Genomic DNA, 72089 nt, shown 5'->3' with positions numbered 1-72089 from the left:
AGGAAGAAGACAGCAGTGGTGAGGAAAAAGACACTGGGAGAAGATAGCTTCTTATTTAATAAAGGACTTGTCAAAAACCGGCTCTTGTATTTTGTTAACATTTAACAGTTTTTTGGTGAATGGGTAGGCGTATGATGTACCCGATATCCATTCACATGGGGGGGTTGGGATCTGGGCGCCCCCTTGTAATGGGGGCTTCCAGATTCCGATAAGCCCCCCCGCCTGCAGACCCCGACAACCACCGGCCAGGGTTGTCGGGAAGAGGCCTTTGTCCTCATCAACATGGGGGGCAAGGTGCTTTGGGGTAGGGGGGTGCAGAGCTCCCCCTGCCCAAAAAGGACCCACCCCCCATGTTAAAGGCATGCGTCCTGGTATGGTTCAGAAGGGGGAGGGGGGCACTCACTCGTATAAGGGGTCTCGGGGAAGCCCGCTGACAGCTGATGACTCATTGGTTGTTAAAAACGGGGCAGCCGGCTTCCCAGCCCCCTCCTTAGCAACCACCTATATACAGTGTTTTAAACTGAAAAATAAAAACTGCAAAACACATCAAAAATCGCATCACAAACACAACACTTGCATTTCTGGTGTGATTTCATTGAAGTCTATTACACGCAAAAAGTTCCTGACCCTTTCCAAAAATGCACCAGCTGCAAAACGCATAGACGGGAACCTGTAGCATAGGAAACCATGTTAAATGGACTGTAGTGCATTTCTGAAAACTGCAAAAGGCACTAAAAAATACATAGGTGTGAAGCTAGGGTAAGTGTTTACATGGTTTCTAAAGGGAGTGATTGTGTATGCTGTTTGCTCCCAGCAGAGGGATCCCCTAACCCTTGATACAGCAGCCAGGTTATGAACTTGATGCTCCATGGGTTTATACAGTATACTGTCTCCAATGCTCATACACTGGCTAACATACAGTATCTCACAAAAGTGAGTGCACCCCTCACATTTTTGTAAATATTTTATTATATTTTTCCATGTGACAACACTGAAGAAATTACACTTTGCTACAATTATTATACAGGTTTTATATAGCGCCAACAGTTTGCGCATCGCTTAACAAAATAATGGCAGACATTACAGTTACATTACAATTTGGTGCAAGAGGAATCAGAGGGCCCTGCTCATTAGAGCTTACAATCTAAAAAGGAAGGGTCAATTGATACAAAAGGTAATAGCTGTGGGGGATGAGTTGATGGAGGAAGTAAAACAGTGTTAGTTAGAAGCAGGATAGGCTTCTTTAAAGAGAAGGGTTTTCAGGGATCGTCTAAAGATGGATAGATTAGGGGACAGTCAGACAGATTGGGGTAGGGAGTTCCAAAAGATGGGAGAAGCTCTGGAGAAATCCTGGAGGCGAGCATTGGAGGAGGTGACAAGGGAGCTAGAGAGCAGGAGGTCTTGGGAGGACCGAAGAGAGCGGCTTGGTTGGTATTTTGGGACTAGGTTAGGGATGTAGCTGGGGGCAGAGTTATGGATGGCTTTGTAAATTTACCTTTACCCTCAGCTTCTTTAGCAAGGCTTGGAGGTGTGTTTGGGGTGTTGGAATACTGCCCTGCAGCCCAGTCTCCGAAGGTAGGGGATCATGCTCTGCTTCAGTATGTCACAATACATGTTGGCATTCATGGTTCCCTCAAAGAACTGTAGCTCCCCAGTGCCGGCAGCACTCCTGCAGCCCCAGACCACAACACTCCCACCATCATGCTTGATTGAATGCAAGACACACTTGTCTTTGTACTCCTCACCTGGTTGCCACCACACATGCTTGACACCATCTGAACCAAAAAAGTTAATCTTGGTTTTATCAGACCACAGGACATGGTTCGAGTAATCCATGTCCTTAGCCTGCTTGTCTTTAGAAAACTGTTTGTGGGCTTACTTGTGCATCATCTTTAGACGAGGCTTCCTTCTGGGACGACAGCCATGCAGACCAATTGATGCAGTGTGATACCTATGGTCTGATCACTGACAGGCTGACCCCCCCACCCCTTCAACCTCTGCAGCAATGCTGGCAGCACTCATACGTCTATTTCCCAAAGACAACCTCTGGATATGACGCTGAGCACGTGCAATCAACTTCTTTGGCCAACCATAGCGAGGCCTGTTCTGAGTGGAACCTGTCCTGTTAAAACCACTGTATGGTCTTGCCGCCGTGCTACAGCTCAGTTTCAGGGTCTTGGCAATCATCTTATAGCCTAGGCCATTTTTATGTAGAACAACAATTCTTTTTTCAGATCCTCAGAGAGTTCTTTGCCATGAGGTGCAATGTTGAACTTCCAGTGACCAGTATGAGAGAGTGAGAGCGATAACACCAAATTCAACACACCTGCTCCCCATTCACACCTGAGACATTGTAACACTAACAAATCACATGAGGGAGGGAAAATGGCTAATTGGGCCCAATTTGGACATTTTCACTTAGGGGTGCACTCATTTTTGTTGCCAGTGGTTTAGACATTAATGCCTGTGTGTTGAGTTATTTTGAGGGGACAGAAAATGTATACTGTTATACAAACTGTACACTCACTACTTTACATTGTAGCAAAGTGTCATTTCTTCAGTGTTGTCACATGAAAAGATATAATAAAATATTTACAAAAGCCGCTCTCTTCGGTCCTCCCATGTCCGATCAATGTCCGATCGTGTGTACAGGGCATTAGGCAGAAGCTGATCGTTTTATCGGCTCCTGCTAAATAGGACTGCTGGAAAACCTTGCTTCAATTAGCTGTTTGCAACCAAATAGCTGCAGCACTGATCAGTGTATTCTGACTGCGGAGAGCCCCTCTGTCAGAATACAATGCCTCAGCATGGGGGATTCCACCATCCACCTCGCTTGTGTGGATGGAGGAATCTGTAAGCCAGCGGGCTGTACAAAAAAAAAAGTGTGCATGTGTAACAGCTTAAATGATAAGTCCACCTTTTAGAACATGTTGCACCTGAATTCAGGATGTAACAGGTTCTAGTTGCCCCCCTCTACTCCTTAGCACCACCCTTCCCCAGTGTGATAGCAGGCAGAGGTTTTTTTCCCCACATTCGCTGTCACCAACATAGCCACATCATTCACAAGAATCTGTAAATGTAGAGTTCCTTCTACCACCATGGCAGACCGACTTGCAGTTTTAAATGACCTGCAAGCACACGGATCAGTCACCTGTAGTTCATTTACACTGTCTCTGAAAATGACAGCCTGTGCAGAGGTACATGCACAGAGCTGTAGGTATTGTCTGCAGGAGCGTGACATTGCACCCATAATCTACTGATTGCAGGTGCAATACTTTACAGGCTCATGTTTTAATAATAAAAAATGCACAATTTATACCTGCAAATATATGTGCATTTATTATTTTTGAATTAAAGGTGAACTTAACCTTTAAGTATTTATACCTTAGTCTTGATTCGCACAAATGCATTTTTTGATGCTTTTTGCATTTTGCAGAAATGGGTTCCTCTGGAACACATTCACATCAATGCATTTTGTGCCTCTGCATTTTTGGAAAGGGTCAGGGACTTTTTTTCCCGCAAAATGCAGCGTTTTGCATTAAATAGACTTCAATGAACCCACATCCAAAACGCAAGTACTGCATTTTTACTGTAATTTTGCCACAATTTGTGTTTTGTGATTTGAGTGGTTTTTTTACATTCACTGTATATAGCTGGTTGCTAAGGAGCGGGCCAGGAGGCTGGCCGCCATGTCCCAGGTTAATGTAAAAAAAAAAGTTGCCAGCTAAAAATGTTCACGAAAAAAATGGTGTGGGGTCCCCCCCAGGACCATACCGTATGGATTAGGAAGGGACACCGCACGCCAACATTTTTTTAAAAATGGCGCGGGCTCCTCCCCAAAATCCATATCAGACCCTTATATGAGCATGCAGCCCGGTAGGTCAAGAATGGGAGGGGACGAGCGAGTGCCCCCCTCCTGAACCATAGCAGGCCACATGCCCTGAACCATAGCATGGCCATGTGACCTCACAAGGGGGCAGGCTCTCTGGGTGATGCCATCGGATGGCTATGCCTCATGGCTATATAAGATATGTCAGACAGCGGGGGGCATCACAACAGAGGAAGACAGCCTTAGGACAAGAACAGCCTTTTTTTTTAGCAGGTAACCGGTGGCGAGGAAGAAGACAGCGGCAGCGAGGAAGAAGACAGCTCTGGGACAAGGCGCGGCGGGAAAAGACGGTGGTGGGAGAAGACGGTTTGGTGAGAAGACCGCACCGGGAGAGACGGCGGTGGGAGAAGTTGGCTCAGGAAGGAGACAGGTCGGACCTATTTTTTTAATGAAGGACTTGTCAAAAACTGTCTCTCATTTACATTTTTACATTTCACTGCTTTTTTGGTGAATGGGTAGGGGTATGATGTACCTGAATCCCATTCACATGGGGGTGGGGGGTCCAGGATCTGGGGGCATGGCATGGTCTTGGGGGGGCTAATGCTGTTTTTACGAGATTTTTTTTTTGTCGTTTTTTTTTTTACATTCAGCTGTCAGTTTCTTTTGCTAGAAAATTACTTCGAACCCCCAAAACATTATATATATATTTTTTTCTAACACCCTAGAGAATAAAATGGCAATACTTTCTGTCACACTGTATTTGCTCAGCAGTCTTACAAGCACACTTTTTTTGGAAAAAATACACTTTTTAAAATTTTCTTTTATATTGTGAAAGATGATATTACGCTGAGTAAATTGATACCCAACATGTCACGCTTCAAAATTGCGCTTGCTCATAGAATGGCGACAAACTTTTACCCTTACAAAATCTCCATAGGGGACGCTTAAAAAAATCTACAGGTTGCATGTTTTGAGTTACAGAGGAGGTCAGGCCTTATAATTTTTGCTGAAAAGGAAAGGCATCATAGGAATATTGATACTATTTGTAATGGCAAAAAACACAGCAAACCAGCAGAGCTCAATATGGAAAGACACAAGCTATATGTAAGAGTACATACCCCAATCATGTTGCTGGAACAAAGCTTGTGGTCGAATGATCAGGTATGGTGGTGGAGGTGTCTGTCAGAGAGTATGGCTCACTAATGAGCCTTTAACCGCTTCAATACCGGGCCAATTCTGACACTTTGCTCCTACATGTAAAAATCATCATTTTTTTGCTAGAAAATTACATAGAACCCCCAAACATTATATATGTTTTTTTAGCAAAGACCCTAGAGAATACAATGGCGGTTGTTGCAACCTTTTATCTCACACAGTATTTGCGCAGGAATTTTTCGAACGCGTTTTTTTGGGGAAAAAAACTGTTTTGTGTTTAAAAAAAAACAAAACAGTAAAGTTAGCCCAATGTTTTTGCATTTTGTGAAAGATGAAGTTACGCCGAGTAAATAGATACCTAACATGTCACGCTTCAAAATTGCACACGCTCGTCGAATGGCGCCAATGTTCGGTACTTAAAAATCCCCATAGGCGACGCTTGAAATTTTTTTACTGGTTACATGTTTTGAGTTACAGAGGAGGTCTAGGGCCAAAATTATTGCTCTCGCTCCAACGTTCGCGGCGATACCTCACATGTATGGTTTGAACACCGTTTTCATATGTGGGCGGGACTTACATATGCGTTCGCTTCTGCGTGCGAGCACACGGGGACAGCGGCGCTTTAAAACAGTTTTTTTATTGTTAATTATATTTTATTTTTTTTATTTTGACACTTTTTTTGAAAAAAAAAAAAATTGATCACTTTTATTCCTATTACAAGGAATGTAAACATCCCTTGTAATAGCAATATGACATGTCAGGTGCTCTTAATAGTGAGATATGGGGTCAATAAGACCGCATATCTCACCACTAAGCTGGGAAGCCTGAAATAAAAAAAATAAATAAAACGATCGCCGCTTCCAAGCTGAAGCGGCGCCATTTTTTTGAATGGAGAGACCGGGCGTGACATCATAACATCGCGCCTGGCCTCCGACAATCATAAAGACTCCGGGGACCATCTGGTCCGCCGGAAATCTCTATGATCTACATCCGGCGCCGGCGGATCTACTCTCCGCCTCACCGATCGTAACGGTGAGTCGGAGCAGGCACCGGAGGGCGGCAGGAGGGGGGACGTCCCCTCTCGCCTCCCATAGGAACGATCAAGCGGTGGAATGCTATGATCGTTCCTATGGTGTAGAGATTCGCCGGCTGAAATTCAATATCTGAATGATGTCTGTAACTATAGGCATCATTCAGATATACCTGCTCAAAGCCAAGGACGTCATATGACGTCCTTGGTATTGAAGTGGTTAAATGCTTATCCCAATGGGGATGCCCACGCCCCGCGGCGTCTGCGTTACCCGACCCGGTCAGATAGAACTAAGCATTTCCCCAGTGATCCCGCACACACATGTGCAGGCGACAGAAGGATGTCTGCCAGCCCATAGAGTGGGGAGAGGGATGGAGCATTCCAACAGGGTGCACAGACAGAGGGGAGCACCCTCTAGTATAGCATCCAGACACCACGGCCCGCAACAAACCATGACAAGTCATGAGTTTTGGGACTGGGTAATGAGAGGTCAGTAGGAGGTACCACATCCTATTAAATGAATAAAGTCAATTGAGAGGAAGCAAGCGGGACTTTAAAGGTACCAAAGTAATATAAAAATAAATTTATAAAGAGATACATTTTTATTAAACAAAGTTTCTTTAAAATGACAGTAAATGTTCAAAAAAATTGCATATCATTCAAATATCATGTGCAAACACTTCTTACTCTACATGTTTCGCTCATAAGAGTTTCCTCAGGAGCTTTTGAGAGTGTTGCATGAAGTTTAAATACTACAAAAGAAACAACAATCATGAACAATTGTACTTGGAAATTGCCATGAAAAAATATCAAACAATCGCATAACACATCATAAATCACAATTATATACATTTTACAAAGCGTGATGACGATCTGAGAATGCATGCCTACCAGATGCTTTTATTCATAAGAAGTAGACTTCTACTTCCTAGATTGGAGCCTGGATTAAAGGGAGGGACATATACAGTCAGGTCCATAAATATTGGGACATTGAGACAATTCTAATATTTTTGTCTCTATACACCACCACAATGGATTTTAAATGAAACGAACAAGATGTGCTTTAATTGCAGACTTTCAGCTTTAATTCGAGGGTATTTACATCCAAATCAGGTGAACGGTGTAGGAATTACAAACAGTTTGTATATGTGCCTCCCACTTTTTAAGGGGCCAAAAGTAATGGGACAATTGGCTGCTCAGCTGTTCCATGGCCAGGTGTGTGTTATTCCCTCATTATCCCATTTACAAGGAGCAGATGAAAGGTCCAGGGTTTATTTCAAGTGTGCTATTGGCATTTGGAATCTGTTGCTGTCAACTCTCAATATGAGATCCAAAGAGCTGTCACTATCAGTGAAGCAAGCCATCATTAGGCTGAAAAAACAAAACAAACCCATCAGAGAGATAGCAAAAACATTAGGTGTGGCCAAATCAACTGCTTGGAACATCCTTAAAAAGAAAGAAAGCACCGGTGAGCTCAGCAACACCAAAGACCCAGAAGACCACGGAAAACAACTGTGATGGATGACTGAAGAATACTTTACCTGGTGAAGAAAACACCCTTCACAACAGTTGGCCAGAACACTCTACAGGAGGTAGGTGTATGTGTGTCAAAGTCAACAATCAAGAGAAGACTTCACATGAGTGAATACAGAGGGTTCACCACAAGATGTAAACCACTGGTGAGCCTCAAAAACAGGAAGGACAGGTTAGAGTTTGCCGAACAACATCTAAAAAAGCCTTCACAGTTCTGGAACAACATCCTATGGACAGATGAGACCAAGATCAACTTTTACCAGAGTGATGGGAAGAGAAGAGTATGGAGAAGGAAAGGAACTGCTCATGATCCAAAACATCAGTGAAACATGGTGGTGGTAGTGTCATGACGTGGGGATGTATGGCTGCCAATGGAACTGGTTCTCTTGTATTTATTGATGATGTGACTGCTGACAAAAGCAGAATGATGAATTCTGAAGTGTTTCGGCAATATTGCAAAATGCTTCAGAACTCATTGGACGGCGCTTCACAGTGCAGATGGACAATGACCCGAAGCATACTGCGAAAGCAACCAAAGAATTTTTTAAGGGAAAGAAGTGGAATGTTATGCAATGGCCAAGTCAATCACCTGACCTGAATCCGATTGAGCATACATTTCACTTGCTGAAGACAAAACTGAAGGGAAAATGCCCCAAGAACATGCAGGAACGGAAGAAAGTTGCAGTAGAGGCCTGGCAGAGCCTCACCAGGGACGAAACCCAGCGTCTGGTGATGTCTATGTGTTCCAGACTTCAGGCTTTAATTGACTGCAAAGGATTTGCAACCAAGTATTAAAAAGTGAAAGTTTGATGGATGATTGTTAAAAAAATGTTTTTTTATTTTTATTATTTATTTTACATTATTTTATTTATTTTTATACTGTTTAAAAGAAAAAAAATTGTGTCACTTTTATTCCTATTACAAGGAATCTAAACATCCCTTGTAATAGAAAAAAGCATGACAGGATCTCTTAAATATGAGATCTGGGGTCAAAAAGACCTCAGATCTCATATTTACACTAAATTCAATTAAAAAAAAAAAGTCATTTAAAAAAATGACATTGAAAAAAATATGCCTTTAAGAGGTGTGGGCGGAAGTGACATTTTGACGTCTCTTCCGCCCAGCAGTGTCATGGAGACGAGTGGGCGCCATCTAAGCCTCACTCGTCTCCACGCACAGGAGGGAGACGGACGCGATCGCCTCCGCCGCTACCGACGGCACCCTCTCCCGCCACCGATAAAAGTGATCTTGCGGCGAAGATTTTCAATCTACCGCTTATAGGTAAATTTAGTGGGGTTATCTGTTTCATACATAGTCAGATTTAGCCTCTGTTCCAGTTTGGCTGTGTTGCATGTAGTTTCACACTGTGCCAGTGGGTGTCCTTGTCGCTATGGGTCGGTGTTGGAAAGGCAACACGTTAAAGTGTATGAGTGCTCTTCTGTCCCGGAGATAACTCGGTGGGGGTGGTCCTCTGAGTTGCATTCTGGGAGAGGGTATTTATGGGACAGACGCCATGTTTTAGGGTTCTTTTCGTTCCACCTGCTGGCCCTCCTGGCCGACAGGTATGTGTTAGGAGTACTACCGCGTGGTCCTCCGACCGGGAGGACCACGTTGCTGAAGCATGTGGGTGGGCCCAGAAGTCTGTCTGGGGCCTACCACAGCAGCGAGGGAATGGTCCTGTGCTGTCTGTCCTACGGGAAGAATCTGGACAACTGAGAAGATCCCAGGGGAGGACCCTTCATGGAAGGATCATGCAGAGTGCTGGTCTGGAGAGGGGCCTGGTGACTCAGTTGGAGGACGCATCCTAAAGTTAACCTACCGCATAGTACTGCCGGGTCGGCTTAAAGGTTCTAGTGCTGTGTTTGCTATCCATCGTAAACCATTGCATCCTGTGGCAGCGGATTGTATGGGTTTCTATTCCATTCAAGTCTGTGGCAGAGACTTTTGTTCGTACTGCGTGCCAGTTGCTAGGTTAGTGAGAGAAACCTAGCCGGGCGGGCAAAGATTCAACTCTAAAAGGAGAGTACATTCATCTACAAGATTACAATTTCTAATATTACATCAAGAAAAGGTATTTGAACTTCCATGCAACTTTCCTTCTACCTCTTTCCTGATACTTCCTTCAGTTACTCTTTATTAAAGCATTGGAAAAGATACTCAAGTGTCTGATTTCTACACTGTCCGGTATTAAACTCAACAGGACCCTAGACCTGGTTCTGGTGAAATTGAGGTAACAAAGGTGACGGTAACAGCCCGCTTTAAACCAGCAGCTCCACCGTGAGTTATTGCTACATGTGGGTGCGTCGTCCGGGATTGTTAGCCGTCAACCTCCCACAATCCTGAGAAGTATTTCACCAGGAGTTTATGTTAAAAGAGGTTTCTGGACTTTGTCACTTTTTCCAGGAAAAGAAGGGGTTAAATTGCAGGACTTTATTTTTGACTGCATAGGCTGTGGGTGAGAAGTAGGGATGAGCTGAACACCCCCCGGTTCGGTTCACACCAGAACCTGCGAACGTACCGAAAATTTGCACGAACGTTAGAACCCCATTGACGTCTATGGGATTCGAATGTTCGAAATCAAAAGTGCTCATTTTAAAGGCTAATTTGCATGGTATTGTCCTAAAAAGGGTTTGGGGACCCGGGTCCTACCCCAGGGGACATGTATCAATGCAAAAAAAACTTTTAAAAACGGCCGTTTTTTCGGGAGCAGTGATTTTAATGATGCTTAAAGTAAAAAAAAAAAAAAGTGAAATATTCCTTTAAATATCGTACCTGGGGTGTGTCTATAGTATGCCTGTAAAGTGGCGCGTGTTTCCCGTGTTTAGAACAGTCCCTGCACAAAATGTAATTTTTAAAGGAAAAAATCTCATTTAAAACTGCTTTCGGGTTTAATGTAATGTCGGGTCCTGGCAAAATGGATGAAAATCAGTGAGACAAACGGCATGGGTACCCCCCAGTCCATTACCAGGCCCTTTGGGTCTTGTATGGATATTAAGGGGAACCCCGCACCCAAATTAAAATAAGGAAAGGTGTGGGGCCACCAGGCCCTATATACTCTGAACAGCAGTATACAGGCGGTGCAAACAAGACAGGGACTGTAGGTTTGTTGTTAAGTAGAATCTGTTTGTAATTTTGAACGGGTACATTTTTAACGTGTTTAGCTCCAGCCAAAAAATCTTTTTTAAGCTTTTTGGAAAACATAGGGAAGGGTTATCACCCCTGTGACATTTGTTTTGCTGTCTTTCCTCCTCTTCAGAAGATTTCACCTCACTTTTTGTCCCAATGACAAATGTTTTTTGAAAATTTGGGGTTTTTTGTGGAACAAGGATTGGAAAGCATCAGTGGAAAGGAGAAATGTTTTTCCCATATTAACTCTTACAGGAGAGAATTTCCCTTCCTAGGGGTAGATTTCATCTCACTTCCTGTTGTCTCCTTCCGTTTGCAAGTAGGAGTCGTTTGTAAGTTAGATGTTTGAAAGTAGGAGCCTGCCCTATATACTCAGCAGAAATTTGGGCCTTAGGTGTTGTTGTGGCCACAACACTGTAAGCCCTCACAGGGCCCTACTGTGAAATATTAGATCAAGAATTGTAATTACATGCCCCTGTTGAACAAGGGCAGAAAAATTGGGCCTTTGGTGGTGGTGGTGGTGGTGCTGGTGCCACAACACTGTAAGTCCTCACTCGCTCTTGGTGGGTGCAGAAATGGGCCCTGCTGTGAAATATTAGATCAAGAATTGTAATTAAATGCCCCTGTTGAACAAGGGCAGAAAAATTGGGCCTTTGGTGGTGCTGGTGCCACAACACTGTAATGCCCCGTACACACGGTCGGACTTTGTTCGGACATTCCGACAACAAAATCCTAGGATTTTTTCCGACAGATGTTGGCTCAAACTTGTCTTGCATACACACGGTCACACAAAGTTGTCGGAAAATCCGATCGTTCTGAACGCGGTGATGTAAAACACGTACGTCGGGACTATAAACGGGGCAGTGGCCAATAGCTTTCATCTCTTTATTTATTCTGAGCATGCGTGGCACTTTGTCCATCGGATTTGTGTACACACGATCGGAATTTCCGACAACGGATTTTGTTGTCGGAAAATTTTATATCCTGCTCTCAAACTTTGTGTGTCGGAAAATCCGATGGAAAATGTGTGATGGAGTCTACACACGGTCGGAATTTCCGACAACAAGGTCCTATCACACATTTTCCATCGGAAAATCCGACCGTGTGTACGGGGCATAAGTCCTCACTCGCTCTTGGTGGGTGCAGAAATGGGCCCTGCTGTGAAATATTAGATCAAGAATTGTAATTACATGCCCCTGTTGAACAAGGGCAGAAAAATTGGGCCTTTGGTGTGGTGGTGGTGGTGCTTCAACACTGCAACCCCTCACAGATACTCTAGTTGGAACGCAGGAACGAGCCCTGCTGTAAAGTATTGCATCAAAAATTGTAATTACAGGCCCCGTTAAACAGGGTCTGAAAAACTGGGCCTTAGGCACTGGTGCTGGTGCCACAACACTGCAACCTCTCAAAGATACTCTAGTTGGAACGCAGAAACGAGCCCTGCTGCAAAGTATTGCATCAAAAATTGTAATTACACGCCCCTGTTAAACAGAGGCTGAAAAATTGGGCCTTAGGCACTGGTGGTGGCGCCCAGAACCAAAAATGTTCTTACAAGCTATCAGCGTGATGATTGAGGAGGAAGAGGATAATTACTCAGGGATAGTCACTCAGCATCAGCATAGGCAGTCTTTGAAGAGATCTGAGATTTCAAAAAAAATTATTCGGTTACATCAGCATCAGGTGCTTGGTAGCTGGTGGTGATCCAAGACTGATTCATTTTTATGAAGATCAGTCGATCGACCGAGTCGGTGGACAGACGCACCCTGTGATCAGTTACAAAGCCTCCAGCAGCATTGAATGTGCGTTCCGAAAGAACGCTGGATGCAGGACAGGCCAGTAGCTCAATTGCATACTGTGCAAGCTCTGGCCAGTGATCCATCCTCAAGACCCAGTAACCCAGAGGATTTTCGGTGGGAAAGGTGTCCAAGTCAGATCTTAAGCCTAGGTATTCCTGCACCATGTAAAACAGACGCTGGCGATGGTTGCTGGAACCGATCATACCTTGGGGCTGCGGACCAAAAAATTGTCTGAACGCATCGGTCAGACGGCTACCTTCTCCACCGCTCCTTCTTTGACTGACCCAAGCCTCAGCAACACGTTGTCCAGAAACAGGAGTTTGTAACCTCCCAGTCTCTGGGAACGTGTTGCACAGACCTTTCTGCAAGGCCTCCCGAAGATGTTTCATCCTCTGCTCCCTCTGCGATGGCGAGATAAGGTCCGCAACCTTACCCTTGTAATGTGGATCAAGGAGGGTTGCCAGCCAGTATTGGTCCTTCTCCTTGATACCACGAATACGAGGATCCTTATGCAGGCTTTGCACGATCAGGGAGGCCATGCAGCGTAGGTTTGCTGAGGCATTCGGTCTGGAGTCCTTTGGGTCTCTAAGGACGACATGGTCCGCAGCCACCTCCTCCCAGCCACGTACAAGTCCATGTGTTTCTTGGGACTGATCCCTTAAAGACTGCTGCTGATGCTGAGTGCCAGGCTCCACCTCCATACTGACACAATCTTCCTCCTCCTCCTCCTCTTCCTGTGTGATCGGTGGGCACGCAGGAACACTGTCTGGATAAAGGGGGCCTTGAGAGCTAAGGAAATCCTCCTCTTCCTGCCTCTGTTCTGCCTCAAGTGCCCTGTCCATTACTCCACGCAGCGTGTGCTCCAACAAGTGGACAAGGGGGACAGTGTCACTGATGCATGCACTGTCACTGCTCACCATCCTCCTGGCCTCCTCAAATGGTGACAGGACATTGCATGCATCCCTGATCATGGCTCACTGGCGTGGGGAAAAAAAACAAGCTCCCCTGACCCTGTCTTGGTGCCATAGTCGCACAGGTACTCATTTATGGCCCTCTGCTGCGTGTGCAGCCGCTGCAGCATGGCCAACGTTGAGTTCCACCTGGTGGGCATGTCACAGATTAGGCGGTTCTTGGGCAGGTTAAACTCCTTTTGGAGGTCCGTCAGCCGAGCACTGGCATTATATGACCGGCGGAAATGCACACAGACTTTCCTGGCCTGCCTCAGGACATCCTGTAAGCCCGGGTACCTGGCCAAGAACTACTGCACCACCAAGTTAAGGACGTGAGCCAAACAGGGCACATGGGTCATTTGTCCCTGTCGGAGGGCAGAGAGGAGGTTGGTGCCATTGTCGCAAACCACCATTCCTGCCTTAAGTTGGCGTGGCGTCAACCACCTCTGAACCTGCCCCTGCAGAGCTGACAGAACCTCTGCCCCAGTGTGGCTCCTGTCCCCCAAGCACACCAGCTCAAGCACCGCATGGCATCTTTTGGCCTGCGTACTTGCGTAGCCCCTTGAAAGGCTACGGAGCACCGCTGGTTCAGAGGACAAAGCACAGGAAGAGGCCATGGAGGAAGAAGAAGAGGAGGGGGTGGAGGAGAGAGGTGTGTCACAATCATTAGCATTTTGGAGGCGTGGTGGCAGAACAACCTCCCACACTACTGCACCTTGTCCTGCATCCTTCCCAGCTGCCAGCAGAGTCACCCAATGCGCCGTGAAACTTAGGTAACGTCCCTGTCCATGCCTGCTGGACCATGAGTCAGCGGTAATATGCACCTTACCGCTGACCGCCCTGCCCAGCGAGGCATGGACATTGCCTTCCACATTCCGGTAGAGAGCCGGAATCGCCTTCCGTGAGAAAAAGTGGCGTTTGGGTACCTGCCACTGAGGAACCGCACATTCCACAAACTCACGGAAGGGGGCAGAGTCTACCAACTGAAAAGGCAGCAGTTGAAGTGCTAGCAATTTTGCCAAGCTAGCATTCAACCGCTGGGCATGTGGATGGCTGGGAGCAAACTTCTTTCGGCGGTGCAGCAGCTGGGGCAGGGAAATTTGCCTGGTACAATCTGACGTCGGTGTACCAAAAGCAGATTGCCCACAAGTACTTGGCTGTGACACACCTAATTCTACACCTTCATTCCTCTCAGTGCAGGTCTCAGAGAGGACTGAAGGTATAGTGGGGTTGGAGATCTCAGCTGATGAGGAGCAAGGAGAGGTCCTCTTTGTTCTTTGGTGTGGGTCTTTTAGATACGCTTGCCAACGAACTGCATGGCAGGTCAACATATGTCTGGTCAAGCATGTGGTACCCAAGCGGGAGATGTTTTGGCCACGCGAGATACGCTTGAGACATATGTTGCAAATAGCAGCGGTGCGATCTGATGCACTCGTCTCAAAAAAGGCCCACACCAAAGAACTTTTTGAATAACGCGCAGAGACTGCAGTGCCCTGCACATGTGGACCTTTGGGGTGTGATGCAGTCAAGGTGTTGCCCTTAGTCTGGCCCCTGGAGGGCATCCTGCCTCGTTGGTGATGTGCCGCCTCCTCCTCCTCTCTCCTATCAGGCACCCACGTTGAGTCAGTGACCTCATCATCTCCTCCCTCCTCATCACTGGAGCAAACCTGGCAGTATGCTGCAGCAGGGGGAGCATGACTGCCAGATTGCTGTCCTTCTTGGGCACCCCTTTGTCCGTGCTCACGTTACTGCCTTCATCGAGCTCAGTGTCATCATCAGAGTCTTCCAAACGCTGGGCATCCTCCTGGAGCATGTACCCAACACTGTGGTCAAACAGTTTGAGGGACTCCTCAGGAGGACATGGTGGGGCTAGGGAAGGAGTCACTGATGACATTGAGCCAAGGGAAGAGGCCACTGCTTTGCCAGACAAAGTACCCTGGGCATGGGTGAGAGAAGATGAGGAGGATGAGGACGGCTTGGTCATCCACTCGACCAAGTCTTCCGCATGCTGCGGCTCAACACGGCCAGCTGCCGAAAAAAAGGCCAAGCGTGTCCAACGGCCACGTGCTGATGAGGATGCACCGTCTCCATGACCAGCACTAGACACAGAGCCTGCTTGCCCTCTCTTATTGGCTTGTGACTGTCTGCCTCTCCTTCTTGGCCTTCCAGACATACTAATGGCCTGTAGCTGCACTAAGCTGGGATATATATATATATATATATATATATATATATATATATATATATACTGATACTGCAGCTAGCAAAATCAACTGCCTGCCTGTAGTATGAGAACACCACCAACCTTCTACAGGTAGCTTTAGCTGAACACTGTGCAGAGCTCGCAAAAAAATAACTTGTAGGTTTAGCTGGACACTGTGAGGAAGACGCACCACACTAACTTGTAGTTTTAGCTGAACACTGTGAGCAGGACGCACCGCACTACACTAACTTGTAGGTTTAGCTGAACACTGTGAGGTGGACGCACCCCACTAACTTGTAGATTTAGCTGAACACTGTGAGCAGGATGCACCCCACTAACTTGTATTTTTAGCTGAACACTGTGATCAGGACGCACTGCACTAACTGTAAATAGTCTAGCTGCCTGACTGTGGTACTAATAAGATCAAAAGAACACCAGCAATTTTCTTCAGGTAGCTGTAAATACTGTAACAAGACAAGCCTGCCTGTCAGTAAGAAGATAACAGGAACGGAGCTAGCTGAACATTGTGAGCAGGACGCACTGCACTAACTTGTAGCTTTAGATGAACACTGTGCAGAGGTCTCACTACACTAACTTGTAGGTTTAGCTGAACACTGTGAGCAGGACGCACAGCACTAACTTGTAGTTTTAGCTGAACACTGTGAGCAGGACGCACCCCACTAACTTCTAGGTTTAGCTGAACACTGTGAGGTGGACGCACCGCACTAACTTGTAGTTTTAGCTGAACACTGTGAGCAGGATGCACCGCACTAACTTGTAGGTTTAGCTGAACACTGTGAGGTGGACGCACTACACTAACTTGTAGTTTTAGCTGAACATTGTGAGCAGGACGCACCGCACTAACTTCTAGGTTTAGCTGAACACTGTGAGGTGGATGCACCACACTAACTTGTAGTTTTAGCTGAACACTGTGAGCAGGACGCACTGCACTAACTTGTAGCTTTAGATGAACACTGTGCAGAGGTCTCACTACACTAACTTGTAGGTTTAGCTGAACACTGTGAGCAGGACGCACCGCACTAACTTCTAGGTTTAGCTGAACACTGTGAGGTGGACACACCGCACTAACTTGTAGTTTTAGCTGAACACTGTGAGGTGGACGCACCACACTAACTTATAGTTTTAGCTGAACACTGTGAGCAGGATGCACTGCACTAACTTATAGCTTTAGATGAACACTGTGTAGAGGTCTCACTACACTAACTTGTAGTTTTAGCTGAACACTGTGAGCAGGATGCACTGCACTAACTTGTAGGTTTAGCTGAACACTGTGAGGTGGACGCGCCACACTAACTTGTAGGTTTAGCTGAACACTGTGAGCAGGACGCACCCCACTAACTTGTAGGTTTAGCTGAACACTGTGAGCAGGACGCACCCCACTAACTTGTAGTTTTAGCTGAACACTGTGAGCAGGACGCACTGCACTAACTGTAAATAGTCTAGCTGCCTGACTTTGGTACTAATAGGATCAAAAGAACACCAGCAATTTTCTTCAGGTAGCTGTAAATACTGTAACAAGACAAGCCTGCCTGTCAGTAAGAAGATAACAGGAACGGATCTAGCTAAACTGAATACAGTGTATATATATATATATGCAACACCTGGGATGCATATATATATACACAATACACTGTAAGTGCAGCTAACTGACTGACTGTTCTGCCTAATCTATCTAACTCAAATCAAATTACACTGTCTGTCTCTCTCTCTATCTATGAACGCCGGAACACACACTACACAGGGCCGCCGTGCAGGCGGCCTTATATAATGTGGGGCCTGTACTAAATCCCCTGAGCCATAATTGGCCAAAGCCTCCTTGGCTTTGGCCAATTACGGCTCTCTGTTCAGACGGCGCTGTGATTGGCCAAGCATGCGGGTCATAGTGCATGCTTGGCCAATCATCAGCCAGCAATGCACTGCGATGCCGCAGTGAATTATGGGCCGTGACGCGCCACACGAATTTGGCGTGAACGGCCCATATCGTTCGCAATTCGGCGAACGGGCGAACAGACAATGTTCGAGTCGAACATGGGTTCGACTCGAACACGAAGCTCATCCCTAGTGAGAAGTAAAGCCCGGGAGCTACGTGATCAGAAGAACAAGTGGGAGGAGCCTAATCTACTTGTTACCGTGTGGGACGCATGTGTGTTTGGCGCCAAAGGAGAAGAGAGGCCTCGTGATCGTGCTGAGAGGATAAGAGTGCAGCCATGTCTTCTTTTCCATTGGTAACTATGGGATCTAAGATGTTCCCTACAAGTACCGTTGCGGGTGCTATGCTGACCGGAACCCTGCTGACAGATACTGGCATTCGTTTGAAGCCGCAGGGGAGGTTTGTGCTATACACTGTTGGAGATATCGAAGGGCTGGGCATGCTTTGCCACAAGTGTGAAGGACTGGCTATACCTCTCCGTCCATTTGTCCGATGTTTGCAGTGTGGAGAATATTGTTCACAGTGGAGCAACCTACCATGTCGCCCCGTGCTTATCGTGTGGATTGGGCTACAGGGATTGCCTCAGTGGAAACTACTGCTATTGCTGCTGGAGAGCAACAGGCCGTGATCTCGTCTGCTACCATGAGTGCTTCCAAGGAAGATGTTGCTGTTACCGCTTTCTCAGCGGACATCACTTTTATTTCCACATCTACTACACCTTCCCCCGTTGCACCTGTTCCAAGGAAGGTAGGATATGTGAAGGCTTCCCGCGGCCGTGGTCGAGGCCTACCCCAGAGACTACCCGAACCGGAGCCGGAGAAAAACATGGATCTGGAGAAGTCCACGTCAGGAACGGGTGAGAGATCAAAGGGGGACATATCTGGGACTCTGTAAATATTTGCCAACAGAAGAGTTGAGAGACTCGGAGATTCTATGTCGGATCTCCCCGGTGATGATGATTTGTTTGAAACAATGTCACAGGAACTATTGTGGGCCCAGGGTGAAGATGTTGCTTCTGCTTTAACCTTCTCAGAGTGGACAGCCCTGAATTCTGGGAAGACATCACCTTGTGTGGAGCCGCACAGTACTACCAAAGAGACATTGTCTAAAGTTGCTAGTTTGCTTTCGACACCCGTCGGATCTATGGTGAGTAAATCACCGAATTTTTGTGTGTCTCCTGGTTTGGGGACAAATAGACCTTTGCCTAAACTTGCCCGTTTACAGAGAGTGCTCACCAAACAAGTTGCCACAGAATATGGTCTGGAATTTCCCTATGTTACTCAGGACATTATGCAGGAAATTGAGGCCAACCGGGAACAGTGGTACCGTGAAATAGATGTGTGGGGACTAATGCGCAAAAACCACAATCTAAACAGGAAATAACCAATCTTAAGACTACCGCTATGGTACCAGGTAAAGAGCTGCCAACATAGATGGGTCCACTCAGCACCCCCAAAGGAAAGCAATATATGTCTATATGTCTGAGAAGTCAGCCAGCAATGATCCTGTAATGAAAGAAAAGCTTCCTTTTATTAAAGGTTTCTGTTGTATATATTTAGAGGCTTCCTGCATAAGTTCAAATGGATTGCTCTCTTTTTGAATGGGGGATGGTATCCAAAGGCCAGTTTGAAGGGAGGCATCAAAACCACAGAGGACTAGGTGGTATTAATTTAAATCATCTGTGGCTACAGAAGAGGTGCCCTCCTATCCAGGGTAGGAGGAGTCAGGTGCCGACGCTTCTCGGGGACGGCTGAACCCGGAAGCTTACATTATCATCCATTGTTCGCTGTTTATTTGAATGTAAGTTATCACGTTTTTCTTAATTAAACCCACTTGAAATTACTACACTATGGGACCTTTCCTTTCTTCCTAACTACCATTGCTGGGATTACTGTGAGCGGCGGGAGGAGAGCCAGAGAGCTGGATCCACGGACATTGTTCCAGGACACCCATCCTCTCTACCCCAGGACTATCCATCTGCTTTATTTGGCCCATTGGGGGCCGCTGCTGGAGGTGAGAGGCTGGGGGAAACACTTGGCGTGTGCACCAGAATATTAATAGAAGAAAAGCACCAGTCACTTTATACCTGCACTTTATTTAAAGACTGCTTGTGTGGACACTACTTATCACAGTTGCACGTTTTTATATACATTTTGTGGACTTTAGTGCACTACTATCACTTTGGGACGACACCTCTGCATGTGGGGTGTCTGTCTATTTATGCATATATTTTACAGCGCATTTGTGCGTTGATGATGGCATGATTGCACAATTATCATTGTTTAAATTTTGATTTAGGTATTGTGGATTCATATTGATGCGGGGATCCTTCTCGCATCTTGTATCACAGTTCATATGTTTTTATTTTTATTTTTTATTTTTCATGCACAGGGGGATAGTTTGCTATTTAGAATATTATTTGCTAAAAGAGCTATTTATTTGATATTATTTTACACTTTTTAGCACCAGGAATTATTATATCCTTCTCAGCATTTTTGGGGGGCTATTATTCCAGCCACATTCAGTTTCTTATATATTTTTATAGTGTCACTCCCTCCTTCTATGTGTGGTGGCCAATACATCAGGAATTTCACGCTGCACTTGGCACTTTAATAGCTGACGTTCACTCATACATTTTATTATTTGGCACTGATGAATATTTTTTTTTTATGGATTTCAGCATGGGACAATTATCAGTTCAGAGTTTATATCTTTTTGTTAGGAATTAGTATTGTGGAGTTACCGTTAGGCACATTGCTTATCCCTTTATTTTTGTTATAGGATATCACTGATTGGATCAGAATTGCTGGTTTGGTACTGGATGATAGAGAAGCGCCACATATTTTATGTGAACTTAGTGGTACCGTGAAGCCGTTTGGGTCTATTTGTTTGTGCCAAAACCTTTCTGGAGAGCTGGGTATTCTGTTGCCATGGATGAACGCTTCAATGGATGTTTCCTACATTGGAACTATGGTCGGCACATCTATGCTGACAAAGTGGTCATTTGCAGACCCGGAAAAGATGATGTTGTGTACTTTATCACTACCATGGATTAACTAGGAAAGAAACTGACATTGCCAGATCCCCGGTTTTATTGGTGATTATAAAAAGGAACTTTGGGGTTTGTAGTTAGAAAGTGTCAGTGTCTAGAGATCGCCGTGGTCAAGAGATAATATTCATCTCAGCGTTTTCAAATCCAAAGATGTTTTCAAACCCAAAGATTTTCTTTATTGAAAGGATGTAATTCACTCCAAGATAGGGATGCACTTTTCAAGTTACTTTAGTTTATTTTCATTAAAAGGAAAATATGTGAGAAGAGAGTGTCATTCTTCTTCTGGAATGAGGCTTTGCCCCTAAACTGTTTAGTGATGATACTGTACATATCTAGTGTGTGTTTAACTTTGTTTTTTTTAGGAACAATTGGACCTCCTATCAAGCTGTTGGGCTTTTCAGCTAGATAGATAGTGGGGCTTGTGACAGTTCTAATGTGATTTCTTTTACGGATGTGAACATGTTGTTGTATAAATGTTGAAACTGTAATATTTCTATACTGTCTTTTCCTCCTTCCTTCCTTATCCAAGTTCTAAGTTCAAATACCTACTCTCAGGCTTGGAAGTTATTTTGACAGACGTTGAGGACAACGTCTATTGTAGTGGGGGGAGTATGTAGCGCTGGTAGATTTTCAATCTACCGCTTATAGGTAAATTTAGTGGGGTTATCTGTTTCATACATAGTCAGATTTAGCCTCTGTTCCAGTTTGGCTGTGTTGCATGTAGTTTCACACTGTGCCAGTGGGTGTCCTTGTCGCCATGGGTCGGTGTTGGAAAGGCAACACGTTAAAGTGTATGAGTGCTCTTCTGTCCCGGAGATAACTCGGTGGGGGTGGTCCTCCGAGTTGCATTCTGGGAGAGGGTATTTATGGGACAGACGCCATGTTTTAGGGTTCTTTTCGTTCCACCTGCTGACCGACAGGTATGTGTTAGGAGTACTACCGCATGGTCCTCCGACCGGGAGGACCACGTTGCTGAAGCATGTGGGTGGGCCCAGAAGTCTGTCTGGGGCCTACCACAGCAGGGAGGGAATGGTCCTGTGCTGTCTGTCCTACAGGAAGAATCTGGACAACTGAGAAGATCCCAGGGGAGGACCCGTCATGGAAGGATCATGCAGAGTGCTGGTCTGGAGAGGGGCCTGGTGACTCAGTTGGAGGACACATCCTAAAGTTAACCTACCACATAGTACTGCCGGGTCGGCTTAAAGGTTCTAGTGCTGTGTTTGCTATCCATCGTAAACCATTGCATCCTGTGGCAGAGGATCGTATGGGTTTCTATTCCATTCAAGTCTGTGGCAGAGACTTTTGTTCGTACTGTGTGCTGGTTGCTAGGTTAGTGAGAGAAACCTATCCGGGCGGGCAAAGATTCAACTCTAAAAGGAGAGTACATTCATCTACAAGATTCCAATTTCTAATATTACATCAAGAAAAGGTATTTGAACTTCCCTGCAACTTTCCTTCTACCTTTTTCCTGCTACCTCCTTCAGTTACTCTTTATTAAAGCATTGGAAAAGATAAGGAAGTGTATGGTGTCTACACTGTCCGGTATTAAACTCAACGGGACCCTAGACCCGGTTCTGGTGAAATTGAGGTAACAAAGGTGACGGTAACAGCCCGCTTTAAACCAGCAGCTCCACCGTGAGTTATTGCTACATACATATACAAACTGTTGTAATTCCTACACCGTTCACCTGATTTGGATGTAAAACCCCTCAAATTAAAGCTGAAAGTCTGCAGTTAAAGCACATCTTGTTCTTTTCATTTCAAATCCATTGTGGTGGTGTATAGAGCCAAAAAAATTAGAATTGTGTCGATGTCCCAATATTTATGGACCTGACGGTATGCAACCATAGAGAGAGGATAAATATTCTAAAAAATAAAGTATTTACATAAAAATATGTAAGTTTTTAGCCTGATGGTCCTAATTAATTGGACCAGAATCACACAAAAATGAATTAATAATTTTTAAATAATTTTTAAAGTGAAACAGGATTTACCTCAAATCTAGTTAATGGTATAGAACCAATATGATCTTCTATCCACAAAATAAGGGGATGAGGTTTATTACTAGGATATCTGGCAGAGAAAAAGCAGGTAGTATTCGCTGCACCTTAGCAGGACCCAGAGATAGACCTGCAGCACTCCTGCTGCCAAGTCTATATGTCTGAGAAGTCAGCCAGCAATGATCCTGTAATGAAAGAAAAGTTTCCTTTTATTAAAGGTTTCTGTTGTATATATTTAGAGGCTTCCTGCATAAGTTCAAATGGATTGTTCTCTTCTTGAATGGGGGATGGTATCCAAAGGCCAGTTTGAAGGGAGACATCAAAACCACAGAGGACTAGATGGTATTAATTGAAATCATCTGTGGCTACAGAAGAGGTGCCCTCCTATCCTGCAAATGCAGGCAACTGATGACCAGTGAAGCCAGAGCCCCCACATCGAGCGCAATCTATGAACACAATGTAATGATGATGTACTTACATATGCCAAAAAGGTCTCAAGAAGGCTTGCTAAGAAAAGGGGGAAAAAATCATGGCTCACACACAAGCTGCAGCTTACTGGCCGCACATTGAAACACAACACAAAGCCCAGCATGCGATTGCTCCAGTAACTGACGGTTCACATTAGAAGCGGCACGACTTGCAGGTCGCCTCACCGAGGCGACCTGCACACGACTGCCGCGGCGACTTGCAAGACGACTTCTGTATAGAAGTCTATGCAAGTCGCCCCCAAAGTAGTACAGGAACCTTTCTTCTAAGTCGGAGCAACGGTTCCATTGTACAGAACGGGAGGCGACTTGTCAGACGGCTAGGTCGCCTGACAAGTCGCCCCCGTGTGAACCGGCTCTAAGAGATCTCAACACAGGTACAATAAACCAAATAAACAACTTTAAAATTTATAGTACACCAAAACAGTTATATATAGGAGTGCATACATTAGACCAACTCTAAGAAATAGCTCAAGACACAAGTAATTATAGCAGAAGGAAGCTACAGTAAGTCTGAAAACATTTATACATACAAGAACAAACCTACCTAGAAACACATATTTTATTGAAAAGACTTATATGATTGGACCTCATTAATTCCCGGTGAGTACGTTTCATTCAAACGCTCTATCCATAGGGTTTCCCTTTGTAATATTCGTCTGTCCCAATTCCCTCCCCTAGGGTCCTGGGAAACAACCTCCTGGACCAGGAATGTGACAAAGGACGTGTCAAATTTGTGGTACAGGTCAAGGTGTCTGCTCACGGGGTGAACATTTTGCCATTAGCCGAATAATATATGTGGTCATTGAGCCTCTGCTTAAATTGGCAGATGGCCTTTCCGACTTAAAAGGCCCAACATTTGCACAACATCAGAGATATCACTCCTTGGGTGTTACAGTCTGGCACACATTTGGGGTAAAAAGTCTCTCCGTTTGGGAGTACAAAATGGGAGCCACTGGAGATCCATGGACAGAAATTGCAATGACCACATTTGTAGATTGCTCTAGCATGTGCCTCCCTTCTCAGGGCAGGAGTGTGATGGCTACACAATGGCCTATCCCGGAGTGGGGTGGCACATCTAAAGGTGATCTTTGGGTGATCACGAATGTATTTCCTAAGAGTAGGGTCATGATATAGCAAATGCCAGTGATCTGATAGAATGTTCCTGAGTTGTTGCTGACCTGAGAATTTGGTGATGAATTTCATGGTGGAGGTATTTTACTTGGTATTAGATGTATACAAAACTACATTACGGGGTTGTTTAAGGGCTCTGTTGCAAGCCTTCCATAAAAGGGATTTCTTGATTCCTCTCTGTAGTAACTGTTGTCTCAGAAGATTGGCCTGATATCTGAAATCAAAACAAATGTGTGCAATTCCTTCTTAGTCTGATATACTGCGCATATGGAATGCTATGAACAAGTGCAGCTAGGTGTGCATTTCTAGCTTGCAGAATAGTAAATAAGCAGCCTATGGTCTATAGAAATACACTGAAAAGAGTGGGTTCATGATCTCTGTAGGCAACAAGGACCCAAGCCTTTAAGCAGTTGCTGGAGATCAGGCGAAAATGTCTTCAGGAATAGTTTCTTCTGGCTTGCACGGACCTTCCTTGGTGTTAAGTCATTACAGAGCCCTCTTGTCAGCTTATGACTGACAACCTTTTATTTGGAAAATTTACCATCCCCACATGGGTGTGGACCCTTTCACAATACTAAGTATCAATATGAGAAACATTCTCTAATTCAACCTCAAGATGGCACTATGGTATCATATATGTCATAAGTGTCATGTATGTTTTTTACTGTGCGTGCGTGTTTTTTAGATCTGTCATCAATTATGCAGTGTAAGGGCCTGCCTGATTGGATACAGAGTGATTGGCTAGATTCCTATTATATGAATTTGGTAAATCTAAAGAAGATTGTACAATCAGATTGTATAGTGTATGGTCACCTTTATACAACTAAAAGTACTAGTTGCACTTACAGTGCCATTCATTGGTAACGGCACACCAAACACAGAAGCAAACACACATTTTGCCATGTGAAAAAAAGAATGGCAAATGCTGCAAAACGCACAGTAAAAAACAAGCAACCCACAAAACGCCAACATGTCCCATAAGCCACATATAGCACAGCCCATTTAAATCAAAGGGCTGCCCTATGCGTGTCACAGGAAAAACAAGCCACAAAACGTTCGCTCCCACTATGCTAGATGTGAATGGGGCCTGAAAGTGAAATTGGTGCGTTAACACAAGAACAATGAGGCTCCGTTCACATCTGTGTGTTTCCTTGCATTTCAGAAATTCGCTGCTCCAAAAATCGTGGTAAAAAATGCAACCAAGCTCCGCTCTAAAAAAAAAAGTTCTGAAGCTTCTTTGGGGCGATTGCTGTGTGTAGGGCAGCACATTCAGGTGGATGGGCTGCCCTATGTATGATGAGTTAAAATACTCCAAAACGCATTATAGATGTGACAGCTGAGTGTTTCTGTTCCCTCCCCCCATCTATGTACTTGTATAAAGATGGCCATACACTATGCAATCTGATTGTGTATTTAGTGAGAAGGGTGATCACTGATTGCATTTCATTTAAAAAACATGCAGCTGGGAGGGTAGATGATGCAGGGTGTGTGCTAATGAGGTCAGCTGGTCAACTCCTTCCTGTGATATGACCTACAATCTGTAAAGAAGCAATAGATACTGTACGTTTTCAATAATGGATGTAGGACAGTAAGGTACGTGTCTGTAGATTTTATGGAAAGCTTTGATATTTTTGCAAAAAAAGTACATGGAAATGCACTTGGAAGTGCAGTTGCTGTAAATCTGAGGGGAAGATCTGAAATTAGGGGAAGCTCTGCTGATTTTATTATCCAATCATGTGCAAGCTAAAATGATGTTTTTTTATTTTCCTTGCATGTCCCCTTTAGATCTACAGCGACTGCACTTCCAAGTGCACTTTCAGTGCAATTTCAAGTACACTTTGCACTTGTAGTTTGCACTTGTAATGCAAAGTGGATTTGCCTTTCGTAAATAACACCCATTATCTCACAAAAGTGAGTACACCCCTCACATTTATGTAAATATTTTATTATATATTGTGGCAGAGCGAGGCTCTGTCCCTATGAAAATGGGGTTAAAGTGGACGCAGAGTCTGCATATCGGCGGATTGCAGAGCTACAGAGCGTAGATTTGAAACAGAAAACTGCTCTGGCAGTTTTCTCCGGATCTTGCTATTTCTGGAAGGGGTTCTGTAGTTTGGAGATCCTTCAGAGTCTTGGGTGGGACGGGATCTCCAACCCTGTGTCCGGGTCTTGTGGACAGCCAGCAGGGTGTGTGCCCAGGTACATACAGCCCATAGAACGAGGGGCTGGTGAGAGCAGAAGAAGAAGGAAGGTGGAGTTGGAGCAGTGGCTGCTAGTGAGCGTCTCTGTGTGAGGATAGATACTGTGTGCATTAAGAAGCTCAAAGCTGTGTGTATTGAAGGGCTTCAAAGCTGTGTGCATCCAAGGAGCCAGAAGCTGTGTGCATTGAGGGGCTTGAAGCTTTAACCACTTGCTTACTGGGCACTTAAACCCCCCTCCTATCCAGACCAATTTTCAGCTTTCAGCGCTGATGCACTTTGACAATTGCGCGGTCATGCTACACTGTACCCAAATGAAATTTTTATAATTTTTTTCCCCCACAAATAGAGCTTTCTTTTGGTGGTATTTGAACACCTCTGTGGTTTTTATATTTTTTTTAAAAAGACCGAATTTTAAAAAAGTTTTTTTTTTATTTAATATTTTGTTATAAAATTTTGCAAACAGGTAATTTTTCTCCTTCATTGATGTACGCTGATGAGGCGGCACTGATGGGTGGCACTGATGGGTGGCAATAATGGGCTCTGATCGGTTACACTGATAGGCAGCACTGCTAGGTGGAACTGACTGGCACCACTTGTGGGCATTGATAGGTGGCACTGGTGGGCACTGGCAGGTGGTACTGGTGGGCACAGATGAGGCATAATTGCCTCTTCCTCTTCAGGAACGATGTCCCTTGCAGATAAGCCGGTGATCTGCTTTTTTTTCTCCTCGCGCTGTCAGCATGAGGAGAAAAAAAAGCGATTACCGAGCTTTTGTTTACGTCATGTGATCAATTGTCATTGGCTGACAGCTGATCACATGGTATGGGGCCGGGACCAACCCCTTACTTGGATCTGTGATCACCCGAGTCTCAGTGACTCGGTGATCACAGCGCACGCCCCGCAGGGGCACATGCACAGGGGAGGCCGTCATATGACGGCCTCCTGGAAATTCAGGTCCATGCTGTGGGCGTCGTTCGGTCCGCGCTGTGGGCGTCATTCGGCTATAGCTCAGATTCCAAGAGGTTAAGGAGCCCAAGGTTGTGTGCACCCAAGACCGTGGGCCTGGAAGATCTGGTGGTTTGCGTTACCAGTACCTATAACAGCAGTGCCGTTAAAGAGTAGCCAGGTGGGCTTGCATTGTCAGTTTTGTTTGAATGACATGTAAACCCCTGCGTGGGATTCCTTAGTGGATTTATGGACTGTTTTGTTTTTTTGTTCATTTAATAAATGTGGGCTACGAGGCCCTTAACTATAAATGCCTGTCTGATGTGGACTCACTACAGAAAAACGCATCTATCACTGAGCTGAATAATCCCCAATGCCACAATATTTTCATGAAGAAATGACACTTTGCTACAATGTAAAGTAGTGAGTGCACAGCTTGTATAACAGTGTAAATTTGCTGTCCCCTCAAAATAACTCAAAACACAGCCATTGATGTCTAAACTGCTGGCAACAAAAGTGAGTACACCCCTAAGTGAAAATGTCCAAATTGGGCCCAATTAGCCTATTTTCCTTCCCTGTTGTCATGTGACTCGTTAGTGTTACAAGGTCTTAGGTGTGAATGGGGACCAGGTGTGTTCAATTTCGTGTTATCGCTCTCATACTGGTCACTGGAAGTTCAACATGGCACCTCATGGCAAAGCAGTGAGTACACCCCTAAGTGAAAATGTCCAAATTGGGCCCAAAGTGTCAATATTTTGTGTGGCCACCATTATTTTTCAGCACTGCCTTAACCCTCTTGGGCATGGAGTTCACCAGAGCTTAAAAGGTTGCCACACGAGTCCTCTTCCACTCCCCCATGATGACATCACAGAGCTGGTGGATGTTAGAGACCTTGCGCTCCTCCACCTTCCATTTGAGGATGTCCCACAGATACTCAATAGGGTTTAGGAGACATGCTTGGCCAGTCCATCATCTTTACCCTCAGCTTCTTTAGCAAGGCAGTGGTCATGCTGGAATACTGCCCTGCGGCCCAGTCTTCGAAGAGAGGGGATCATGCTCTGCTACAGTATGTCATAGTACATGTTGGCATTCATGGTTCCCTGGAAGAACTGTAGCTCCCCAGTGCCGGCAGCACTCATGCAGCCCCAGACCATGACACTCCCACCACCATGCTTAACTGTAGGCAAGACACACTTGTCTTTGTACTCCTCACCTTTGTACTACTTTACATTGTGGCAAAGTGTCATTTCTTCAGTATTGTCACATGAAAAGATATAATAAAATATTTACAAAAATGTGAGGGGTGTTCTCACTTTTGTGAGATACTGTAAATGGGTGGTTTTATGTATATTTATATGTGAGTGTTTGTATGTATGTGTGCGTATATATGTAGGTGTGAAATGCCGCATAGGGAGTACTGGTGTGCACTAGGGTGTATATACTCCTGGTCTCTGTACTCTTGACTCCTACACATTATATATTACATACACCTTACATCTGGGATTATTTTTCTCCCCAGAGCTTCATTTGGAATCCAACCTTTTATTCTGTCTCATGTGGATGATGATTCCATAAATTGATTTAGACATTTTATTGATCTTTTGTATAAATGATTAATACTTTTTTTTGTGAGGATAGCTTCTGTGATTAATTTCAATATCATTGATCTTTATTTCATGCTTTATTCATTTCCAGTTTTTAAACTGTATTGGTGTCTTATGTGGATAAAAGTGAGGTTTGTAAGGTCCTGAAGAAACGCGTTGTCCCCATCACATCGACCAGAGATATCTCACTCTGGTTATATTTCTGATTGGTTGATGGTGAAGTTGTGACCTCTTGTGTAATAAATGAATTGTTTTACTATGCACTTATATCATGTCTTTAATGTGATTTGTTAATAAAATTTGGAAATTTTTTTTAACTGCTGTCTGTGTACAATCGGAGGCATATACAAAGTCCCACACTTTTTTTTTCTTTGGATTATAGTAAAAAAGTAAGTAGCCATTTGGCTTTTCATTTTCAATAAATCCTAATTAAATAGTATTCTATTGGAGCTTTTCATCTATTATGATTATCCCCTGCCCCTGGATAATTGGGAGGCAGAGGATAATCAGAGGGTATTCTGTTTCCCTACTTGACCATCCTAGAGATAGGTGGTCCTAACCATTTGGTAAGAGTCCCTGATTACTTATGTGGTGTGCCACTGAAAAATCCTGCATCCAGTCACTTGGTGGAATATACACGTATTCTTGGACCATTTTTCTTCCTTTTCTTTTAATTCCAAAGACTCGTGTTTTACTAAGGATTTCATCGTCTGCTTTTTGCACATTGCACTTTATTTTTATCCACTTGTTTAGTGTGTCACAGTATTATAAGGAGTGATATATTCACTGACTAGCACAATTTATTCTTTGTTTATTTTCTTTGGATTATGCCATTAGGGATGATGCCTCCTTTGGTAACCTATATCTGTTTAACATGAAATTCGCTACCACATGTTTGTTCCACATTATTGACCCTTGCATTTTGTAATTTATCCAATCCTGACCTCTGCAATTTCTATGTATGTATAATGATCAGGTATGGGTGAGATGATTGGTTATGGGGGGCAGTTTGGCTTGGCATTAGTCATGGGGCAGTTTGGCATGTTCTCCCTGGGCGCTGGATGACCTTGTCCTGACACTGCACAGGGTTGATACACGAGGTTAATAAATCTTTCATGGTCACCATGTGACAGCACTGGGGGTCTTCACACTGTCACTGTAAATTGGAGAAAGAAGTGCGACTCACACGCTCTCCTATATCTGGAAGAAGTATGTATTTTACTTTGCTTCTGACCACTGAACAGAACAACATGAATGTGAAACAAAAGCAAATGATGTGCTGCCTCCGTGATACATGGTCTGCTTTAACCACTTGCCAACTGTCTCCTGTAGCTTTACTGCTAAAGGGTGGCTCGCCGGTGCAGAATCACGTAAATATATGCGATTTGCATCCCCGGGTAGGGGGCACACGTGCGCTGCCCCGGCTGTGCTGTCATGCTGCCAATGATTTATGGCCAGAACTCGCTGATCGGCGGAGCGAATGACAGAAGAGAGCCCTGTGCTGGCAAACAACACAGGGCTCTGTACGGACAGCTGCGATGTGCCATTTTTTTCCTCCCTTCAAAACAGGGAGTAAAAACTGGAACATTGCTGAGAAAAACAGCACACAGTACACACACTAAACATTGTAATGCCCCGTACATACGGTCGGATTTTCCGACGGAAAATGTGTGATAGGACCTTGTTGTCGGAAATTCCGACCGTGTGTGGGCTCCATCACACATTTTCCATCGGATTTTCCGACACACAAAGTTTGAGAGCAGGCTATAAAATTTTCCGACAACAAAATCCGTTGTCGGAATTTCCGATCGTGTGTACACAAATCCGACGCACAAAGTGCCACGCATGCTCAGAATAAATAAAGAGATGAAAGCTATTGGTTACTGCCCCGTTTATAGTCCCGACGTACGTGTTTTACGTCACCGCGTTCAGAATGATCGGATTTTCCGACAACTTTGTGTGACCGTGTGTATGCAAGACAAGTTTGAGCCAACATCCATCGGAAAAAATCCTAGGATTTTGTTGTCGGAATGTCCGATCAATGTCCGACCGTGTGTACGGGGCATAAGGCACACAGTTAACCCCTTGATTGCCCCTAAATGTTAACCCCTTACCAGCCAGTGTCATTAGTACAGTGACAGTGGGGGTTATTTAGGAAAGGTAAATCCACTTTGCACTACAAGTGCAAACTACAAGTGCAAAGTGCACTTGGAAGTGCAGTCGCTGTAGATCCGAGGGGGACATGCAAGGAAAATAAAAAACAGCATTTTATATTGCACATGATTGGATGATAAAATCAGAAGCGCTTCCCCCTCATTTCAGATCTCCCCCTCAGATCTACAGTGACTGCACTTCCAAGTGCAGTTTGCACTTGTAGAGCAAAGTGGATTTGCCTTTCGTAAATAACCCCCAGTGTATATTATTAGCACTGATCACTATATTAGTGTTACTGGTGATGGTAGTGTCAGTCCCCCCCCACAGTGTTAGTTAGTGTCAGATTTCCTGCTGCACTATCGCAGTCCCATTGTAAGATGCTGATCACCACCATTACTAGAATAAAAAAATAAATACCGTATTTATCGGCGTATAACACGCACCCCAAGTTTAGGAGGGAATTTTAAGGAAAAAAAACTTACATTTAAATGCCCATCAATGCAGCCTTATCAGTGTCCATCTGCAGCCTTGCACAGCATCCATCTGCAAGCTTGTCCAGTGTCATTTGCAGCCTTGCAGCCTGATCAGTGTTTTGTCATTGTCCATTTGCAGCCTTGCCCAGGCTGCAGTTAAACTGCAGTGACTTGCCAGTGTCACTGCAGTTTGAAAATGTCGCGGCCGAGACACACAGAGCTGCTTCTTGGCGGCTCTCGGCCACTTTGGGCTCCACTTGTAGTCCCGCCTGGGATGGGCGTGACTGAGTGGAGCCGAGCGCCGCCCATATACAGATAGCCGAGTGTACTCGGCTAGGTTCGGCTAGCTCCGCTCACAGTCACGCCTAGTCCCTGTGTCCATCATAGGGCATGACTGTGAGCGGAGCTAGCCGAACCTAGCCGAGTACACTCGGCTATCTATGTATATCAGCGGCCGGTGATCGCTCCTCTCACAGTCAGCAGGGGATCGGCGTATAACACACACCCACGATATTCCCCTGATTTTAAGGGAAAAAAGTGCGTGTTATACGCCGATAAATACAGTAAATAAAAACTCCAGTATTTATACCATCATTTGTAGATGCTATAACTTTCACGCAAACCAATCAATATACACTTATTGGGATTTTTTTTTACCAAAGACATGTAGTAGAATACATTTTGGCCTAAATTTATGGAGACATTTGATTTTTTTTTTTGGATATGTTTTATATCAGAAAATAAAAATTCTTATTTTATTTTCCAAATTTTCGGTCATTTTTTCGATTATATAATAAAGAATAAAAAACTCAGTGGTGATCAACTACCACCAAAAGAAAGATCTATTTGTGGGGAAAAATTATATAAACTCCATTTGGGTACAACGTTGCATGACCGCGCACTTGCCAGTTAAAGTAACGCAGTGCTGAATAGCAAAATATAGTCTGGTCATAAAGGGGGTTAAATCTTCCGGAGCTGAAGTGGTTAAAACAGAACTAAAACCTCCTATCTTTTACAGCCAAGGAAGCTGCCATCTTATCCTCTGTTGAATCTACAGTTGCCATGATGCTGCACATGTGATGAGCTCTGACACCAGCCATATGATGGCTTGACAGTTCATTTGAAAGCTAACATAAGCACACTAACAAGGCATGGCTTGAATGTAACAAAAACAGTTAGGACCGGTTTACACCACAAAAATGCACTCCAGATCCAATCCGGATGTGTTTCTATATGCGCAATTATAACACATTTTTGATGTGTTCTGGTGCATTTTATGGTGCATTTTTTATGTGTTTCCAGATGCTTTCCAGGTGCTTTTTTTCTTTTTTCTAGGGTCCAGTTTTGATGCGTTTCAGTGCATTTTTGATGCATTGTACTGTGTTCCAGTGCAGGAAAAATGCAGCACGTTCTACTTTTTTCCTGGAACTGAAAAGCCCTGGAACTGACTGCACTGGTGTGAACTATGCCATTGGAAACCATATAACCTACTTTCCATGCATTTTTGATGCAGAACAAAAACGCACTAGACTGCATATGGTGTGAACTGGCCCTTAAATTGGTGGATTTAGTTCCACATTACATGTAGTAACCAGGGAGGGAGTCTATCAGAATCAATTCTGATGAAGTCAGACCAGTACATGAATTCTGATTGGCTGCCATGGGTTACAGCAGTTAAGCATAAGAGCTCTTTATTGAATAAAGAATATATATTTTTGTCTATTTAATAAGTGTGCTCGGGGTTTAAAAGGCAGATTACACAACTGAAAAAAAAAGAAAAAAAAAAACAATGTGAAAGAGAGTAAAGCTCCTTTATTGTACAGATTGTCATGTAATGAGAAACAATCGGTGCATAAGGGAAAATGTCAGTCAGAATGAATCCCCTGATTTTATGAGCTTAGATATAGGATTTAGGAGGCAAAATGACTGTCATACGTTTATAAAAGCAAAGGATGCAGTAAAGCAAAAGGAAAAAATAAAATCTTTTCCTTATTAGCACGTTCCCACTCTAACAAGGTGAACAGGAACGTAATTTCTGCATTGGACACATATGTAATTGGTAGAAACTCTTTGAGTATAATCACACTTTTCAAATTTTCTGCAATTAGTTACCGGAAATGTTTTTTTACTCTCTATATCTTTAGGACCACGGACATTTCTGCAGATCTCCTTGATTGGTGCAGCGGTCGAATGGATGAAGCTATTGAAGTCCTTGCACTGCCCATCTACAATAAATATAGGGTTTCTCATGGCTTTGTCGCAGCTGAATTTATCGGTCTCATTAATGGTGAGATGCTTTTCTTTAAACCTTTCCCAGTCTCCTGCTTGGCACTGGGAAAGGCCAAAGAGAATTCCACCGATAAACAGAAGTGTTGTTACTGAAAACATCTTGCCAAGGATTTTCTGCAAAAAAAAAAAAAAAAATACAAGCAAAGTAATAAACAGAGATGAAAAGTGCCCCCCTTGGTGTCAGTGCGATGAAGAGCGCCCCCTTTGTTGGTGTCAGTGAGATGAAGAGTGCCCCCCTTGGTGTCAGTGCGATGAAGAGCGCCCCCTTTGTTGGTGTCAGTGAGATGAAGAGCGCCCCTCTTGGTGTCAGTGAGATGAAGAGCGCCCCCCTTGGTGTCAGTGAGATGAAGAGTAGCCATGAGTTTGATTTCCATTTTATCAGCAGACTGTGGGCTTTACCTCCAGGATGACCATTGGGTACTACAGAGGAGAAGTCAGATGCCTGATCTCTTCTCCGTAGAGTCAGGGCCAGCGGTACCGCTAGGCAGCTGCTTAGGGCGCAGCCACGTCCGCTATCTGGATGTGTGACAGTAGTAGTCCTTTCAGGGAGCAAGCTGCCGCCGTCCAGTCCTGTGGAGGAAGAGGAGGAGGCGCTGGGAGCTTGTCACAACCTCCATCCACCAGTTGTTGGCTCAGTAGGTGGATCCATGTGCTCCCCTCCCCCGTCTCCTCCCTTGTTTTTACGGATCTCCTACCATGTGCAGAGCGCTGATAATGACCGCTGTGGCTGAGCAGCTCCCTGATCTCTCCAGGATGGACGGTAGTGATGTCCAGTTCATGAACGAATCGTTCTTTTGAATCGATTCTTTTCAGTGAACTGGATGAATCGATTCATCTGACTGAACTGATCCGTTTGAAACAGTTCACTAGTATGCACTCAATACATAGCAGAGCAGGCCTGGTAGTATGATCCTAGAGTGAGAGAGCTCCGCCCCTCCCTGCAACCAATCAGCCGGCTCACAGCACACTGACACTCAGAACTGTTTTAAGTTTGTATCCAGTTCTTGAGTCAGGAGTACCCAGTACACCGAGTTAAAGAATCCTAGGAGTTACTGAGTCAAAGAATCATATGAGTTGTTAGAACACAGTACACTGAAAGAATCGTGAGTCACCACCAGTACTAGCAATGTTAACTGTGAAGTTGGCCCATCAGAATGCAGTTCACGTGCACAAAAACCTGCTTTTCATTTAGGCTCCGTTTCCACTTCTGCAACTTGTCCTGCAACTTGGGACTGCAAATTTGCTTGACAAGTCGTACCCCATGATTTCCAATGAGTACCGTTCATAGCTGTGCGACTTCAAATCACAGCGACTTCAAAGTAGTCCCTGCACTACTTTGGTCCCACTTTGATGCGACTTGAGGTCCATAGACCTCCAGAATACACAGGCATTGCTTTAAGTCGCATCAAAATTGCGGCAGAATTGTGCAACTTTCAGACTGCATTAACCTGAAAAGCCTGAAAGTCTTTTTTGCCGCGATTTTGCAGCGACTTGAAGCAATGCCTATGTGATGTGGAGGTCTATGGACCTCAAGTCACATCAAAGTGGGACCAAAGTAGTGCAGGGACTACTTTGAAGTCGCTGTTATTTGAAGTTGCACAGATATGAACAGTTCTCATTGGAAATCATGGGGTACGACTTGTCATGCGACTTTGCAGTCCTAAGTCACAGGACAAGTTGCATAAGTGGAAACAGAGCCTAAATGAAAGGCGGGTTTTTGTGCATGTGAACTGCATTTTGATGGGCCAACTTCACAGTTAACATTGCTAGCCATCAGATTTGTGGAAACCTAGGCTCAGGACCGGTTTACACTGCTGCGTGGTGCAAAATCGCATGTGATTTGCACCACACTGCAGTGCAAATCACATGCGATGTCCATGCAATGCGATTTCAGCCATACAGTTAGTATGGCTGAAATCATATCTCATTCGGGCTAAACTCGCACAGGACCCTTTTTTGGTCTGCACCAGAATCGGATCGCATGGGTATTCACACCCATGCGATCCGATTCATGTCCGAACTGACACTTCGCAGTGCGACATTCGAGCTGAAATTGGGGTGTCGTTAAGATTGTATGACACTCCACAGCAGTTTGCATATGTCAGTGTGAACTGCCGTGCGAGTCGGGTGCGAGTGGAATCGCAGGGTTCCCGCATCACACAAGTGTGAACCCAGCCTAACACAGCTGTTTGTGTGTCACCAAACTTCATGACGCCAGCTAATCTGACAAAAATAGGCTTGTGCTCTGTGCCAATGAACTAAATCAAAGTAAACGTCCCCAGGACCTGCCAACCTTCTGTGTTAATCAGTCTTCTGATTCCAATCATTTTATATAGTTGAGTCAGAGCTTTGGTTCACTTGCTTGTCAGCAGACTCAACAAGTGAACCGAAGAATCGATTCATTGAATCGGTTCATTTCAGTGAGTAGTTCGAAATCCGGACTTCCCATTGCTAATGGACGGCCGTAGTGGAAGACCTGCCAGAGCAGGAGTAGCGATCATCATGGAGCCAGTCTGCCGGGGTCACAAGGTACAGCATGATGGTGTTGCTGCCCGACACTGACAGCATCCTGTGGCCGTGACGTCACTCCCTGACCGAGGGCACCCCCAACATCCACCCATGACCTCACACACACAGACCTGATGATATGATGTCACCTACTGTCCCCCTGTCATCATCATGCTCCTCTTCATCTCCCTGTTCCTGGTATCCCATCACCCCACCTCTGAGTCCTATCATCCTACTTTTTATCATCATCTCCCCGGTACCCCACTGTCATCTTCATCCCCCTGTCATCTTCCTACCACCCCACCCCCTGTCATCTTCATCCCCCTGTCATCTTCATCCCCCTGTCAGCTTCCTACCATCCCACCCCCTGTCATCTTCATCCCCCTGTCATCTTCATCCCCCTGTCAGCTTCCTATCACCCCACCCCCTGTCATCTTCACCCCCCCGTCAGCTTCTTACCACCCACCCACTGTCATCTTCATCCCCCCTGTCATCTTCATCCCCCTGTCATCTTTATCTCCCCGTCAGCTTCCTACCACCCCACTCCTGTCATCTTCACCCCCCATCAGCTTCCTACCACCCCACTCCTGTCATCTTCATCCTGACTGTCAGCATCCTACCAACCCACCCCCTGTCATCTTCACCCCCCCCCATCAGCTTCCTACCACCCCACCCCCTGTCATCTTTACCCCCCCATCAGATTCCTACCACCCCACTCCTGTCGTCTTCATCCTGACTGTCAGCATCTTACCACCCCACCCCCTGTCATCTTTATCTCCCCTGTCAGCTTCCTATTACCACACCCCCTGTCATCTTCATCCCCCCTGTCAGCTTCCTACCACCCCACCCTCTGTCATCTTCATCCCCCTCTCAGCTTCCTACCAACATACCCCCTGTCATCTTCATCCCCCATGTATCCATGTCAGCTTCCTACTACCTCACTCAATATCATCATTATCTCCATCCTCATCAAAATCCCCCAGTGCCTGGCATCCTACCACCCCACCCACTGTCATCTTCATCCCAACCTGCACACAACTGCCAGCTTCCTACCACCCCACCCGCTTAGATTTACTGGTGCACGTCACATATGGACGCAGGGACAACTTTTTTCTTCCAGTGACAACACGGACAGAAGGATATTTGTCCTTCCAGTGAAACCACCAAAGCTGGGGCTTTCTTTCAGTGACACCAAAGATGCAGGGACAATCTTTTTTCCAGTGCCACCACAGATGCAGGTGCACTTCTACCTAAGTCCCTGCTCACCCATAGTCCAGTGACCTGTGTTTTTTTTTTGGGGGGGGGGAGGGGAGACATAGTTGGTTTTGCCTAGGGCACAAAATAGCCTTGCACCGGCTCTGTGTACAGTGAACCTCTGCTCAGAGCACTCTTACAGGTGACAGATCCTGGCCAGCTGGGCCCAGGAGAGGAGCAAATTGAGTTATGCCTGTACTCGATCTGTTTGGCCTCAGTGCAGGGAGAGGTATAGCATAGTTGCCAACACTGCAAAAAAAATTTGTGGGACACTTTTTTGGCTGTAGGCGGAGCCGTATAATAATTAGGGGGCGGGACATGTGTTTGTAGGCGTGGCATAGCAATAAAAAAGAAAACTGCGGCGCTCAAGACACTCAGTGGAGAGGGGAGGGGCCGATCCGTGCAGCTAAAGAAGCCGATTCATTGGCTGCACGAATCGAGCCCCTTCCTCTCTCCACTGAACACAAGGGGGAAGATCTAGCGGTGGTGCTGGCGGCCATTTTGCTGGAGCCAGCTGCTCCAAAAATTAAAAAACAAACATTCCCGATTTTCCTGATGAAAATCCCGATTCGGGACAGCCTCCGATCGGGACGAGGGTTCCAAAATCGGGATTGTCCTGGGAAAATCGGGACTGTTGGCAACTATGGTATAGGAGTCTAATATACTTCTGATATTGCCATAAGGAGGACCTGCCACCTGCACTGTGCTATTACATAGAGGCCTTACAAGCTCTTGCTATATTTTAGGCTCACTGAGGCCAATACAAAGCATTCTGTAAAAAGGGCCAGGAGAGAGGAAGGGGTGGACAAACAGTACAACCTCCGTGTATAAGAGACTCAGCTCCTATAGTTGCAGCACAGGAAGTATAGTGAGAGCTACACCATCCAGCCTCTATGAAAGTGTAAATATGAAAGTTGTATTAAACCGAAAAACAACGTTTATATATTGCAGCTTACCAGTCCTTAGATGCAGTGGGGCTGCATTAGTTTTCATTTTTATGCCTATTCTTCTTTATTTCACCTGGTGCATAGCTTCCAACTGTCCCTGATTTCGATGGACTGTCCCTGATTTGGAGCAATGTCCCTCTGTCCCTCTTTCCCCCTCATTTGTCCCTCATTTTGGTCTGATCTATAAAGTTGTATATAAAATGCACTTTTTATCTTTCAAAAAGTGTTTCCCAGTGCTAAACCTTTCATCCAAATTCTAAATTGCTGCATTTGTAAAATTTAACTGCCAATATAAATGAATAGTAGTGGTAAAAAAAAATGCCTTGTGGATTTAATTAACTTTTTTTTGGTTAATTCTCCTTTAAGGGGGTGTGGCAGGGGGCGTGTCCGATGCCTACATACGTTTGCTAGTAGGTGTCCCTCATTCTCATCTCAAAATGTTGGGCGGTACAGTATGCTGGTGATCCTGCCAGTAACACACTTCCTGCCCAAGGGTGTCTGCATTCTGGATGAAATAGTAAAGCAGACACCTTTGGACTGCAGCATTGCAAGCCTGGGGTGGAAGTAGTTAGACTAGAAGATTTAGATACAGTTGGCTAAAATTGAAGCTGAACTCCAGCTAACACTTTATAACAGTTGCAGTTTTATCCTTTTTGGATAAAGGTTTAACATAGATGATTAAAAACTTACCATTGTAAGCACCCCTCTCAGTGGTAAATGGTTTGTCTCAACCCTCTAATCGCTCCTTTGTCTGAACAGCTTGGTCTGTTAAAGGAAGTGGAAAAACAACAGACCTAATGGCAGATTTTCCAGGTGAAAATAAAATAAAAAAGAAGAAAAAAAAAAGAATGCAGCCACCACATTAAAAAATTGCTAAGCTGCAAATTAAAACATTTTTGCTTTAGGGTTTAACACCACTTTAAAAAAAAGTACAACACCTCATGAAACTATATATATATATATATATATATATATTCTAATAAAATAAGATTTATCATTAACACCTGCATAGGAAGTGCATTGATCAGCAGCTGCAAATTGTCATTTGTTGTCCTGTATGCATATCCCATAGTAGAGTAAATGTCCACAGGTTGACCACTTCAGCCGTGGAAGGTTTTACCCCCTTAATGACCAGGCCATTTTTTGCAATACAGTACTGCGTTATTTTAACTAACAATTGCATGGTCGTGCGACGCCGTATCCAAATAAAATGTACGTCCTTTTTTTTTTCCTACAAATAGAGCTTTCTTTTGGTGGTATTTGATCACCTCTGCGGTTTTTATTTTTTGCACGATAAACAAAAAAAGACTGATAATTTTGAAAAAAAACAAACAAACGATTGTTGTTACTTTCTGCTATAATACATATCCAAAAAAATTAAATTAAAAAAATCTAATTTCTTCATCAATTTAAACCAATGTATATTCTTCTACATATTTTTGGTAAAAAAAAATCCCAATAAGCGTATATTGATTGGTTGCACAAAAGTTATCATGTCTACAAACTACGGGATAGATTTAGAGACTTAATTGTTTTATTGTTTTTACTGGTAACGGCGGCGATCAGCGATTATTAGCGGGTACTGCAACATTACGGCGGACAAATCTGACACTTTTTGGGGCCCAGCGACACCAATTCAGTGATCAATGCTAAAACAAATGCACTGTTACTGTATAAATGACACTGGCAGGGAAGGGGTTAACATCAGGGGTGATCAAAGGGTTAAGTGTGTTCCCTGGGAGTGTTTTCTAACTGTGTGGGGGATGGACTGACAGGAAGAACACACAGATCTCTGTGTACTTCCCTGTCAGAACGGGGATTCTGCCTTGTTTACATAAGCAGATCCCCGTTCTGTCTCCCTGTGGAGCGATTGCGAGTAGCCGGCGGACATCACTGATTGGCTGTCCCTCCGTGCAACGGGCATGTGCGCCCACAGTATCTATTGCACAAAATGACGTACAGGTAGAGTTGCCACCTCATCCCTTTAAACCTGAACACATATCAATTACACAGGTTCTGTGGCTAATTAATGTGGTAGTTAAACTCACTTGTTGCCTTATCTGCATTTAATTAGCCTCAGAACCTGTGTAATTCTTATGTGTTCAGGTTTAAAGGGATGAGGTGGCAACCCTACGTACAGGTAGATTGTTTCATGCAATAGAGCCTCCCTGCCGCAGTATATATGCGGTGAGCAGTCTTTAACCACTTAAGGACCGCCTCACGCCGATTTACGTTGGCAAGGTGGCACGGACAGGCAGAATCACGTACATACACGTGATCTGCCTTCCGCAGGTGGGGGGTCCGATCGGACCCCCCCAGGTGCCTGAGGCGGTCCGCTTCTGACCAGCGGCGATCAGAGATGAGGGGGAGACCATCCGTTCGTGGCCCCCCCTCGCGATCGCTGCCGGCCAATGAAATCATTCTTTTGCTGCTGTATGCTAAACAGCAGCAAAGGAAATGATGTCATCTCTCCTCGGCTCGGTATTTTCCGTTTCGGCGCCGAGGAGAGAAGACTTCAATGTGAGTGTAAAACACACAAACAGTAAAACATGCCAGGCACACAAAACGCCCCCTTTACCCCCAAATCCCACCCGATCACCCCCTAACCCCCCCCCCTGTCACACTGACACCAAGCAGTTTTTTTGGTTGTTTTTTTTCTGATTACTGCATGGTGTCAGTTTGTGACAGTTACTGTGTTAGGGCAGTTAGTAGCCCCCTTTTAGGCCTAGGATACCCCCCTAACCCCCCCTAATAAAGTTTTAACCCCTTGATCACCCCCTGTCACCAGTGTCACTAAGCGATCATTTTTCTGATCGCTGTATTAGTGTCGCTGGTGACGCTAGTTAGGGAGGTAAATATTTAGGTTCGCCGTCAGTGTTTTATAGCGACAGGGACCCCCATATACTACCTAATAAATGTTTTAACCCCTTGATTGCCCCCTAGTTAACCCTTTCACCACTGATCACCGTATAACTGTTACGGGTGACGCTGGTTAGTTCGTTTATTTTTTATAGTGTCAGGGCACCCGCCGTTTATTACCGAATAAAGGTTTAGCCCGGTGATATGCGTCGCCCCAGGCAGCGTCAGATTAGCGCCAGTACCGCTAACACCCACGCACGCAGCATACACCTCCCTTAGTGGTATAGTATCTGAACGGATCAATATCTGATCCGATCAGATCTATACTAGCGTCCCCAGGAGTTTAGGGTTCCCAAAAACGCAGTGTTAGTGGGATCAGCCCAGATACCTGCTAGCACCTGCGTTTTGCCCCTCCGCCCGGCCCAGCCCAGCCCACCCAAGTGCAGTATCGATCGATCACTGTCACTTACAAAACACTAAACGCATAACTGCAGCGTTCGCAGAGTCAGGCCTGATCCCTGCGATCGCTAACAGTTTTTTTTTTAGCATTTTGGTGAACTGGCAAGCACCAGCCCCAGGCAGCGTCAGATTAGCGCCTGTACCGCTAACACTCACGCACGCACTGTACACCTCCCTTAGTGGTATAGTATCTGATCGGATCATTATCTGATCCGATCAGATCTATACTAGCGTCCCCAGCAGTATAGGGTTCCCCGCTAACGCAGTGTTAGCCACATCAGCCCAGATACCTGCTAGCACCTGCGTTTTGCCCCTCCGCCCAGCCCACCCAAGTGCAGTATCGATCGATCACTGTCACTTACAAAACACTAAACGCATAACTGCAGCATTCGCAGAGTCAGGCCTGATCCCTGCGATCGCTAACAGTTTCTTTGGTAGCGTTTTGGTGAACTGGCAAGCACCAGCGGCCTAGTACACCCCGGTCGTAGTCAAACCAGCACTGCAGTAACACTTGGTGACGTGGCGAGTCCCATAAGTGCAGTTCAAGCTGGTGAGGTGGCAAGCACAAGTAGTGTCCCGCTGCCACCAAGAAGAAGACAAACACAGGCCCGTCGTGCCCATAGTGCCCTTCCTGCTGCATTCGCCAATCCTAATTGGGAACCCACCACTTCTGCAGCGCCCGTACTTCCCCCATTCACATCCCCAACCAAATGCAGTCGGCTGCATGAGAGGCATTTTCTTTATGTCCTCCCGAGTACCCCTACCCAACGAACCCCCAAAAAAGATGTCGTGTCTGTAGAAAGCGCGGATATAGGCGTGACACCCACTATTATTGTCCCTCCTGTCCTGACAATCCTGGTTTTTGCATTGGTGAATGTTTTGAACGCTACCATTCACTAGTTGAGTATTAGCGTAGGGTACAGCATTGCACAGACTAGGACACACTTTCACAGGGTCTCCCAAGATGCCATCGCATTTTGAGAGACCCGAACCTGGAACCGGTTACAGTTATAAAAGTTAGTTACAAAAAAAAGTGTAAAAAAAAAAAAAAAAATATGTATAAAATAAAAAAAAATAGTTGTCGTTTTATTGTTCTCTCTCTCTCTATTATCTCTCTATTGTTCTGCTCTTTTTTACTGTATTCTATTCTGCAATGTTTTATTGTTATTATGTTTTATCATGTTTGCTTTTCAGGTATGCAATTTTTTATACTTTACCGTTTACTGTGTTTTATTGTTAACCATTTTTTTGTCTTCAGGTGCGCCATTCACGACTTTGAGTGGTTATACCAGAATGATGCCTGCAGGTTTAGGTATCATCTTGGTATCTTTCTTTTCAGCCAGCGGTTGGCTTTCATGTAAAAGCAATCTTAGCGGCTAATTAGCCTCTAGACTGCTTTTACAAGCAGTGGGAGGGAATGCCCCCCCCCCACAGTCTTCCGTGTTTTTCTCTGGCTCTCCTGTCTCAACAGGGGACCTAAGAATGCAGCCGGTGATTCAGCCAGCTGACCATAGAGCTGATCAGAGACCAGAGTGGCTCCAAACATCTCTATGGCCTAAGAAACCGGAAGCTACGAGCATTTCATGACTTAGATTTCACCGGATGTAAACAGCGCCATTGGGAAATTGGGAAAGCATTTTATCACACCGATCTTGGTGTGGTCAGATGCTTTGAGGGCAGAGGAGAGATCTAGGGTCTAATAGACCCCAATTTTTTCAAAAAAGAGTACCTGTCACTACCTATTGCTATCATAGGGGATATTTACATTCCCTGAGATAACAATAAAAATGATTAAAAAAAAAGAGAAAGGAACAGTTAAAAAATAAGATAAAAAAGCAAAAAAAATAATAAAGAAAAAAAAAAAGCACCCCTGTCCCCCCCTGCTCTCGCGCAAAGGCGATCGCAAGCGTCGGTCTGGCGTCAAATGTAAACAGCAATTGCACCATGCATGTGAGGTGTCACCGCGAACGTCAGATCGAGGGCAGTAATTTTATCAGTAGACCTCCTCTGTAAATCTAACGTGGTAACCTGTAAAGGCTTTTAAAGGCTTTTAAAAATGTATTTAGTTTGTCGCCACTGCACGTTTGTGCGCAATTTTAAAGCATGTCATGTTTGGTATCCATGTACTCGGCCTAAGATCATCTTTTTTATTTCATCAAACATTTGGGAAATATAGTGTGTTTTAGTGCATTAAAATTTAAAAGTGTGTTTTTTCCCAAAACAATGCGTTTGAAAAATCCCTGCACAAATACTGTGTGAAAAAAAAAAAATGAAACACCCACCATTTTAATCTGTAGGGCATTTGCTTTAAAAATGTATATATAATGTTTGGGTGTTCAAAGTAATTTTCTTGCAAAAAAAAATAATTTTTTCATGTAAACAAAAAGTGTCAGAAAGGGCTTTGTCTTCAAGTGGTTAGAAGAGTGGGTGATGTGTGACATAAGCTTCTAAATGTTGTGCATAAAATGCCAGGACAGTTCAAAACCCCCCCAAATGACCCCATTTTGGAAAGTAGACACCCCAAGCTATTTTCTGAGAGGCATGTCGAGTCCATGGAATATTTTATATTGTGACACAAGTTGCGGGAAGGAGATAATTTTTTTTTTTTTTTTGCACAAAGTTGTCACTAAATGATATATTGCTCAAACATGCCATGGGAATATGTGAAATTACACCCCAAAATACATTCTGTTGCTTCTCTGGAGTACGGGGATACCACATGTGTGAGACTTTTTGGGAGCCTAGCCGGGTACGGGACCCCGAAAACCAAGCACCGCCTTCAGGCTTTCTAAGGGCGTAAATTTTTGATTTCACTCTTCACTGCCTATCACAGTTTCGGAGGCCATGGAATGCCCAGGTGGCACAAAACCCCCCCCAAATGACCCCATTTTGGAAAGTAGACACCCAAAGCTATTTGCTGAGAGGTATAGTGAGTATTTTGCAGACCTCACTTTTTGTCACAAAGTTTTGAAAATTGAAAAAAGAAAAAAAAATGTTTTTTCTTGTCTTTTTTTTCATTTTCAAAAACAAATGAGAGCAAGTAGAGCAGGTAGAGAAATGAAGGGGAAAGATATTCTATCTCTGGGTTTGTGTGGGTTTCCTCCCACACTCCAAAGATGTGCTGACAGGATAACTGGCTGCAGCCTAAATTGCACTAGTGTGTGTATGCATGTATGAAAAGAAATTTAGATTGTAAGCTCCTTAGGGCACAGACTGACGTGAATGTACAAAATGTAAAACACTGTATAAATTATCCGTGCTATATAAATGTCTGTAGTAAGATAAGTAAAAACAATGTACTGTATGTCTAGCAGTAGTACACACTTGTCCCCCAGTTTGTCCTCTGCCATAGCAGGTTCACTTTGGCTTTACCAATAATATTACAAGCTGACAGTTAAATACACAGTTGAAATCATGCATGTTTTCTGTTTTAGCACATCTGCCATACTGAACAGCCAGGCAGGTGACAGTGTGTGGTTTCTGAGCTCATATCCCAATCAGGAGACTTATTCTTCATATTTCTGTGAGGATCGGGCAGGGAAATCAAGAGACATTGTCAATGTGCTCATTTAGAGAAAAGTGACCATGTTTGTGTAAAGTTACCCCAACCCACTGATACCTTTCAGGAGGTGTTGGCTGTCTAAAGGCCATGTCACACCAGTGAGCCTCGCTGGCAGTAACTGATTAATGATAGAATTGCTAAGCAGCTCTAAAGAAGGAAGTAAAAGATACTTCCATGTGTTACTCTGGCCATACTCCATGCACATTATGGACAGTTCCCGAGAAACCCTATGAAATTTGCTCAGTGGGTAGTCCTGGCCGCTGCCTTCTGTCCAATATCATTTGATTAACTGCTTCCTGCCCAGTCTATAGACAAATGATGGCCGAGTTGGAGGTTTCCCATCCTGGGTGGATGTCATATGACGTCCTCCCGGTCACGTGCCTCACACGCTCTCTAAGGCCTGCGCTGCGGCAGACAACCCGCTGTGTCTGGTAGCAGATCCTTGTACTGGGCCGGCCCCAGTACCATGTGATGGCCGTGTCCAATAACAGCGATCACATGACAGTTGTACACAATGAATGACTTTCATTCATAGCCATTCATTGTGTACTAAATAAAGTATGAAAAAATAAAATAACAATAATAATGACAAATATAATATGTAAAAAAGAGAAAAGAACAAAAATTATTGAAAATCTTTTTTTTTTTTTTTTTTTTACATTCTCACCAGCCAGTGTCCCTGATAACCACCACACCAGTCATATGATGACACTGTACTGCTCTGGTGACAGTATGTATAAGTGTTGCATGACTGAGTAATTGTTATTTAAAGTGTGACAGTGTTCAAAGCTAAAAATTGGCCTGGGCAGGAAGGGAGTGAAAGTGCCCGATATGGAAGTAGTCAAAAATATTGAAGATGTCATGAGGAAACTTGCTGACCCAACAGCAGCTGCATCCAATCAAATGCAGCCACTGCGGCTATTGTACTGTAAAAATACAATAGCTGAAGTACGGGATTAGTCCATCCACAGTGTGTAGTGTGGATGGACAAATCTGTTCCTTGTTTTCATTCTGCCGGCAGGATGGCCAGCTTTATGGTCTAGCTGACTGGGTAAGTGGGGCATCACCCCCTCACTGGTGACGTAGCGATTCCTTCAGTGAGGAAGTGACACCTTGCTTTTCCAACCATGAGAGAGTTATACATGGAAATAAGTGTGAATTTTTTCAGGTGCAATTGCATGTGAAAATGTTATGTCCACCCTTCTAGGGTATGCATGGCTTTCCAAAATGTGTAAGAATCCTGTTAAACTGTATAACCACCAACATTTTGTTCAGTTTTGGTTAGAATAGGAAAGGATAAGGACCCCTGTCTATTTTGTTTTTTGCTACTTTTGTCCACTTGAGGAGATTTCCCTTTACTTCCTGTCCCGTTGATACAAGAGGATGTGAAAGGAAATCTTCTATTAGACAGTCATCACCATAACAGAGGTTCCCATTGGAACTTTTCAGCTTTTTGCTTTGGTGACAACTGTACAATTTTAGATTTCCAATTATTTTCTGCATCTATGAAAATGGTCATCAGGACAAACAGTAAAGGTGACTCTGCACAGATAGCAATACAGACTTGACAGGAGTTTTAATCCTTCCCTCTGCTATCCAAACTAAAAAAAATAATCTTTTGCCTATGCATACACACTAACCCAATGCTGGCTGGCAGCATTCAATGAACACGGACGATCCTTGGGTAGTACTTAGAAATTCTACTCCAATATCTCTTTACCAAAAAATATAACTTTAAACTTACCTGATTCACTTCTTTATCTCTCCTAAGAATGAGGTGCGTTTTGATGAGATATTTATATTTGATTTTAGCATTACACAATAACTGCACTGATATTGGTCAAATAAAAATCAGCTTCAAAATCCGTTAACTATTAGCTTGGGTCAGTCTGTGAGTTAGGTCAGGGCGCCCTGACCCACTTTGTGTAAACTGCCCTTTAGTAGAAGAACCAGAATATGTCACTTACATCAATGTGTAATGTGTAAAACAGTATGAGACAGAAAGGCTCATTTACTAAAGGAATTGAGAATTTTTATTCATTATTGTGTGAATAGTTCCTGTGCCGCAAGCGAGACTCTAAAAGACATGCACAATTATTTGTACAAACTCTTCCATCACTTATGCTTTTCTGCACACAAAACTTCATAAACATAGTCAGTGACTACTTAGCAATCAGCAATTCTTTTTTGATGGGCATATTGTTTGTTTATTAGATTTACGTTCTGCTCCCCGTGGCCCCTGAGGAAGCAGCTTTCCCTGGGAAACATGTTAAGGTATTTATAGGAGAGCATGTTTTATAAAGGAATGTATTCTTACTATTCTTATTTTTAATATATACAGTACAACCGTTGTTAAACTACATTTGTAATAAATATTGATTTTTTTTTCTGCAAATGGACAAGTGCCCTCTCAACAATCCTGCGGGCAAGGCCCAAATGAACGTCCTGCAACCGGCAGGCTCTTCTAGTGATCTAATATTAAAGTCCTTCCCATTGGTTTTTGTTATTGACTACCCTCTGATTGGCTCCCTCTCCCCCTGCTAATAGGAACACAGGGGAGGGAGCAGAGAGCGGCGAATGCCTGTGTGAGTCAGTGAGGAGGAAAAGAGGGGAAGAAATTCCCCACCGCAGACACTGACAGTCTCTCTCTCCCTCACAGGAGATCCTTGGCCAGGTTGGCAGGGTTGCAGGATTTACGGGGCACCCTCTACATTTAATCTCTAATTTAGGAAAGACCTTTAACCACTTGCCGACCTGCTAACGCAGATATACTGCGGCAGGTCAGCTCTCCTGCTCAAACTGACAAAAAATAAAAACCGCAGAGGTGATCAAATACCATCAAAAGAAAGCTCTATTTGTGGGGAAAAAGGACATGAATTTTGTTTTTGTAGAGTCGCACGACCGCGCAATTGTCAGTTAAAGCGACGCAAAAAAATGCTCTGGTCATTAAGGGGGTAAAACCTTCCCGGGCTGAACTGGTTAAACACCTTTAAAAAGTGGTGGATACTCCTCTTCTGATCACAGGGTGTCCTCAAAATGTTCTGTCTTTCTCAACACTCAGCACCTATCTTGAATGCTTTTGCACCCAAATTGGGGCATTCTAATATATCTAGTTTTAAAATAACACAGAATGCATCTGATCTTTTGGAACAGAGTTTGACAATAGATACACGGAAACAAGGGAATCGGAGTATGTCCTATAGACTCCACATTACACAATTCACAATTGTCACAGAGTTGAATATTATCATTTAATAAAAAATCAATTTATCTTAGAGGAGGAGCATTATAGTTGGTTGTGGGTTTCTGCTCTGCAGAACCCCTTGAATATTATGGAAAAAATCACAGAGCTTTATCTATCATCAGTGTATCTCACTGCACACAGGGATCTCCAGCCTGGTGGATTGTTTAAGCCTGACACTATATAATCTCAGGTATTTTTTCTGAGCAGCGGTGCACTTTGGAATTTAGACACTTTATGTGTGTGCTATGCAATGAGTCTGCTATTTACTCCTTTATGCTCTGGGCTTGTTGCCAGGAGAATTTAATCTATCCATGTATGCACCCATCCAGGTGGAAATTTGCATCTGACTATATAATGTTAAATATCCAAGTGCACCTGTGGTTTATATCAAAATCTACCTCTGTTCCATGGGCTGTGTAAAGTGTGATTTTTTTTTTTTTTTTTTTTTTTTTTTTTTTTTTTTTTTAGTACACAGTGATCATCTTGGTGAGTGGGACATTTCTTTACCTTTAAAGCTGTAGTAAACCGCTGAAAAATCCCCCGCACGAAAAACAAAAAACCTGCAAGGCATTAGCATAATGTGATGGTATGCATCACATAGTAGCACATTATGAAATACTTACCTTAGAACGAGGCTCCCACAGCTCGCCTGGACATGTTTCCTCGGCACTTCTTCCCAGGTTCGCAGGCTCCGGCGCTGTGACTGGCCAGAGCCGTGATGATGTCACTCCCGCACGCGTGTGGGAGTATAAGGGCTGGGCTCAGCCCTCCCTTATCAGAGCTCAGCTGTCAGTTAATTGCCAGCACTCATGATTCCACAGTGAACCACCTGGCTATCATATCCTGCTTGTTAACAAGCCCTGCTGGCAATTTAAGCTGCCTGGATTAGATATCCTGTGCCTTCGCCTTGGTCAACATATCTAGAGACTCTCTGCTGGTTTCCTGTTGAAGACTTGCCTGGCTGATGTCCCTTCTGGTTCCTGATCCTGTCTGCTGCTCTGACTATGCTGATCTCTGGCTCCCTGATTTCCTGGCTTGTTCTGACTACCCGATTTGTTTACACCTGGCTATGTTTTGACTACATTTACTATTTGTACCATTTTTACCACTATATTTAATGGTGCGATTTTTACTGCATTTTCTGTCTCCGTCTGATTCATGGTTCCTGACAGTAGGCGAAGGCCATGAATTCAGAAAATGCAGGCAATCCACTTGCTGGTAATATTTTTACAAGGTTGGATGAGCAGGATCACCGCATGGATCAGTTTGCCATAGCGTTACGAACGCTTCTTATTTCGCACTGCTCACCTGGACCCTCCCATTGTGGCTGTTCCGGTACAACCTCTGTCGCAGGCCGTCTCTGCTGTTCCGGTCTCTGTGCAGGCACCCGCCTCGAGTATTACCTCAATAAGAGGCATGTCTGGTTCCGCTTCGCTTTCCCAATGATTCAGGGGTGATCCAGTTCAATGCAGAGGGTTTCTCAACCAGATTGAGATATACTTTGAGATGCTGCCCCAGGTGTTTCCCATGCAGGTTTAGCAGATATTCATTTTACCTACAGGTATGCCTTATTATAGTCTTACCTGTAGGTAAAAATGACCAACCGCTTTAATTAATGAATCCCCTATTGGGGATAGGCTTTTCCAGTGGGTGTGGCTCCAGAGCGGAGCAACATGTATAACTAGGCAGCCCATTAGTGCATCTTCCTGCACATAGGGATCTCCAGCTTGGTGGACTGTTTTAACCTGACATTATACAACCTCACAGGTATTTACCTCTGACTGCTGGTGCACTTTGGAATTTAGACTTACCTCTCTATACAGCTATGTGATATACAGGGCCGGACTTACCATTGGGCTTGACTGGGCTCAAGCCCATGGGCCCCGCCCAATAGGGAGCCCCGCAGGCCTCAGCCGAGTGTACTCGGCTATACTTGGCTAGTTCCGCTTACAGTCACGGCTAGTCCCACCCTATGATGGACATAACACAGGGACTGGGCGTGACTGTGAGTGGAGCTAGCTGAGTACACTCGGCTATGTATGTATATCGGCGGCACTCGGCTCCGCTCACAGTCACGCCCAGTCCCGCCATTGGACCTGTGTTATGTCCATCATTGGGCATGACTGCGAGAGGAGCCGAGAAAAGCCGACAGGAGCTGAGATACACAGGACCGGCTCTGTGTATCTCGGCGGCGCCATATTTAAGCTGCAGTGACACTGACAAGTCACTGCAGTTTAACTGCAGCCTGGGCAAGGCTGCAAATGACATGGACAAGGCTGCAGATGGACACTGATAAGGCTGCAGATGGAGGCTGTAAGGCTGCAAATGACACTGACAAGGCTGCAAGGTTGCAAATGACACTGACAAGGCTGCAAGGCTGCAAATGACACTGACAAGGCTGCAAATGACACTGGACAAGCATGCCGATGGACGCTGTGCAAGGCTGCACTGATGAGCATTTAAATGTAAGTTTTTTTCCTTAAATTGTTTTTTTCCTTAAAATTCCTTAAACTCTTATCTTGAGGTTTGCTGATTGGTTATTTGCAGTTACGTAGTGCCTCGTTTACTGCCGTTGAGAAAACCTGTCTACATTAGACAGTGATGTAATGGCAGACAAACGGTATCAGAGCGGCACGCTTAAAAGAAAACTAAAGGTTTAAAGTAATATATAGAAGGTAGGGCCTGAAAGTCACTCAAGCCCAGGGGCCCCCACCACCCTAAGTCCTGCCCTGGTGATATATACTGACACTGCTCCTTACCCATTCATGATCTGTGGTTTGTTGCCAGGAGGATTTACTTTATCCATGTATTCATCTGGGTGGAAATCTGCATTTGACCATAGTATAAAAAAAGTGCACCTGTCTTTTACATCAGAGTCTACCTTTGCTCCATGGGCTGGGGTTAAATGTGGCTTTTTAGTATACAGTGATCATCTTGGTAAGTGGGATTGCTTTTAACTCTAATTAATTAATGCCCTACATGTATACATGTATACTATTACTTTATATACTGTATTGTATACCATTTTAGCTGTCTCAGTCTGCCTGTGTTACATTTGGCTCCCACATCTACCGGCTGCCTGGACTTCCCAATGCTTCCTTGCATAAGCATTGCTCTTGTGTGTTTGGTAAGCCCTCAGTGACCACCTGATGGCTACCACCTGACTATGATTATATTTTACATTGTCTGCTGCTTTTTCTTTGTACAATGACGTGTGTGTGTTTGTATGTGTGTGTGTGTGTATATAATATATAAATATATATATCTATATATATATAGATATATATATTTATATATATAGATATAGATATATATATCTATATCTATATATATAGATATATATATCTATATATATATATATATATATATATATATATATATATATATATATAGATAGATATATATCTATCTATATATATATATATATATATATATATATATATATATATATATATAGATATATCTATATATATATAGATATATCTATATATATATAGATATATCTATATATATAGATATATCTATATATATATAGATATATCTATATATATATATATCCGGTTTCCCCGAAAATAAGACCTAGCGTCATTGTCGGTGATGGCTGCATGCAATATAATCCCTAGTTAAAGTCCTAGAAGGTCTTATTTTAAAGGGAGGGCTTATTTTCTGGGAAACAGGGTAGGGCTTATTTGGGGGGTAGAGCTTATATTGCAGCCATCACCGACAATCACGCTAGGTCTTATTTTCGGGGAAACAGGGTATATATGTGAAAACACAGAAAAAGATCTGTCGTATATTGCTTTTTTTGATGAGAATACTGTTTGTTTCTTTTTCGTACATCACAGGACACAGAGCAGTCATATACATCACTACAGTACCTGGGTTATACCCCACCTATAGGTGAATGGACACTGGCAAAATAAAAAAGACAGGAAGTCTCCCTCTGTATAACCCCTCCTATACAGGAAGTACTGGACTGTGCGTATTTGTTTTGCCCTCTAGGGGGCCTGGTATTGCTGGCCTGCGTTTCTCCCTTCCTGGGCGCTCGGGAGCGTGCATGTGGCGGTGCACGGCCGGGGGAACTTAAAAAAAAAGCTGTCAGAAGCCTTGTTGCTGGCCGACTGCAGGGATGCAGAGCAGGCTATCCTGTGGTGGCACGTGAGTCCTTTGGGTGATGGCAAGTGGCAGCCTAGTTATGTTGCTTTAACAGGAAGACCGTCTATTTAAAACAGGAGTCTTCCAAGGAGAAATTGTGGTACTGAGGAACTTGTGTATTATTCTCACAAAGCCGGTTACCATTTGCTTCAGCAAGATATATCTTCCACAAAGTGCACTGGGGGAGTGCTGCAGCAAGGGGCACAAGTGTGCCATCTGAAGCTCCTGTAGAAGCTAATCGGAACTCTGCTGTAATAACCTCCCCTGAAAAACCGGGCAGTCTGAGCTGCTGCATCTATCTGGCATTCTGGCCACTACCAGTGCTTCTACCTCAGCTTTTGTTTTTAAGGAGGATCTATCATCAGCTTTGGCTGGTTTAGAAAGCAAGATTGCTGGAATGATCTCTTCTGTCACACAAGGTGGCAGGAAGCATGACAGATCCCCGTCCCCTATTACTCATATATTGGAGCAAGATTGGGTTGATGAGGTAGAAGAGGTTAATGGCTATTGATGCAGCTGACATTCATACAGAGGAATCTGCCTCAGGTGAATCAGAGCCTGAAGAGGCTCAGATGGTATCAGCTTCTCAATCACAAAAGCTTCTCACCCATGAGCTTACGCAAATGGTTCGAACAGCTTTTAGGTTGCCTCCAGTAGAGGTCCCTGAAACCACTTGTTCCTCCCTGGTTTCTTTGAAACCTCAGCAGGGTGCACATGCGTTTCCCTTCCATCCAGTCTTGGAGCAGGTGGTATATTCCAACTGGGAGCACCCAGATAGGATGTTTGTGCCTTCAAAGAGATTTTCCCTATTGTATCCAATGAAGGAAAGCTTTGGTAAAAAGTGGAGTATACCGGTTGTAGATGCAGCAGTCTCCTCCCTGAGTAAAACCTTAACTTGTCCAGTGGATAATGTGGAGGTCTTTAGGGATCCTGCGGATAAGAAGCTGGAATCCTTGTTAAAGGCTTTGTTCGCTTTGGCAGGTTCCGCTATTCAGCCCACAGTGGCGGCAATTGGTGTCTATCAAGCCTTGAAGGATCACACTAAACAGCCCAGTAGGGGAGAGCAGTCTGCTGAGGGGGCAGCAGATTTGCCTCAAGTTCTATGCTTTGCTACGGATGCCCTCAAAGACTCCATACAGCAAATCTCCCGTATGGCTCTTTTATATGTGCACATGCGCAGAATTTTGTGGTTAAAAAGCTGGTCAGCAGAGCTCCCTTGTAAAAGGTTGCTAGCTGGTTTTCCATTTCATGGAGAACGTTTGTTTGGGGTGGATCTTGATAAGTATATCCAGAAGATCTCTGGAGGAAAGGGCTCCCTTCTTCCTAAGAAAAAAGTAGCTAAACGGCCCTCATTTAAGGGACCATGCGCTGTTTTCTCAGGTTTTTAAGGCCAAAGGTAAACCGTAAGGCCAGGGCCAAAAGAGGCCTTAGATCCAAATCCCTCTAATACTGACACCAAAACTTCCTTGTGAAGGGACGCCCCAACTCGTGTGGGTGGGGGAAAGGTTGCTGCAGTTTGCAGGAGTTTGGGGAATGCAGATTTAGGACAAGTGGGTCATTTCCACAGTGTCTCAGGGGTACAGGCTGGACCTCCCGACCTACCCTCCTCAAAGATTTTCAAGGTCCAGCGTTCCCACAGACCTTGCAAAAAAGGGCTTATTATTCCAGGCACTAGTTCGCTTAAAGCAGCAAGTTGTGATTATGGAGGTCCGGCTTCCCGAAAGGGGTACAGAGTTTTATTCAAACCTGTTCATGGCCCTGAAACCAAATGGGGACATAAGACCGATCCTGGATCTAATGGCACTGAACCGCCAACAGATACATCCAGGAGAATGGTCTCTGCACCCACAGGTATTTATGCAGATTTGCGAGCAATGGGGCACGCCGGATGTAGATCTGTTGGCATCTAGATTCAACTGCAAAATTCAGCAGTTTGTGTCCAGAGCAAGAGATCCACTCGCGATTGGGGTGGATGCAATGGTAGTTCCCTGGGCCCAGTTCTCAGATCTATGGATACCCCCGATTCTTCTCCTGCCACATCTCTTGTGCAGAATCTGAGAGGAGATGACATCTGTCATTCTGGTAGCTCTGGCTAACCCATTTGTTGCCTCCCGTTAAGTTACCTCTTTGTCCTTGGGATTTGAATTTGGTTCTGTCGGTGCTACAGAAGCAACCTTTTGAACCAATCAAGGAGATTCCATTAGTTCTTTTGACATGGAAGTAAACTATTCTTTATGCAATTACTTCGGCTAGAAGGGTATCGGAACTGGCAGGCCTTTCTTGTAAGGATCCATGTTTGATTCTGCATCACGATAAGGAGGTGCTACATCCTCTTTTGCCTAAGGTAGTTTCCGGTTTTCATTTAAATCAAGATATTATTCTACCTTTTTTCCCTCAGCCTGGCTCGCCAGAAGAGAAACAGTTGCACTTTTTGGATGTGGTGCGGGCAGTCAGAATCTATCTCCCTCCCTTCAAAGGAATTGCTCTGGGACATCCCGGGTAGTAATGTATATGGCTGCTCTCTGTCCCGTAATGTTTGAAAAAGAAACTTGGATTTTTTCTACTTACCTGTAAAATCCATTTCTTTGAGTACATCAAGGGACACAGAGGTCCCTCCCCTCTTATTTCGGGAGTTCATTGCTTGCTACAAAACTGAAGTACTTCCTGTACGGAGGGGTAAAATAGAGGGCGACTTCCTGTCTTTTTTATTCTGCCAGTGTCCATTCACCTATAGGTGGCGTATAACCCAGGTATTAATGTATATGGCTAGTTTGTGTCCCGTGATGTACTCTGCTCTTCGTGGCCTCCTAAGGAAGCGGCTTTTGCCACAAAACATGTTGTGGACTTTATAGAGGAGCATGCTTTATAAAGGAATGTGTTCTAACTCTATTTTGATATATATAACTGTTGTTAAACTACATTTGTAATAAATACTGACTTTGTATGTATCTATGAATGACCTGATATTTGTTCCCTTCTTTCTTATTTTGGGGGTGTTTTTGCATACGTAATTGTAGGATGTGATGTCCTTAGTTTTCATTTAATCTTGGGCACGGCTTTTGATATAACCAGCAATTGTACAATAGAAAGAGTGTAGTGGATAGGAGAATGAAATTCACAGCATGGTGATTACAGTGGAGGGGTCAGAAGCGGGTAAGGCCCCTTTCACACAGGTGCCTCCGCTTAATGGAATCGGCTTGCTCAACTCCACTGACCCCTGCCGAGCAGGCGGATGACAGGTCCCTGTCCACTCTGCATAGTCCCGCTCTCTTTAATAGGGAAATCGGATGGAAACAGACCGCCTGTCAGTTTCCATTCGATCTGGTCTGCCGGACGGATTAAAATTAGGATCAACATCTGTCTGTTTTTGGTGGATAGGATTGGATTGGATGGTGGCGGGTGTCAGTGCAAAGGTCAAAACTGCATTTCACAAGGAGTGCAGGGGTCATGAGTGCATTGGAGGCATGGGGGTTGATTTACTAAAGTAGGCTGTTCTCTTTTCAAGAGATGTTGCACTTTGCAAATTAAGTCACACTTTTTTTGTTGTTGTCAGAAAAAGGTTTATTGAAAAAAAAAATATCCGGTTTACAAAGAAAAAAGTAACAAACATTCCAAAACTTACAATTCAATGTCTGAAAATATACCAGATACACCATAGATACATGATTCAACAGATAACTATTCAAATACATCTAAAGGCAGGTGTCCTGCCACCCCATCTCAAAAAACATGTTCGGCACTCTGTCACTGGCAGTAGTCAGGCCCATAAAGGAAATAAGAGGTTATATATGGCGTCAGGCGGGCGTCATGAGGTGGGGACATTTTTGTTTCCATCATGCGCCGCGGGATGGGGAGGTGTGATTCCGCTTCTGGCTCCATGCTGGACACTGTATCCGATCCACTGCCTCCCCTCTGCCCATACGGCATTAGAATGAGGCTGGCAGGTACCCGCCATCGATCGCGGGTATTTATAGCTGCCACTGGCCGGGAGGATCACTCTGCAATCTTCTACCATCAGTGAGACACCGCATCTCTGGCTCTCACACCGTCAGTACACATGTAAGCCAGGAAGGGGTAATTTGTTACTCCATCAACACTATTTTTGTTTCTTCACCACTTGGGGTTTATATATATATATATATATATATATATATATATATATATATATATATATATATAAAAATTTTTTTTTCATGTTTTTTCAACACCCATCACTGTTTATGTCACTGTTTATGTCATTTTCATATATATATATATATATATATATATATGTACAGTATCTCACAAAAGTGAGTGCACCCCTTACATTTTTGTAAATATTTTATTATATCTTTCCATGTGACAACACATGAAAATTACACATGAATTACAATTTGCTACAATGTAATGTAGTGAGTGTACAGCTTGTATAACAGTGTAAATGTGCTGTCCCCTCAAAATAACTCAACACACAGCCATTAATGCCTAAACCACTGGCAACAAAAGTGAGTACACCCCTAAGTGAAAATGTCCAGATTGGGTCCAATCAGCCATTTCCCCTCCCCAGTGTCATGTAACTCATTAGTGTTACAAGGTCTCAGGTGTGAATGGGGAGCAGGTGTGTTAAATTTGGTGTTATCGCTCTCACTCTCTCATACTGGTCACTGGAAGTTCAACATGGCACCTCATGGCAAAGAACTCTCTGAGGATTTGAAAAAAAGAATTGTTGCTCTACATAAAGATGGCCTAGGCTATAAGAATATTGCCAAGACCCTGAAACTAAGCTGCAGTATGATGGCCAAGACCATACAGCGGTTTAACAGGACAGGTTCCACTTAGAACAGGCCTCGCCATGGTCGACCAAAGAAGTTGAGTACATGTGTTCAGCATCATATCCAGAGGTTGTCTTTGGGAAATAGACATATGAGTGCTGCCAGCATTGCTGCAGAGGTTGAAGGGGTGGGGGGGGTCAGCCTGTCAGTGCTCAGACCATATTCCACACACTGCATCAAATTGGTCTGCATGCCTGTCGTCCCAGAAGGAAGCCTCTTCTAAAGATGATGCACAAGAAAGCCCGCAAACAGTTTGCTGAAGACAAGCAGGCTAAGGACATGGATTACTGGAACCATGTCCTGTGGTCTGATGAGACCAAGATGAACGTATTTGGTTCAGATGGTGTCAAGCATGTGTGGTGGCAACCAGGTGAGGAGTACAAAGACAAGTGTGTCTTGCTTACAGTCAAGCATGGTGGTGGGAGTGTCATTGTCTGGGGCTGCATGAGTGCTGCCGGCACTGGGGAGCTACAGTTCATTAAGGGAACCATGAATGCCAACATGTACTGTGACATACTGAAGCAGAGCATGATCCCCTCACTGCAGAGATTGGGCCGCAGGGCAGTATTCCAACATGATAAGGACCCCAAACACACCTCCAAGATGACCACTGCCTTGCTAAAGAGGCTGAGGGTAAAGGTGATGGACTGGCCAAGCATGTCTCCAGAACTAAACCCTATTGAGCATCCGTGGGGCATCCTCAAAGGGAAGGTGGAGGGACGCAAGGTCTCTATCATCCACCAACTCTGTGATGTCATCATGGAGGAGTGGAAGAGGGCTCCAGTGGCAACCTTTGAAGCTCTGGTGAACTTCATGCCCAAGAGGGTTAATGCAGTGCTGGAAAATAATGGTGGCCACACAAAATATTGACACTTTAGGCCCAATTCAGACATGTACAGTATAGCAAAATACTGGATGAGAACCTTTTTCCCTCAGTCAGAACACTGAAGATGGGTTGTGGATGGGTCTTCCAGCATAACAATGACCCAAAACATACCTCCAAGACAACAAAGGAGTGGCTCATGAAGAAGCACATTAAGGTCATGGAGTGGCCTAGTCAGTCTCCAGACCTTTATCCTATAGAAAATTTGTGAAGGGAGCTGAAACTTCAAGTTGCCAAAAGACAACTAATAAACCTTAAAGATTTAGAGAAGATCTGTAAAGAAGCGTAGACCAAAATCCCTCTTGAGATGTGTGCAAATCTAGTCACCAACTACAAGAAACGTCTTACCCTTGTGCTTGCCAACAAGGGTTTCTCCACCAAGTACTAAGTCAGTCATGTTTTGCTTGGGGAGCAAATACTTATTTTACTCACTGAACTGCAACTTAATTTATAGCATTTGTTTTAAGTGTTTTTTTTCAGGATTTTTGGTTGATATTCTGTCTTTATCATTTAAAATACACCTATGATAAAAAATGATAGACCCTTAATTTCTTTGTAAGTTGGCAAACTTACAAAATCTTCATGGGATCAAAAAAATTATATTCCCCACTGTATGGATCAAAGTACCATGATCCCTACTACATTTGGGACAAATCGGTTCAGTGAGGAGGCCCATTTTAAATAATCTAATTGGGGTATATTGTACTCTATTTTTGGTGTACTATAATGTACTCTAAGCAAATTGTATAGCTCAGACAGACGTTGGGGATTATTCAAGGAGCTAGAGTAAACCGCCTCCAGCAACATTTCCCATTGCTTGCCAGATAGGTCACCTACATTTGGCTCCCATTTTTTTGACACCTTTACATGGGTATGCTGTGAGGTAGAAGTCTCCAGAGCTTAGTGAATGAGGTGAAAACTTGTGTCTTCCATCATCTGGCCATGTGCAAGCAAAAATTCTCTTTTTATCTTTTCCTTGCACATGATTTGGTATTCTTTGCAAAGTGACATTTCAACATTCAGCAAGCTTTGGGAAAATTCCTTTTCAAACTGTACAGCCTATATGTCTTTAGTAAATCAACTCCACTATGTGAAACAGAGTGGGTACTACTGTCTCATGTCTAGTGTCTCATGATTCTCTGGCTGAAGAAAATCCAGCTGTGATGACAGTCAGAAGAAAGGTGTATGTTTATGACTGCAAGGCCACAAGTGCCAATGTTCAGTTGGTCAAGCTAACCCTCCTATTCATACCCATATGAAAACAATAACTTCACCAAGCAAACTTTGGTGATTTGGACTAATAAGTTGCATAAAACTACAATGGGACACGTGACAAGAAGAATAGTAGAAAAAAGACTCATTTGTGTAAGAAAACAATATGGAAAATATTTATTTAAAAAAAATTGAAAAATAGCAGAAATTTCAAGCCACATTCAAAAATGCTGAAAAGATGTATCATTCATGACCACTGGATGGCAGCCTCAACTGACATGGGATAGAGAGACTAACTAGCGGATAGGACCTAAAAATAAAAGAACAAAAAAAACTTATGCAAAGAAATGTAGCACTCTTTACCAAATGGGTATTGGTAGGGGAAAAAATGTTTGCTAGAATATGTGCAATAATTTCCACTAATAATAAGTAACGTTACATAAAAATATAGATGTATTATGCAACAGCTAAAAAAGAGGCTGGATGCAAAAATCAGTTAATAGCACGAACGCCCTTCTTCCAATTAAACTCTCACTGGCATAAAGATCGAGAGTAAATAGCAAAAAAGTTTATTGAGTGCAAATTTTATTGAGCCTTTTACCCCCTGGTAAATCCAATATGATAAGTTCAATCTCATAAACTGAGACATTATTAGGATTATTTATTTCAGTTACTTATATAGCACCATCAATTTACGCAGCGCTTTACATATACATTGTACATTCACATCAGTCATTCACCTCAAGGAGCTTACAATCTAAGGTCCCTAACTCCCATTCATACACACTAGGGACAATTTAGACAGGATCCAATTAACCTACCAGCATGTCTTTGGAGTGTGGGAGGAAACCGGAGTACCCGGAGGAAACCCACGCAGGCACAGGGAGAACATGCAAACTCCAGGCAGGTGGTGTTGTGGTTGGGATTCGAAACCAGCAACCCTTCTTACTGCTAGGCGAAAGTGCTATCCACTACACCACAGTGCTGCCCATATTAGGATTACCGGTATGACTAGTGGAAAAGTTTGTAGAAACACATAACCAAAATGAAAATGGACCTTTCACAATATTTTATTTGTACTCTCCAAATCTAACACAGGTAGGTAGTTGGGTCAGAAAAGTACCCCCTTCTTATGGGCAACATATCAACAATTGCTTGCTGCATCCTTGTACCTTTTGCTGCATGTAAAGGACATACTGTATTAGTGAAGCATCCTTTGTTACCTTTCATATGAATAGTGGCATTTAAATTTATTACATCATTGGAACTGCCAACGTAGTGTGTGTATGTATATACAGTGTGTATGTATATATATATATATATATATATATATATATATACACGGAGCAGACTGACAACTCATGGGGCCCCTGGGCAATAGAAGATCATGGGGCCCCCTGTGTCTCTGCCCACATGCAAGCCACACCTACACAAAGCCCCACTTACATAAATCATGGGGCACACAGTAAGGCACATCACATGGCACACAGCAGAGCATGGGGCACATGAGGCACAGGGCATGGGGCACACAGTAGGGCACATCACAGGGCACACAGGACACATAATGGGGCACCCAGCAGGGCACTGAGCACATCACAGGGCATGGGGCACATCACAGGGCACACAGCAGGGTTTATTATGCTGTACACAACAGGGCACATTATTGAGCACAGCATGGTGCATCACAGGGGATACAGGGCACATCAGTGGGTACACAGCGGGGCACATCACAGAGCACATCAGGAGATACACAGCAGGGCATGCCGCACATCACAGGGCATGTGGCACATAGTAGGGCTCACAGTAGGGCACATCCCAGGGCACATACTTGGGAACAGGACACTTTAGGGCGGTACACATCAGGGCACATCACAGGGCATGAGGCACACAGTAGAGCATATTACAGGGCACACAGTAGGGCACATCACAAGGCACATCACAGGGCAAGGGGCACAGAGTAGGGCACATAAGGGGGTACACAGCAGGGCACATCACAGGCCATGGGGCACACAGTAGGGCAAATAGGGCACAAACCAAAACACAGGGCACACAGTAGAGCACTGGGATCCTCCAGACTTAACACCGTGTCTCTCAGGGTAGCCATCAGGGGGGAAGGCGACACAGTGGGGGGAGGACACAGGGGGACACTGTTGGGGGAGAAGACACAGGGGGACACTGTGGTGGGGTTGGAGGGCACAGGAAGACACCGTGGGGGGGTGGAGGGCACTGTGGGGAGGTGGGGGGAACAGGGGAACACTGTGGGGAGGTGGGGGGCACAGGGAGACACTTTGGGTGGGTGGCACAGGGACACATCATGGGGTGGGTTGGAAGGCACAGGGGGACACTGTGGGGGTGAAGGGCACAGGGGGGCACCATGGGGGGTGGCTGAAAGGCACAGGGGGACACTGTGTGGGGGTGGAGGGCACAGGGGGACACTGTCGTTGGGTGACACAGGGGGGTCACTGTGGGGGGGTGAAGGATAAAGGGGGTCACTGTGGGGAGGTGGCAAAGAGGGACACTGTAGGTGGGTGTTACAGGGGGTCACTGTGGGGAGGTGGAGGGCACAGGGGGACACTGTGGGGGGGTGCAGGGCACACTGTGGGGAGGCGGCACAGGGGGGGTGGGGTGGAGGGCACAGGGGGACACTGTGGGGAGGTGGGGGCACAGGGGGACACTGTGGGGGGGTGGAGAGCACAAGGTGACACTGTGGGGGGTGGCACAGGGGGACACTGTGGGTGGGTGTTACATGGGGTCACTGTGGGGAGGTGGGGGGCACAGGGGGACACTGTGGTAGGGTGGAGGGCACAGGGGGACACTGTGGGGAGGTGGAGGGCACAGAGGGACACTGTGGGGAGGAGGGGGCACAGGGGGACACTGTGGGGAGGTGGGAGGCACAGGGGGACACTGTGGGGGGGTGGAGGGCACAGGGGGACACTGTGGGGAGATGGAGGGCACAGGGGGGGCACTGTGGGGAGGTGGGGGGCACAGAGGGGCACTGTGGGGAGATGGGGGGCACAGGGGGACACTGTGGGGGGTGGAGGGCACAGGGGACACTGGGGAGGTGGCACAGGGGGACACTGTGGGTGGGTGTTACAAGGGGTCACTGTGGGGAGGTGGAGGGCACAGGGGGGCACTGTGGGGAGGTGGGGGGCACAGGGAGACACTGTGGGGGGGGTGGAGGGCACAGGGTTACACTGGGTGGGTGGAGGGCACAGGGGGACACTGTGGGGAGGTGGCACAGGGGGACACTGTGGGTGGGTGTTACAGGGGGTCACTGTGGGGAGGTGGAGGGCACAGGGGGACAATGTGGGGGGTGGTAGAGGGCACAGGGGGACACTGTGGGGAGATGGGGGGCACAGGGGGACACTGTGGGGGGGTGGAGAGCACAGAGTGACACTGTGGGGGGTGGCACAGGGGGACACTGTGGGTGGGTTTTACATGGGGTCACTGTGGGCAGGTGGAGGGCACAGAGGGACACTGTGGGGAGGTGGGGGGCACAGGGAGAAACTGTAGGGGGTGGAGGGCAGAGGGGGACACTGTGGGGAGGTGGGGAGCACAGGGGGAAACTGTAGGGGGTGGAGGGCACAGGGGGACACTGTGGGGAGGTGGGGGGCACAGGGGAAACTGTAGGTGGTAGAGGGCACAGGGGGACACTGTGGGGAGGTGGGGGGCACAGGGGGTCACTGTGGGGAGGTGGAGGGCACAGGGGGACACTGTGGGGAGGTGGCACAGGGGGACACTGGGGGGGTGGAGGGCACAGGGGGACACTGTAGGGAGGTGGCACAGGGGGACACTGTAGGGAGGTGGCATAGGGGGACACTGTGGGTGGGTGTTACAGGGGGTCACTGTGGGGAGGTGGAGGGCACAGGGGGCACTGTGGGGAGGTGGGGGGAACAGGGGAACACTGTGGGGAGGTGGGGGGCACAGGGGACACTGTGGGGGGGGGGGTGGAGGGCACAGGGGGACTCTGTGTGGGGGTATGGAGGGCACAGGGAGACACTGTGGGGAGGTGGGGGGTACAGGGGGACACTGTGGGGGGGTGGAGGGCACAGGGTTACACTGGGGGGTGGAGGGCACAGGGGGACACTGTGGGGAGGTGGCACAGAGGGACACTGTGGGTGGGTGTTACAGGGGGTCACTGTGGGGAGGTGGAGGGCACAGGGGGACAATGTGGGGGGTGGTAGAGGGCACAGGGGGACACTGTGGGGAGATGGGGGGCACAGGGGGACACTGTGGGGGGGTGGAGAGCACAGAGTGACACTGTGGGGGGTGGCACAGGGGGACACTGTGGGTGGGTTTTACATGGGGTCACTGTGGGGAGGTGGAGGGCACAGAGGGAAACTGTGGGGAGGTGGGGGTCACAGGGGGAAACTGTAGGGGGTGGAGGGCACAGGGGGACACTGTGGGGAGGTGGGGGGCACAGGGGGAAACTGTAGGGGGTGGAGGGCACAGGGGGACACTGTGGGGAGGTGGGGGGCACAGGGGAAACTGTAGGGGGTGGAGGGCACAGGGGGAAACTGTAGGGGATGGAGGGCACAGGGGGACACTGTGGGGAGGTGGGGGACACAGGGGGTCACTGTGGGGAGGTGGAGGGCACAGGGGGACACTGTGGGGAGGTGGCACAGGGGGACACTGGGGGGGTGGAGGGCACAGGGGGACACTGTGGGGAGGTGGCATAGGGGGACACTGTGGGTGGGTGTTACAGGGGGTCACTGTGGGGAGGTGGAGGGCACAGTGGGGCACTGTGGGTGGGTTTTACATGGGGACACTGTGGGGAGGTGGGGGGCACAGGGGGAAACTGTAGGGGGTGGAGGGCACAGGGGGACACTGTGGGGAGGTGGGGGGCACAGGGGGAAACTGTAGGGGGTGGAGGGCACAGGGGGACACTGTGGGGAGGTGGGGGGCACAGGGGAAACTGTAGGGGGTGGAGGGCACAGGGGGACACTGTGGGGAGGTGGGGGGCACAGGGGGTCACTGTGGGGAGGTGGAGGGCACAGGGGGACACTGTGGGGAGGTGGCACAGGGGGACACTGGGGGACAATGGGGGGGGTGGAGGGCACAGGGGGACACTGTGGGGAGGTGGCATAGGGGGACACTGTGGGTGGGTGTTACAGGGGGTCACTGTGGGGAGGTGGAGGGCACAGGGGGGCACTGTGGGGAGGTGGGGGAAACAGGGGAACACTGTGGGGAGGTGGGGGGCACAGGGGGACTCTGTGTGGGGGGATGGAGGGCACAGGGAGACACTGTGGGGAGGTGGGGGGTACAGGGGGACACTGTGGGGAGGTGGGGGCACAGGGGGACACTGTGGGGGGCACAGGGGGACACTGTGGGGGTGGAGAGCACAGGGGAACACTGTGGGGAGGTGGCACAGGGGGACACTGTGGGTGGGTGTTACAAGGGGACACTGTGGGTGGGAAGCTGTGCAGCAACTTTCTAATAGCAGCACGTGGTACAAGCTGCTGCACTTTCCTTCCTACCTCTCTTTATGCGCTCCTCCTCGCCGGCCTCTCCTCTCTTCTGTCCGTCCGAGGTGATGACAGATACAAGCACCTGGGGTGGACAGGAGGGAAGGAGGGGCCGGCGGGGAGGAGCACATCACAAGAGGTCTGTTTACACTTCTCTTAGCAGTGAGTAGGGACCTGATCTGCCCGTCAATCACAGCTAGCTGATGGGTAGATCGGGTCCCGAAGTGGAAGCTTTCATGGGGCCCCCTACTGGCCACGGTCCGAACTGCCCGATGGTCAGTCTGCCCGTGTGCATATATATATATATAGTGTTTGGGGGTTCTAAGTAATTTTCTAGCAAAAAAATACAGATTTTTTGATGTAGCAGCTGCGGATTTTCTACCACGTTAAGGATCCTTTTTTACTTTTCATATGAATAGTGCCAATTAAATTCTTCATATCACTGGAACTGCCAACATAGTTCTGGATTTAGGAGGTGAAACTTTGGTAAGCAGGGGGTCCTGGAAGACCCTTATAATTTCTCCCTAAAATGTTGCCCATATTGTAGAGCCTTCAAATATACCAAGCACAACATCTAATCATTAATAAGGATCTAATAAGGGTACTTTTTTTATTGGGTGCCAGTCAGAGAGCTAAGATAACTGGGAAGGACTGGGGACTTTTGGCCTTAGGGCAACTAACCCTTTCACGGTAGGGATAGCTTTCTGTGGACTAAATAAATTGTACCACTTACAGTGTTCCATGGTGCTGCATTGGTGGCTACAGTAAAAGGGAGAACAATATAACACAGAAGAAAGTGCATCAATCTTGTGAAAAAAGCAAAACAACTTTGATAGTAAAAACAGCGCCTGTAGTGTTAGTGACACAACACGTGACATACCCAAGTGGCTAACAGAGGCCGGAGTCAACGAAAGACTCAATAAACTTAACACAAATAAATCACCAGGACCAGATGGCTTACACCCACGAGTCCTCAGAGAACTCAGTCAAGGTATAGCCAGGCCATTGTTCCTAATCTTTGTGGACAGCATACTGACAGGATTGTTCCAGCTGATTGGAGAAAAGCAATTGTGGTACCAATATTCAAAAAAGGGCAGAGTCATGTTCTTGGGAATTCTAGTCCAGTCAGCCTAACATCAATAGTGGGTAAATTATCAGAGCGGATGATTAGGGATTATATCCAAAGCTTTACTGAGGAGAAGAACATCATTAGTGGTAATCAGCATGAGTTTATGAGAGGACGTTCCTGCCAGACCAATCTGCTAACATTCTATGAGGAAGTAAGCAGCCATCTAGATAGAGGGAGGCCTGTGGATGTGGTGCATCTGGACTTTGCAAAATTATTTGATACAGTCCCCCATAAACGCTTAATTTACAAGCTGAGGTCCGCAGGCTTGGACCATAGGGTTTGTGCTTGGGTAAAAAACTGGTTACAGGGACGGTTCCAAAAGGTAGTGATAAATAACATGTACTCAGACTGGTCTGGAGTGGTGAGTGGGGTATCCCAAGGTTCTGTCTTGGGATCAATTCTATTGAACTTATTCATAAATGATATAGAGTATGGGATAACTAGTTCAGTCTCAGTCTTTGTGGATGACACAAAGATAAGCAGAGTAATAAACTTGCATCAGGACATAGCAATTTTGCAGAAAGACCTGAACATAATAAAAGAGTGGGCAGACAAATGGCAAATTAGGCTTAATGTGGAGAAATGTAAAGTAACGCACTTAGGGTAAAAAAACATTCATGAAAAATATTCACTAGGTGGAGAACAGCTGGGAGAGTCAAGGATGGAGAAGGATCTAGGGGTGCTAATAGATGAGATTGAGCAACAGCATGCAGTGCCAAGCTGCAGCTACCAAAGCAGGCAGATTATTAGCATGCATAAAAAAGGGGATATACTCCAGGGACAAAATTATAATTCTGCCACTCTGGAGTTTTCCGTTCAGTTCTGGTCACCAGTCCTCCGAAGGGATGTACTGGAGCTAGATAGAGTCCAAAGAAGGGCAACAAAACTTATAAGGGGACTAGAGGACCTCAATTATGAGGAATGGCTGCAAACACTAAACTTCTTCTCACTGGAGAAAAGACGCTTGAGAGGGGACATGATAGCGATCTACAAATATCTCAATGGGGATCCCAGCATAGGAAGTAAACTATTCAGTCCTTGGAAGTGTAAAAGGACATGGGGCCACACAATGAGACTGGAGGAGAAGCGGTTTAACCTTAAACTGCATCGAAGGTTCTTCACTGCTGGGGCAATAAGGATGTGGAACTCTCTCCCACAATTGGTGGTGGATGCAGGGATTATGGATATCTTTAAAAGACTCTTAGATATATACATCCTAAAGGACACAACATACAGGAATATGGGAAATCGGTATAAACACTGATGCATGCATCTACACAGGTTGAACTGGATGGACTATTGTCTTTTTTCATCCTTACCGACTATGTAACTATGTAAGTAGAGTGGGAATAATTTGAGCATAACAATTACCTTGTTGATAATTGCACTCCAGGCACTGAAACCGGTTGTACTGTCAGTTGTCCTGTGGTCTAGGTGGAGTGGTAATGCTATAAGTCTGTCCACATAGACCAGCCTAAGGTGACAGATTATTTCAAGATTTTTGCAAGCGTAATGCAAGACCGGCTCTCACCTTTTCCCAGGTCCAAGTGGACAGACATGCTGGGGACTTTGAATTAGTGGTACAGTTGGCCCCGTGTCTGCTGTTCCCATGATCAGCAAGGTCGTTTATATGCTCAACACAATTCTACTCTATGAAAGTGCAATTTAGGTGTTTTTCCTATTTAAGTTGTTTATGTTAACTATCAAGATTGTACACTCTCTTTTGTGCTTTATTGTTTAGAGCCAGCTCACACCATAGAAACACAGTCTGGATTCCTTCCAGATGCTCTTCTGCATGCGCGTTTTTGACACGTTTTGAGTCCAGTGCATTTTTTCTCCCCTTTTGTTCTAACTTAAAGTAAAGACGTGTGTTCCTGTGCATTTTTGGCGCATTTAGGTGCATTTTTTATGCATTTTCCAGCATTCCAGTACAGTCCAGTGCAGGAAAAATGCAGTATGTTCTACTTTTTTTTACTGGAACGCACTGGAACTGCAAGCACTAGTGTGAACTGTGCCATTGAAAACCATATAACCTACTTTCCATGCGTTTTTGATGCAGAAAAAAACACACTGGACTGCATTTGGTGTGAACTGGCCCTTAATGTTTGAAGAGAATCCTTTGTGCTGCTTGGAGAATTGGAAGATCTTCTTGTGCTGCATAAATTTGAATGAACTGATAAGGACCACTCATATGGACTAACTGGCACAGAGCTTTTACGTGGTGAAACTGAAATGTTTCTAACATATGTTATTTCTAGTGACACACCTTTTCATATCTTGCATCATAGGCTCCCCTTGTGTCACTTGCCCCTCAGTCCCATGACATCCTAAAGCTGCAGAGAAGTTTGTGTTGGAAGATTATCTTGTGCCCGAAGATGTGATCGAAGGCCTGAATGGGGGCCAGGCAACTATATGACACTCATTGATTGCAGGTTCAACTTTGATCAATGTCTGAATGATGAAGTATCTCCACTCACAGACCGATATATCATACTAAAACTGGGCAAGGGGTAAAGGCACCCATACCCTGCTTGTAAAACCCAACATGTATCGTAAAATTGCTGAACCATGATACTTTGCAATGCATACCCATTCAAATGGCACAATGTCTACTTGGGAGGGAGTGGGAAAAACACGAATCAACTGCCTGTTTTCAGCACCTACCTGGGCACATGTGTGAGAGGAACTCTAAAGGAAGTGAAAAAGCGACAGATCTACTGGCTGAATCAACAGGTAATAAAACTACAGGTGCATTTCATAAAATTAAAATATCATCAAAAAGTTAATTTATTTCAGTAATTCGACTCAAAAAGTGAAATTCATAAATTTTATGTAGATGTGTTACACGCAGAGTGATATTTTTGAAGCATTTCTTTCTTTTTATTTTGATGAATATGGCTTACAGCTAGTGAAAACCCAAAATTCAGTATCTCAGAAAATTAGAATATTACATAAGACCAATATAAAACATATTTTTAATACAGAAAGGTTGGCTTACTGAAAAGTATGTCCATGTACAGTATAGTATGCACTCAATACATGGTATTTTTGCATGAATTACTGCATCAATGCGGCATGGCATGGAGGCAATCAGCCTGTGGCACTATTGAGGGGTTATGGAAGTGGATAGTGGCCAGTGTTGCCAACCTATCAGATGGAAATTTACTGACACAACACCCAAAATTTACTGGCACAGCCAAGTTTTTACTGGCATTTCCAAAAGTTTAAAAATTACTGCTTAAAATGCAAATGTAAGTATTTAGGCTACAAACAAGTACAATATGCCATTAGCAATGTGATTTAAGGTAGATAATAAGGCAAAAAAAAATATTTATTTTATTTTCGATATAGTAAGTAAGTAGCTCAAGGACAGGAGGGCAATAAATTAGAATGGGTCAGGCGCACACATGAAATTTTACTCTCAAAGTGACACTGACAGCAGTGTGCAGCAGCACAGATGATGACACCTCACTGGCAAGACACATCCCCTCCTGAGTCACAGTGACAGTCTCTCTCCAAGCCAGGTGGTCCCTTCAGTCCACTCCAGTCTAAACAGCACTGACGGTCTTGCTACCGGCCTGCCTTGCTCCCGTCCCGCTGACCTGCACAGGCTCTGGCTGCTCTGCTTGGCTCCCTTGCAGTATGACATCACACAACATGCTCAGAGCCACCTGAACACACTGGAGCAGGCACTCGGATGGTCTCGGCTGGCTCCGGACCGAGCCGAGTGTCACAGTTATATTTTTTACTGGCGACCTTTTCCTTTTACTGGCATTTACTGGCAGGAGAAATTTGCTTCTTTTTTACTGGCTGCCAGTCAAAATACTGAGGGTTGGCAACACTGATAGTGGCTTTCAACTCATCTGCATTGTTGGGCCTGGTGTCTCTCATCTTCCTCTTGACAATATCTCACAGATTCTCTATGGGGTTTAGGTCAGGTGAGTTTGCTGGCCAATCAAGCAACTCTGTATCCTGGCCTAGGCTGACAAGGCCTAGGCCTAGGGCAGCACTTCGCAGGGGGGGCAGCATGGAAAGAATCCCCGCCGGCTTGCGCTGTTAGTGTAGCGCCAGTTTTATAGGGTGGACTGGGCTGAGAGGCAAATTAGTCTAGCGCCCCCCATAAAGCGGCTGCACTGCTTCCTGCATGCGGGCAGCCGGCATTCCGCAACTGTTGGGGGGGCGCCGCTTCTAATTCTGACTGTCTTATCATCCTGGACCACAAACCTTCCTCACTGTGCTCTATGTTTTCTGCTGCACCATTGGCATGGTTATATCTTCTTATTCCTCTCTATAAAATTATCAGAAATTTGTGCTTAAAGTAGAACTTTAGGCAACACTTTTTTTTCAGTTTTGGATAGAATAAGAGAGGGTTATAGCCCCTGTCAGTTTATTTTTTACCATCCCTGTCCCAGAGATTTCCCTTCACTTTGTTAGGTACCTGGTAGTTGAGCCCGACTGGTAGAAGAAGACCTCTCTTACAGCGCTGGTTCAGGAGCCACTGGAGTGGGAACAGTGGTCTCTTGAGCACAGTGGGTAGGAGTGCCTGGTGCAGGTTCTTGCGGTGGCCGGCACAGGAGCTGAGGAGAAGTCCTTCCGGGATGGCTGAGCTGCAGATGCTGGCAGGCTGAAGCTGATCAGTAAGCAGGCAGGTAGGTGGTATAGCAGCAGCAGAACCTGGAGCTGGAAGAGCAGGCTGGAAGCAGCATCACAGGACACAGGCAAAAGCAGAGTCAGGCAGTCCGTTTGGCAGGAGATCAGGCAAGTATTGGCAGGAAGGATAATCACAGAGTAGTCAGGCAGGCAGGCAGGTGTTCGGCAACAGGTCACAAGAGGTTAAGCAGAGTCAGGCAAGCCGGGTCGGGGGCCGGCGCCCCCCCGTGGGTCATTCAGCTGTAACGCCCTGGACAAGCCTGCGTGCGCACGCATGTTTGCCCAACGGACACCGGCACGTCCCTGACACACTTCCTGCCCCATAGCCGAACAGGAAGTGAGAGGAACTCTATGCAAGTTAAGGGAATCCATTGCCTCCTTAATTTGCATAGAACTAGAACTAGTGCCCCGACTTGAAAATTTCAGGGTGGGTCTTAAACAGCAAGGGTGTGTGGCCTTGACAGGAAGGGGTGGGTCATATTTAAATGAGGGGTGCACGAGTTTAGTCAGGCCTAGGGCAGCTCAAAACCTAAATACACTACTGCAATCAAGCACAGTGATACCGTGATCATTAAACCAGGTATTGGTACTTTTGGCAGTGTGGGTGGGTGCCAAGTCTTACTGGAAAATGAAATCTGCATCTCCATAAAGCTGGTCAGGAGAGGGAAGCATGAAGTACTCTACAATTTGCTGGTAGAGGGCTGCACTGACTTTGGACTTTATACAACACTTGATACAACACAGTGGACCAACACCAGCAGATGACATGGCTCCCCAGATCATTCTAGGATTGTGGAAAATGTTGTATTTCGTTTGGAAATCAAGGTCCCAGAGTCTGAAGAAAGAGTGGAGAGGCACAGAATCCAAGTTGCATGAGGTCCAGTGTGAAGTTTCCACAGTCAGTGATGATTTGGGGAGCCATGTCATCTGCTGGTGTTGGTCTACTGTGTTTTATCAGGGTAAAAGATAGGTTCCTCGGGTTGGAACTTTAAACGGGCCACAAACAGTTTTGTACAAAAAAGTATATACATTTATTGCACA

At 45.4% G+C, this 72089-nt stretch overlaps 1 long non-coding RNA gene across 1 annotated transcript; it reads right to left on the bottom strand.

The window, feature by feature from the left end:
- Nucleotides 1–33421: 33421 nt before the first annotated feature.
- Nucleotides 33422–47299, bottom strand: LOC141107209 (uncharacterized). Its single transcript, XR_012235816.1, has 3 exons — nt 47244–47299; nt 39310–39384; nt 33422–34024 (listed from the first exon to the last, which is right to left on the bottom strand). It is a non-coding gene; the product is annotated as an uncharacterized lncRNA (long non-coding RNA).
- Between the last annotated feature and the right edge of the window lie 24790 nt (nt 47300–72089).

The sequence above is a fragment of the Aquarana catesbeiana genome, linkage group LG09 (assembly GCF_042186555.1).
Source record: "Aquarana catesbeiana isolate 2022-GZ linkage group LG09, ASM4218655v1, whole genome shotgun sequence".
Taxonomy (NCBI): domain Eukaryota; kingdom Metazoa; phylum Chordata; class Amphibia; order Anura; family Ranidae; genus Aquarana; species Aquarana catesbeiana.
This window is presented reverse-complemented; position numbering and strand designations above follow the sequence as displayed.